Source organism: Somniosus microcephalus, chromosome 2 (genome assembly GCF_052327205.1).
Source record: "Somniosus microcephalus isolate GS21.2 chromosome 2, FLI_Smic_1.0, whole genome shotgun sequence".
Classification (NCBI taxonomy): domain Eukaryota; kingdom Metazoa; phylum Chordata; class Chondrichthyes; order Squaliformes; family Somniosidae; genus Somniosus; species Somniosus microcephalus.
The window spans coordinates 112,548,494-112,620,582 of NC_140988.1; the positions used below are offsets into that span (position 1 = coordinate 112,548,494).

The 72,089-nt window shown below is 52.3% G+C and overlaps 1 pseudogene; it reads left to right on the plus strand.

Moving 5' to 3' along the window:
* The first annotated feature begins 214 nt into the window (after positions 1-214).
* LOC147122897 (E3 ubiquitin/ISG15 ligase TRIM25-like) lies at positions 215-22,758 on the plus strand (annotated as a pseudogene).
* Positions 22,759-72,089: the final 49,331 nt, after the last annotated feature.

Below are 72,089 nucleotides of genomic sequence, written 5' to 3' on the forward strand. Positions count from 1 at the left end.
AGAAGGCAGGGACAGGGTACTGAAATTGGATGATCAGCCATGATCTCATTGAATGGCGGAGCAGGCTCGAAGGGCCGAATGGCCTACTCCTGCTCCTATCTTCTATGTTTCTATGTTTCTATGTTACTCGTGTTAATTCTAACATCGAGCCTCTTTGAGTTCCTTGTTCCACTTTCTGGATTTATCACAGATGGGTTCAAGGGTTTGTGCACAGATGACAGCTGTGAAGAGGTGTCTTATTTGTTTAGCTGCATTTTGCTCTCGTCATTTAAAATCACATTAACTGAAAGTGGCCTACAAAGATCATGCCCTAATCGCACCTGTGTTTGACATTAGAGACAGGCAGTGCTTTGACCATAAGAAGATCTCAGAGTTCTATTGTAAAGATGATGCAGCTTGTGTGTGTGTGGTTTCTGTACAATAGGGAAACATAAATCCCACATACTGCTGAGCCTGGATCGGGCACAAGCTGCAATTAAGGTGAGTGACATAATTCTTGATATTATATACAGTGCGGGAGAGTTTCCCTGTTAATGACCAACATTAATTCGAACTGATTGCAGACAGTGCTGATTTAGCCCAGTGTTTTCTTGCTGCCCCAGGTCTGGGTTTACGGCTGTTTGTTTTTTGTCAGTCAGATTTGCTCCCTCCCCTTTGTCTTACAGTTTCTCAGAGAACAGTGTGGGCACTGGGAGAGGTGTGAGAGTGGCCCAGGGTGACTGTCCTTCACCCACACTCAGCCCCTCCTGGGGTGGGCACTAGAGCCCAGTAATTCACTGTGTGTCACCTGGCACTCCATGGCATAGGGCTGTAGAGCAGAGCATTTTGTAGCCCTGTGTAACACTGGGAGATTCTGCCATCTGAGCAGCAGGGAGAGGACCATCACTGGGGCGGGGAGTGAGGGACACTGACGGGGGCAGACTCAGGGGCTGGGTGGAAAAACTGTCCCTCACAACAAGAGGGAATTGCTGTTTGAGAAATGCTGGTGTGCCCGAGTCTGTCTCCCTTTCCCCTCAGCTGATTCCTGGAAATGGAGGAGTGGAGTCCGTGTGAAAATGCAGCACATAGAGTGTCACTGTGAAAAGAAGCGGGTGTGTGTGTGGATACTCAGCTGATACAGGGCAGGGAGTGCCTCTTTACTGAGAACCACAAGGGAATATTTCTGCTCAGAGCCCAGCCACTCAGATTCTCCCAAACCATTTTCTATCCACACCCAGTGGGGTCACTCCTGGAACAGAATCATTTCTTTATTACATTCCAGTTTGAATGCCTTTTAAACACTTTCCAATTGCCTTTACAGAAAGAATTGGAGAGAGAAATCAAGATGCTTCGGAGAGCCCAGCAGAATTGTTCCAGCAAACAGCGAGACTTGGGGAGATCAGAAGCTGAAATAAAGGTAAGGAAAAGTGGAACTGGATTTAGAAAGGGTTTCTCACCCTGCTGAGCCAATGAGCATATCAGAAATACGCCTTCCAAATCAACTGGTTCTCTTGGGGCCGAGTCACTGATTACATTGATTTCCCGTGTGTTTGATGTGAGGGGGAGTTGCTTAAATCTATCTGCACCTCCCAGGGAATATTATTGCAGTACTTGGGCCCTGGATTTATTGAAACAGACACAACCAGAGGCTGGCAGTTGAAGACTTGCCCTGAAACCTGTATCATAAGAACATAGAAAGGAAGAGGAAGAATAGCCTATTAGCGAGCCTGCCCCATGCAGACAGGGTTCAATCACGCACACCACTGATCCACCCCGAATCATGTACTCACCTGGGAAAGGCAAACCGAAGAGAGAATAAACATCTGCAGCCAATTCAGGACAAACTGGGGGAAATTCCTCCCTAGCTCCCTTTTAAAGGGTGGTAGTGACTCCATACCTACCACATGTTCATGGATCTGTTCCAGAGATCGAGGACTTTGGCATCTAAACTAACTCTGTGTGTTGAATCCGTGATTCTTAAAGTATGATGTTTTCCAATAACTACACGGAGGCTGTAACTTAACAATCAACAGGTGTTTACTGGAGGAGGGTAGTCTAAAGACTGACAGTACAGAGGCATGCTCAAGGCTTATATACAGGTGTGGTCACTGCCGGTACTACAGTATACAGGAGCTGTAAAAGTAGTTCTCTCTTAAAGGTACATACACTACAATTCCTCTCCTTTTAGATTAGCAGTACCCATAATGTTCAAATAACAATTAACACTTTAACATGCACATTAAATTGAAATAGTCCATTTATAGATTCAGTCTTTGGGGCGGCTTCCTGATCCTTTCTGGATAGCGCCTTTCCTGAGGTTCTTGTTCTTGGTGCAGAGGCGATTCTGGCCCCTTTTCGTCGGTTATTTCATCAGTTTCCACTGCTACTGTTTCTGAGGTAGATGCTACCGGTATATCGGGTTCATCCCCAGGGACGCGAGACATGGGGTTGACTCGTTCCTGTGACACTAAGATCTGGTCGACGTGGCGTCTCACAGTGCTCTCCCCGACATCCACTGTGTACATTAATGGCCCCTGCCGTGTGCATATCGTTCCGGGTTGCCATTTCTCTGTTCGGTAGTCACGGGCCAAGACTGGTTGTCCTACATTGAAGCTCCTTGTCGGCTTCTCATTGATGTGCTGGAATTGTTTATCCTCAACATTTCTTCGCACATTTGGTCTGAGCAAATCCAGACGAGATCTCAACCTTCGGTTAAAGAACATCATGGCCGGGGTCTGGTTGGTAACTGCATGTGTCGCATTTCTGTAGGCTAACAGGAAATTGTCCACCTTATGCTGTAGTGGAATTTCATCATCACACATGGCCTTTATCGCCTTTTTAAAGGTTTGTACGAACCTCTCAGCCAATCCATTTGTGGCTGGATGATACGGGGCGGATGAGTAATGCCTTACCCCATTCCTTCTCATAAATTTCCGAAACTCTTGGGACACAAACTGTGGTCCATTATCAGAGCAAATCTGCTCTGGCAAGCCGTTCCTGGCAAATATGGTCCGTAGGACTGCAATCGTTTTCTCTGTAGTGGTTGAGGACATTTTTATCACCTCAGGCCATTTCGAGTGAGCATCCACTGCTATTAAGAACATTGAGTCCATGAATGGACCAGCAAAATCAATATGCACCCGTTGCCATGGAGAGGAGGGCCACTCCCATGGGTGTAGAGGGGCATGTGGTGGTGCATTTTGGACCTTCTGGCATCCTGAGCAGCTCTTGGTTAGGTCCTCGATTTGTTGATCGATCCCCGGCCACCACACATAAGCCCTAGCAAGGCTTTTCATTTTCACCCCTCCCAGATGACCTTTGTGAAGCTCATTGAGCACTCTCTCCCTTAACTTGGGTGGAATTACCACTCGGGATCCACACATCACTGTCCCCTGGCATACTGACAGCTGTTCTCTTCTGGATGAGAATGCTGGCAACAGTGAGTCGCCATGTGTTGGCCATCCCCTCACCATCAAATCATATACCCGAGACAGTGTCGGATCATTGCGGGTCTCCTTCTCTATATCCGCGTTAGTTACTGGCAATCGTTCAATTATTGACGAATAAAATATCTCGATAGGGTCCACTGCTGGTGCTTCCTCTACAGTAGGCAGTGGCAGGCGTGATAGCCCATCAGCGTTTCCATGCTGTTTCGTGCCTTTATATTCTATTTCATATTGGTTCGCCCCTAGAAAAAGGGACGATCTTTGTAACCGTTGTGCAGTCATCACCGGAACGCCCTTCTTTGGATTGAAGATGGAGACAAGTGGTTGGTGGTCAGTCAGCAAGGTGAACTTCTGCCCATGCAGATAGTCGTTGAATTTTTTTACTCCCCATACTAGGCTGAGGGCCTCCCTGTCGATCTGGACATAGTTGCGCTCGGCTGAGGTTAGTGACCGAGACGCAAAGGCTACTGGCCTCTCCAACCCGTCTGGGAATTTGTGCGACAGCACCGCTCCAATACCATAGGGTGATGCATCACATGCCAACCAAATTGGTAGTGCTGGGTTGAAATGGGCCAACACCTCTTTTGATGTGATCAATTCTTTGCACTTCTGGAAAGCTCGTTTACATTCGTCATTCCACTTCCATGGTACCCCCGTTTGCAGTAGGGTGTTCAGTGGGTGTAATACTGTAGACAAATTTGGTAAGAACTTATGGTAGTAGTTTACCAGCCCGAGGAACGACCTCAGTTGTGACACATTTTCCGGTGCTGGAGCCTTGACTACTGCCTCAATCTTTTCAGGGGACTTATGTAACCCCTCTTCATCAATAACGTGGCCACAATATGAGATCTGCTTCTGGAAAAACTCGCACTTGTGGCGATTAGCTCGTAGCCCATATTCCTTTAATCTAGTGAGCACCTTCTCCAGGTTGGCGAGGTGATCACTGTCATTTTCGCCCGTGACCAGGATGTCGTCCAAATAACACTGGGTCCCTGGAATCCCTTGCAGGACTTGATCCATTGCCCTTTGCCAAATAGCCGGAGCCGATGCTACCCCGAACACCAGCCGGTTGTATTGGTAGAGACCTTTATGAGTGTTGATCGTGAGGTATTGTTTCGAGGCTTCTTCTACCACCATTTGCAAGTACGCCTGGGCCAGATCAATTTTGGTGAAGCGTTTACCTCCAGATAGCGAGGCGAAAATATCCTCAATCCGTGGAAGCGGATATTGTACCGTGTGAAGGACTGGGTTCACTGTCACCTTAAAATCCCCACAGATGCGGACCTTCTTTGGTTCCCCAGGCGTATTACTCAACGACCTCTTCATTACAGGAACGATGGGTGTAGCCCACTCGCTCCAGTCTACTTTGGACAGTACTCCTGAACGTTCCAACCCTTCCAGCTCTGCTTCGACGGCTGGTCAGATCGCATAAGGCACTGGTCTGGCCTTAAAAAACTTTGGGCTTGCATTTTCCTCTATTTTAATCATTGTTGTTATGCCTTTTAGTGTTCCGAGTCCCTCCTGGAACACTTCTTGTGCGTCAGTTAGCATTTTTGACAGTCGTCCAGGTGTGACGTCGTCATCCTTTTTGGCCTCAACCTTCAGTGCCTGTATGGAATGCCAATCTAATTGTATCTTCCGGATCCATTCACGTCCTAGTAGTGGTGGTCCTCCATCTGGCAATACATATAGGTCCATTTTAGGTATTTCCTGGACTTTGTATGTCACTTTCACCCTTATTTTTCCTTTGGGGTAGACTTTTTGCCCCGTGTATGTCTTCAAGACAATCTCTGTAGCTTTCAAGGGTATATGTGAAAATAGTCGCTTGTAGTCCCTTTGGTTTATGACTGTTAGGGCTGATCCTGTGTCGAATTCCATTTTCACTTGGACTCCATCTATCTTGAGTGTGACCCAGATAATCTGGTGATCCTCCATTTTGGTTACCTTATGTAGTTTCAGACAACCCTGCTCCTTGCTTCCGGAGTCTGTATCACTTTTCTGTTCGTCTGAACTACTGTCCATCACCTTATGTACCTTTTTGTACTTCTCCTGTGGAGATTTCTTGCTGTTGGTTTTCTTCCCTGACCTGCAGACTCTTGCTATGTGTCCTGCTTTTCCACACCGTCTGCACACTTGGTCCTTGAACCAACAATCCTTCTGGTCGTGTGTTGTTCTGCCGCAGCGATAACACTTCCCTGCTCCATATGACATTTCATTGGTGCCATATTCTTGCGGTCTCCGTTGTATCTCTGCAGCGCCCCGTGCGGCTGCTTCGTGTGATACTGCCATGCTGAAAGCCTTGTCCAGCTTAAGATCCTTTTCTGATAGAAGCCGTTTCTGGGTTCCTTCACTTTGAAGCCCACACACAAACTTGTCCCTTAACGTATCTGCTAGTCCCACTCCAAACTGGCAGTGTTTCGATAGTTTCCGCAGTTCCGTTAAGTACTCAGCATTACTTTCGTCTTTATGCTGGTTCCTTTTGTGGAACTTAAATCTTTCTGCTATCAGCAGCGGTGTGGGGTTTAAGTGGTCCTGTAGGATTTCTACTATGCTTTCGAAATTCTTATCCACGGGCTTCTCTGGGGTTATTAGGTTTCGCAGTAAGCCATAAGTTTTTGCACCCATGGAATTTAACAAAACCAGTGCTTTCCTAGCATCTGGCACTTCATTCGCCCTGCAGTACACCTCAATGCATTCCACATATGTCGCCCAATCTTCGACTTCATTGTCGAACGCAGTGATACTGCCACTCTTCGGCATCCCTGGGTGTGATTTAACTGTCTAAAATGGCATCTCCCACGCTCTCCCTTCTTCTCCGCTGGCACAAAATGGCGTCTCCCGCGCTTTCCTTTCTTCCCGCGCTCGCCCTTCTTCTCCGCTGCGGCTTCTAAAAATGGCGTCTCCCGCGCTCTCCCTTCTTCTCTGCGGCTCAATGGCGTCTCCCGCGCTCTCCCTTCTTCTCCCCGCGGACGCTGTTCAGCCCTTGAGCCCTGGCTGTGCTCTGCGTGTTCTCCTGTGCGCCTTTCCCGTTGCCGCCGCTCGGTCCTGAACCCGGCTGCTGCTTTACCCTCTCTCTCTCTGTTTTGTTTTTCCTCGACGCCGCTCGGTTTTCAACCCCCGGCTGCGCCCTGTGCGCTTCACCCTCTCTCTTACCCCGTCGACGCTGCTCGGCTTTTTCTCTGCTGTCGGTTGGCTCCAGCTGCCGCTGTCTGGGAAGGGTCTGTGCTGTACCTGTTGCCAGTCTGTTGTTGGATCGTCGTGGCTGGGGAACCAAGCCCGGCTCTCAACGGCCTCCCCTGCGATGTTCACTCTCTGCCGGATGACTGGGCGGTTGCTCGTGGTCGACGCCCGTGCTTCTGGCCTCGACTTTCTTCCACCGCCCTCCCGGAGTGAATCCTTGAAGGGAAATGCAGAGTTGCAGGTAGATTCGAATCGACCTCGTCGCCACTATTGAATCCGTGATTCTTAAAGTATGATGTTTTCCAATAACTACACGGAGGCTGTAACTTAACAATCAACAGGTGTTTACTGGAGGAGGGTAGCCTAAAGACTGACAGTACAGAGGCATGCTCAAGGCTTATATACAGGTGTGGTCACTGCCGGTACTACAGTATACAGGAGCTGTAAAAGTAGTTCTCTCTTAAAGGTACATACGCTACACTGTGCCTATGGATTTTATACACAGGCCCTCTAGTCCTACCATCCCGATGCATCTCAAGTACCTCACCCACGAATGAGTCCCATAATCCTTCCAACATTTAAAAAATGTAATCATGTCCCTCTCAGTCTACCTGCTTTTCTCTTAATCACCCAACTTCTTTGAGCCGATCCTGTAAGGGGTTTCTCTCTCTCTCTCTCTCTCTCTCTCTCTCTCTCTCTCGAGATTTGCAGATCGCAGAGGTTACTCTCTCTCAGAGGCCTCTCTCTCTCTCTCTCTCTCTCTCTTTTGCACAGAAAAACCTTGAGTGGCTCGACCCACTAACCCCTTAGATTCTAGACACTGGACTTAGGTGCAGGAACTACAATGTAGAGAATACTCTTATAGACCAGGTTTAATGAAACGAAATGATATTTTATTGCATAAGGAAAAACAAATCAAATGCAAGCAAATAAGGGTACATGGGAGGGAAAAACAAATCATAACAATACAGTACTAACTAAAATGGATACAGGCATATTATACCTTACAAAGATCATCATAAAATGGGGAAGCACACGGAACATCGAGGGACAACAACTCATGTTAATTATACCCAAAATGACCACCCCCTTAAACCTATCTAGATCTGATTATGAAGGGCCAGAAACATGCTCACCAATCCAGTTGGAAAAGTATAGAGTTTTGAAACAGGTCTGCGTTTTGATCCCCTCAGGTGTCCTGTTTCCTCGTGGTCAGTGGAGCCACAGCGGGCTGCGCCACACCTCACTCTCTTTCTCGAGGTGAAGGTCACAGACAGGCTGGACACTGACGGGCCTGGATGTCGGCGGAGATCATCTGCTTGACCACGGTTGGAAGCCCCTAGCCGGCTTTCATGTAGGTTTCTTTGGTAGTTTTACTACCTCCCGTTTCGTCAATGGCCCGGGGTTGGTCGATGATCTCCCGATGTTTTACCCCGGGCGGGACGCCGGCTCGAACCGTCTTCTTCTCCGAACTCCAGCTGCTATCGAAGGTAACGGCTATTACCGAAGATCCCATGAAGATGATGAAGAAAGGAACCTCTCTCTTCCCAATATCCAAGACGAAGCCTCTTTTTTCGCTACCCCCGGTGTCTCCCAATTATACTTCTCAGCAGAAGCCCTTATCTCGCGCCAAATCAGGTTAGTCTTTTGTTTTAATTTTGGCGGGCTGGTTGCACAACTGGGTAGTTATTATATTTTAAACTGTTCTTGGATGGCCGGTAACGGGCCATCTCTGGTCTGGAATGACCTTCATTGTTTTTAATGTCTTCTTGATGTCTTTAACGGGTCCTTGATGCGTTCTTTATGAATATGGAACTGTTCCTCTTTGTCTGGGTAAACATTTAGATGGCCTTTATCTACAGGCCGATCTGACTGGATCTGCATCCAATCTTTATGTATGTGTGGGTGTCTGGTTTCGTTCTCTCAGAAACGGCTTCCAGAACCTACTGTGGGTTGAATCCACAAAGCTGTCTGAGGACTGCAGGAACCATTTTAAAGTGTCCCAATAAGTTGGTCACGGGTTCTGGTGGCCATTTTGAATGCCCCTTTTTCCTGGGCTTCTTTTAAAACAGTCTTTAAAATCATGGCCTCTTCTGCCATTCGACCCTTATTAATACAATATCAATTTTGCGAATCTTACAATCCTCAGAACTAAAATCCATCAGACTAGGTGTCATTCTGGCCACCGTCCTCTCCAGAGTCTCAATCTCCTTCACCAGGTGTGGGCACGAAAACTGGACCCATCACCCCAGGTGTGGATGGACCAGGTGGCAGTGCCATACACCATCTAAATACTGTGCTCTTTCTTTTAAGCTCAAGGCAACACTGGATAAACTCGATAGCAAAATACTGCGGATGCTGGAAGTCCGAAATAACAACAGAAAATGCTGGAAAAACTCAGCAGGCCAGGCAACATCCGTGGAGAGAGAAACAGAGTCAACGTTTCAGGTCGAAACCCTTCGTCAGGACTGAAAAAACACAGGGAATGAAACAGATTAAAAGGCCAGTTTGGGGGCTGGGAAATGGGGATGAGAGAACAAAAGAGAAGTGAAGAGACATTAAGAGGTATTCAAAACGAGACAAGATGGTGATAGGACTAGTAAAGAGACAAAAGACAGCTCTAGATTAGGTGTGAAATGCACTGGCAGAATGAGAGACAGTTGCCACGTGGGAGAGAAAAAAAGGGGGAAGGGCACAAAACAAAGGTGTGGATAAAAAATATATAAAAATGTAATGGGGGCCGAGGTTATGATCTGAAATTGTTGAACTCGATATTGCCCCCTTCCCACTGTCCAGGGCCCCAAACACCCCTTCCAGGTGAAACAGCGATTTACTTGTGCTTCTTGCAATCTAGTATACTGTATTCGCTGCTCACGATGTGGTCTCCTCTACATTGGGGAGACCAAACGCAGATTGGGTGACCGCTTTGCAGAACACCTCCATTCAGTCCATTGACCCCGTGCTTCCGGTCGCCTGTCATTTTAATTCACCGCCCCATTCCCACTCAGACCTCACCGTACTCGGGCTCTTGCATTGTTCCACGGAAACCCAGTGTAAGCTCGAGGAACAGCACCTCATCTTCCAATTAGGCACTTTACAGCCTCAATATCGAGTTCAACAATTTCAGATCATAACCTCGGCCCCCATTACATTTTTATATATTTTTTATCCACACCTTTGTTTTGTGCCCTTCCCCCTTTTTTTCTCTCCCACATGGCAGCTGTCTCCCATTCTGCCAGCGCATTTCACACCTAATCTAGAGCCGTCTTTTGTCTCCACTAGTCCTATCACCATCTCGTTTCATTTTGAATACCGCTTAATGTCTCTTCACTTCTCTTTTGTTCTTTCATCCCCATTTCCCAGCCCCCAAACTGGCCTTTTAATCTATTTCATTTCCTGTGTTTTTTCAGTCCTGACGAAGGGTTTCGACCTGAAACGTTAACGCTGTTTCTCTCTCCACGGATGTTGCTTGGCCTGCTGAGTTTTTCCAGCATTTTCTGTTGTTATACTGGTTAAACTCTGTTTTCTCTCCCAGTAGACACCTCTCACTTTTTAGCTATCTTTAATGGGTGATCGAGTAGTGATCTAAACAAACTGTCCTGTCCCTGGAAAGTGCCGTGTGCTCAGGGTAACGGCTGTGTGGAAAGGCCGTTTGTAATGAGAGTTGGTTTGGGTTTCAGGCACAAATCAGTGAGCTGAAAGGAAAGCTATTGAAGAGCTTCTCTGAATGGAGGAGACAGCTGGAAGAAGTTGACGAATATGCACTGAAACTAATCAATGAGGAGGGGCTCCAAGCTTTCTCTCAGATTAGAAGCTGTTCTGAAGCATTAAACCAGAGGATGGAACAGATTACATTAATATATGGAGAAACCGAGAGTCTGATGCAGAGGGACCATCTTTCCTTCATTCAAGTATATCTTCAATATAAACAGGGCCATGGCTGGGGAATGGGACATTTTTGTGAGGTTGGTGAGAGGGCTGAATTGTTTAAAGTTTGTTGGTGGGTCCATCATTGGTGCTGCCCCCTCAGCCCTGCCCTCGGAGTGTTGGTGCCCCCTCAGCCCTGCCCTCGGAGTGTTGGTGCCCCCTCAGCCCTGCCCTCGGAGTGTTGGTGCCCCCTCAGCCCTGCCCTCGGAGTGTTGGTGCTGCCCCCTCAGCCCTGCCCTCGGAGTGTTGGTGCCCCCTCAGCCCTGCCCTCGGAGTGTTGGTGCTGCCCCCTCAGCCCTGCCCTCGGAGTGTTGGTGCCCCCTCGGCCCTGCCCTTGGAGTGTTGGTGCCCCCTCAGCCCTGCCCTCGGAGTGTTGGTGCCCCCTCAGCCCTGCCCTCGGAGTGTTGGTGCTGCCCCCTCAGCCCTGCCCTCGGAGTGTTGGTGCCCCCTCAGCCCTGCCCTCGGAGTGTTGGTGCTGCCCCCTCAGCCCTGCCCTCGGAGTGTTGGTGCCCCCTCAGCCCTGCCCTCGGAGTGTTGGTGCTGCCCCCTCAGCCCTGCCCTCGGAGTGTTGGTGCCCCCTCAGCCCTGCCCTCGGAGTGTTGGTGCCCCCTCAGCCCTGCCCTCGGAGTGTTGGTGCCCCCTCAGCCCTGCCCTCGGAGTGTTGGTGCCCCCTCAGCCCTGCCCTCGGAGTGTTGGTGCTGCCCCCTCAGCCTTGCCCTCGGAGTATTGGTGCCCCCTCAGCCCTGCCCTCGGAGTGTTGGTGCCCCCTCAGCCCTGCCCTCGGAGTGTTGGTGCTGCCCCCTCAGCCCTGCCCTCGGAGTGTTGGTGCCCCCTCAGCCTTGCCCTCGGAGTATTGGTGCTGCCCCAGGATGGAATCGTGAAATGTGGATTATTCCCCATTTCTGTGATTGGCCCCACCCACTGTTACACACTGAACTCTTTACTCTCAATCCCAAATTCACTGCTTGGTTTCATTGGGTGTTGGTTTGTTCGTTGACTGATTTGATCTCCTCTCTTTATTCACAGAACTCGAAGCAGCTCCTTTCCAGTTAAGTTCCTCTGAGACATGCAGTACCTGCTGCTGATAAGGAATCTTCATCTGTATCTGGGAGAAGAGTGAAAGTAGAATCATGGCCTGGAAACCTTCCCTGATAAGATGCTTTCAAATGGTGGGAATATTGAGTGATGTTTAACTGTGGTTTTAGGGGTTATTGGCTCAGGCCTGTAGGAAATGGGAGATTCTATGGGGCAGAAATTCGGGTCTCCACGGGTGAGTACGCACGGGGTACTCACCCGTAAGCCCAATGGAAGTGCTGGTTTCCTGCATGCACTGCGCATGCGCGGGAAACCGGCACTTCCATTCCCCTGAAAGCAGGGGTTCAGAGGTCGAATGCGTGCGCGGGAGAGGCTGCGCGGGAGAGGCTGCGCGTGCGCATCGAACTTGCGTTTTTTTTTACAGGTTTTCCCGGGAAGGTAAGTCTGCAGAAGTTACACATTTAAAAAGCAGGCGTAAGGCCTGCTTTTTACAAGGTAAGTGGTGAATTAATTAAAATTAAACATTTTTTCCACAGGTTTATTATTTTTAAATACTTTAAAGAATGCTAAGTTTATTTTTAGCCCCGTTAGAAAATAAAATTATTTTTTTCAAAAATTTAAATATTGTTTAAAATAGTTATTTCATGTAATTTATAGTTTATACTAGCTGGAGTGCCCGGCGGTGCCGAGGCTTTTTTGAGGGCATGTTGTTGTTGGAAGAGAGAGAGAGAGCGACTGGGGGGAAGAGAGAGAGCGACTGGGGGGGAAGAGAGAGAGCTACTGGGGGCAAGAGAGAGAGTGACTGGGGGGAAGAGAGAGAGCGACTGGGGGGAAGAGAGAGAGCGACTGGGGGGAAGAGAGAGAGCGACTGGGGGGAAGAGAGAGAGCGAGTGGGGGGAAGAGAGAGAGCGAGTGGGGGGAAGAGAGAGAGCGAGTGGGGGGAAGAGAGAGCGAGTGGGGCAAAGAGAGAGAGCGACTGGGGGGAAGAGAGAGAGTGACGGGGGAAGAGAGAGAACGACTGGGGGGAAGAGAGAGAGTGACTAAGGGGGAAGAGAGCGAGCGACTGGGGGGAAGAGAGAGAGCGACTGGGGGGAAGGGGGTAGGGGGAGGGGGGAGAGGGGGATGGGGAGGGGAAGGGGGGGAGGGGAAGGGGGGAGGGGGAGGGGGGGAGGGGAAGGGGGGGGGGAGGGGAAGGGGGGAGGGGGAGGGGGAAGGGGGGAGGGGAAGGGGGAGAGGGGGGAGGGGAAGGGTGGGTGGAGGGGGAGGGGGTGTGTGTGGGGGGAAAGGGGGGGTTGGAAGGGTGGGGGAAGGAGGGGGGAGGGGGGAAGGGTGGGGGAAGGGAGAAAGGGAGGGGGGAGTCAGCAGACCCTCTCCCCTCTGCCGGCAATGGCTCCGTGGAGCTCCGTGCCACCCCACGCACTGACATGGCCCAGCCGAGCGCAGCGCCCCGGTCAGCCCGAGCCCCGCCCTCCCGAGCCCCGCCCCATGGCCTCCCGAGCCCCGGCTACAAGACCGCCAATTGCGGCTGGGCCTGCGCTGGAGCCAAGCCCCGGGAACGGGCGTGAGCCGGCTTGAGGCTGTGAGAGAGGGCCGAGCCCGGTTGCCAGGGTAACCCTTCCCCCCCTTCCCGCTCTCCTGAGCACCGGCCTCCCGAGCCCCGCCCTCCCGAGCACCGGCCCCCCGCCCGAGCCGCTCGGGGGAAGGAGAGAGAGAGCCGCCACTCCTCCGGTCGATGTGTTGCGGGCCGACCCCTGATGAGCGCCCGATCAGCTGAGCCCAAGCCCCATGGTGACCGCAACTCACCTCCCGCTAGGCTCCCTCCCGCCCCGCCAGCCTTTACCAAAATGGCGGAGATGGCTACGCTCGGCCCAGTCCCGCGCCGCCAGCCTTTACAAAGATGGCAGCGATCGCAGGGCGAGCCCAGCGGGAGGGGCGGTGCCTAGCTCGGGCGTGGCTGGGCAACAGAGGCCCAGGCTTCCAGGCCTGCAAAAACGGTGAAAGGTAGGAAAATTATAGAGGTTAGAGAAAAGATTTACAAATTAATTAACTTTTTAAAAAACAATTTGTGTTTTAAAAGCAACTTTTTTTTTTGCTGGAAATCTAGATTTGAAAAGAAATACGCAGAAAGTGGGAAAAAAAAATAAACTTACGAATCAAGATGGCTGACACTCACCTCAGTTCAGAATGATAAGGCCCGCCCACACACGCACCGATTGGTCAACCGTCAGGTTACTGAACTGTAGGATTGGTCAATCGTCATGTCACTCAACTTTAGGATGGCCCGCCCGCACACGCAATGAACCCGCCCCCACTCGATGCTAATGAGCGGATAATGAGCGGAATTTTGAACGTTTTTTGGATACCGTCGGCACAATTTTTGTCCAACCAAAAAGTAAATATGCCTATGAGAGTCCCCTAATGATAAGCTTTCTTTTGATATAACATATGTGTAGGTACGCCCTATAACTTTTGATTGTATAGCCGGACAGACAGACAGACAGAGAGACAGACAGACAGACAGACAGACAGAGAGACATACTATTTTTATATATAGATTTAAAAAATGTGATGTTTTTAAAAAATTTATTTGAAGATGTAGTGATGTTTTGGGGCCGTAGTATTTCTAAGTTTTGACAGCACTTCCTGTCAAGCTTATGAATGGAGCATTCCCTGCTCCGATTGGCTCCCCATGGCCCACGTGATCCCAGGGGACACATCGAACCAACTGTGCCCCTGGGATACACAAGCACTGTGCGCCGGCAGCTGGGGCAGGCCCAGGATCGGAATTCCACAGGGGCCCACAGCTCAACGGCCGGCGCGCAAGGTAAGTGCAGGTCAGGGGCTTACACCCGCGGGAAGCCTCCGACCCGAATTTCTGGGCGTATATGTACACTGACGACCCCCAAGCCTACCTCACCACCATCACTCTCCATCCCTCCACTGCCTTTGATTTGTTATGCTGTTTGTCCGTCAGCCTGTATTGGATTAGCCTGAAGTTCCCTCCAATTAAACATTGGGAATACTGAAGCCATTATCTTCAGTCCATGCCACAAAGTCCATTCACTAGCCATTGATTCTCTCGTCCTCCCTGGCCACTGACTGAGGTTGAACCAGACGGTTCGCAACCTCGGCGTCCTATTTGACCCTGAGCTGAGCATCCGACCCCAAATCCTCTGCACCAAGGCCTCTTACTTCCACCTCCGTAATATCGCCCGTCTCCGCTCCTGCCTCAGCGGGTCTTCTGCTGAAACCCTCATCCATGCCTTTGTTACCTCCAGTCTTGACTCTTCCAATTCTCTCCTGGTCAACCTCCCATCTTCCACCCTCCGTAAACTTCAGGTCATCCAAAACTCTGCTGTCCGAATCCTAACTCGCATCAAGTCCTGTTCACCCATTGCCCCTGCTTGCTGACCTACATTAACTCCTGGTCCAGCAATGCCTCAAACTTAAAATTCTTATCCTTTTATTCAAATCCCTCCATGGCCTCGCCTCTCCCTATCCCTGTAGCCTTCTCCAACCCTAAAACTCTGACAACTCTGCGTTCTTCCAATTCTGGGCTCTTTTACATCGCCGACTTCCTTCGCCCCACCATTGGTGTCCGTGCCTTCAGCTGTCTCGGCCTTAAGCTCTGGAATTCCCTCCCTAAATCTCTCCACCGCACTACCTCTTTCTCCTCCATTAAGATGCTCCTTAAAACCTACCTCTTTGACCAAGCTTTTGGTCACCTGCCCTAATATCTTCCTATGTGGCTCGGTGTCAAATTTTGTCTGATAAAGCTTTTGTGAAGCACCTTTGGACGTTTTACTACGTTAAAGGCGCTATATAAAAGCAAGTTGTTGTTGAGTGACATGGGCTGTTCCATTGGGGTGTAGAGCTTCTCAGGATCCTATGTTCCTAACCTGTGAGACAAGAAGTGAAAGAGAGAAAACGCTGCAGTGACCTGTATTTAACCAAGGCTTCCAAAAGGCTCCATGTGTGTACAGTGACAGCTTTATTCCATTGGGTCAGTAAGTGCTGTGTGATTGGCTTGTTCTATCAACCAGCCCATAGAGAAGTGAGGAGAGGGGCAGGTCGCAGTGTCAGAGTGACAGTAAAATGTGTTGTGATTGGCTTATTCTATCCACTAACAGAGAAATGAGTGGGTGCTGAGATTTCCCAGTAATGTCCGTGTCACCGGACACTCTGACCGCGACATTAACGGGGAGGTGGGAAGGGTACGGGGGAGGCCGTTAATGTGGGATGATCCCGGCAAGACCGGGGAGGTGGAGGCCCTGTGGATCTTAATGGCAGTGCCTCATTTAAATAATCTTCTTCAGACTCCCGCCCGACAGCTGGTGATTGATGGCCTGGCCGGCGGACAGGAGCAAAACAAGCGGCAGGAGGCCACAGCTGGGGATCCATGGGGGCGTTCACCATCACTCAGTAGTGAGGGAAGCAGAAGCCCCTGGTCCCCATTGGGAGTGGGGGGGGGAGGGGGGACAAAGGCTTAAAGATCGGGGTTGAGGGGTCTCCTGCTCCTCCTGGCACACAAGGAGTGCTAAAAGGAGCAGATCTTTAGCACTTACCTTGGCCAGTCGGCTCCTCCCGCCTCGGATCCACTGCTGGGCAGCCGACAGCGCAGGCCTCCCCCTGACAATTCAGTCACTGCCCCGAATATGTCATCAGGCTGCAACTTTTGAATGTTAATTAGGCCCCTGCTGCTTTTTGTTGGAGTCTCGTTGATGGCCTGATCTGTTTTAGTTAAAATTGAACAGGTGGGAATGGTGTCCGGCTGGGGTTGGGGTCGGTTTGGGGTCAGGTTGATTTTGGGTTGGGGTCGGGTTGCTCGATTCCGATGTTTTAACCCCTGACCCTCTCCTGCCTGTCGGGGGGCAGGGGGTTAAAATCGAGATGTCTGTGAGGGAATCCCACCGATCCCAGGTTCCTGGGAGGCTGTTCCTTCTCCTCTCCTCACTACACATGATTGTACTGAGTGTGTTCCTGCAGAGAAGGGGGAAGCACAGACTGGAGACACTCGGGATAATAATTATTAATAATGGAAAAATGAGGCTCCAGTACAGAGAAGCTGGACTGAACAGACATGGCTTTGAAAATCACAAACTGAGCTGAAGTGATAACAAACCAGGATCCCACTGCATGTGTGGAGATCAGTGTGACTACAGGGGGACTGCAAATCTCAGGATTCTGCCATTGGCTGGATGGGTTGCTGTGGGGTGCCAGTACGAGCATTCAAGTTGTTGGATTTTTGATCTGAAATGTTCCCCTTTGGATTTCTGATCTGAAATGACCTCACTGATAAAAACATTCTCTCTTCTTTCATTACAGAATGACTGAGACTCAGAAAGTCACAGACCCAGATGTTTCAGCACTCACCCTGAACCCGTCCAATATATCTCAATTTATCCAGAAGACACTGAATGGATTGGAAAAGTACCACTCAAACATATTTGTAAAGTCTGTGGGTTGTGCAGTTAATTACGACACAGACTTCAGGAGTAACATACAACAGGACTTTACTATTCGAAGGTCAGGGCGAATCTGCCCGATAAATCATGCCACAGCACTTATATACCGGTGTGGTCACCGTCGGTATTACCGTATACAGAAGCCAAACAAGTAGTGCCACACCTAAAATAGTTCTCTTAAAGGTGAACGGTTACATACAATAGTCTCTTAAAGGTAGACGGTTACATACACTACAATCCTCCCTTTTTAGCTTACAACATACTATTTCTCATTAACATACATATATTCAACTTCAGGTAAACAATTTACAGATATAGTCTCTGTGGGAAACAGTTCACAGGTTCAGTCTCTGTGGGAACAGTGTATAGATTCAGTCTCTAGTCTTGACTCGGTCCGAACAACATCGCTGTGGTGTAGCCGGTTCACATTGCTAGCGTGACTCCTCCACTAGTCTTCCCCTTGACGTAACAGCTTGAACTTTCGTCCTGCTGAACCAGCAATGCTGACTTTTATAAACAGCTGTATTGCCTTGGTAATTTTTCTTACGTTCCAACTGATTTATCTCCCTTTGTAGGGCCCACGTGCATGATCTGGTAGGAGTGATAATGATTTTGATGGTTATCATCTTCTGCTTCTTCTTTTTCTTTTCTGCTTCTTGGAGACTCTCGGGGCTCCCTTATCAGCTGCCAGCTGTAGCGCCACCATCTCTCTATGTTCCTTAGACTTTAAGTGCTTCATCCTGATTTCTGCACTTTGGGAGTTTTCATCACAAGCTGGGCAGACCAGATCCTCGTAATATTCAGTGTCACTCAACAGGTCATGGTAATATTCGGTGTCGTCCTGAGCTAGTCTAGCGAGAGGGCCTGCTACTTCTTCCGTACCCAACTGGACGTTAGCCGACTGTTGTTCCCTCCCTAGACATCTTTCCTGAAGAGACTTCTTCATGCGTTCATATTCATCCCGCTCTTCCTGGGTTTCCTGCAAATCCTTCACTAATGACCTCGTTTGTGATTTCAATACTTCCCCTTCCCTCGGGGATTGATTGATCAGGCTATTCAATCCTTCTACTGGAGCAGCTGTTTCAACATTCTGCTGTTCACATTGACGTGATTCAGCATACTTTTGGCATCCCTGTAAAATCTGTGTTGCAACCTCAGCTATTTCCATAACTTTTGAGAGCTCCGAACTCCTTCCCTTTGAAGATTGAAGCTCGTGTTCAGATTGTTCCCATTGTAGAGTCTTGTCCTTCAGCATATGAAGGAGTTGGCTGACCGTTAACTCTTCCACGGGAACACTGTGGGTCAGAGTCTTCTCCATTTCATCCACCCTTTCCTCCAATGCTTTCACCTTCTTTTCCTCTTGTACTTTGGCTTCCAGCGCTCGGAGAAGTTGCGCCTTGATGCTCTCTAGCTCATGTTCAGAGGCCATTCTTACAGTCTCTGTGTTTCTTACAGTTCCCTTTTCTTCCACTGAACGGATTCCCAGTTGAATCTGTTCTTCAAGTTGTTGAATCTCGGTCATTGCCGCCCCATATTTGTCTTGGGTTTCCTTTAATATTTTTATGAGTTCTTGTACATCTTGTCTTTCAGGTTCTGCCATGTCTTTCACCTCTAATTTCTCATCTATGGATGGAACTTCTACCGATGAGTCTGTCTTGGCCTTGAGCTCATCAAGAATTTCCTGCAGCCTTTGGACTTCTTGCTCATGTTCAACCTTCAGTTGCTCATATGCTTCCACTGAAACTAGCTTTTCGGAGGTTGCCGAGTTAACCCCTTCCAGAATTGTAGCCTGGGCCTGTTCATACTGTTCTTTCAACTTCTCACACTCTGCTTGTAAGGAGTCGTAGAGAAGAACTGGAATAAAATCCTGGCTTCCTGCAGATTCCTCTTCATTTGCTTCTTCCTGCAAATATTCTAACTCCTGAACAGCATAAGGGAGATGTGATCGGTAATTGGTCACGATGGCTCTATGGTCGCTCTCTGCTTGAGCTAGCTGCTTCTGTTGTCTTTCCAGATTCTCCCATTCGGTGTCATAGAACTTTTTCATTGTTTTCATCTCTTGTACGAGACGGTAACTCAATTGTTCTAATTGTTGTCGTAATTTGAAATAAGTTTGAGTCCGAGCTCGGTGTTCTTCCGTCATGGATATGTCCGTAACTTGAACAGGCTCAGAATTTTCTGTTGAACTAGGTTGTCATTGTTCGGTGGAGTTCTGTTCTGAAACTTTGTTCTTCTCTGGAGCATAAGCCTTTATGCATGCCTTCGTTTTTCCAACCTTCGTCGGCAAGTCCATTTCAGCCTTGTCTTTCATATTTGGGTTGGTCTTATCGTCATCCGTTTCAGAATCTGAGCTGATTGTCTGCACCGAGTCCTCACTCGTTATGGCTTTTAGATAGTGCCATTCCATGTCTATTTTCTTGATCCACTCCCGTCCTAGAAGTGGTGGTCCTCCCTCATGTAGTACGTATAAGTTCATTCTTGGGTGTTCTTTACCCCTATCTCTCACTTTGACTCTTATCTTTCCCATGGGGTATACTTTATGCCCCGTGTATGTCTGCAATACGAACTTGGTATCTCTTAAGGGTATATGTGAGAATAGCCGGTGGTAATCCCTTCGATTTATGACTGATAGAGCTGATCCAGTGTCCAACTCCATTTTCACTTGGATTCCAGCTATTTTTAGCATGACCCAGATAGTTTGTAGGTCAGCTTCCTTACTCACATTGTGAATTCTCAGACTACCCAGCTCCTGGCCGTTTGGGTCTGAGTCTGAATTCTGTTCGTCTGAACTCTTCTCAGCCACCTTGTGTACCTTGTTGTACTTTTCCTGTGATGGCTTCCTTTGGTTGTTGGTCCTTTGGTTGTTGGTCTTCTTCCCTGACCGGCATACCTTAGCTATGTGACCCAGTTTGCCACATTTCCTACATTCCTGGTTCTTAAACCAGCATTGGTTCTGGTCGTGTGTTGTCTTCCCACAACGATAGCATTTTGTTGTTGTCGAGGTAATTTGATCCACACTTAGTGCTGCTGTCTTTAGCTGCATTTCCGCAGTTCCCTTCGCTGCGGCTTCGTGCGATGCTGCAATAAGGACAGCCCTGTCAAGTGTAAGGTCGTTCTCTTCGAGTAGTCGCTTTTGCGTTCCTTCCTTTGCCAACCCGCACACGAACTTGTCTCGCAATGCCTCTGTCAGATTCCCTCCAAACTGGCAGTCTTTCGCTAGCCTCCGCAGTTCAACCAAGTATTCCACGTTGCTTTCGTCTTTCCGTTGCGTTCTCGCATAGAATTTGAATCGTTCAGCCAACATCAACGGTGTAGGGTTCAAGTGGTCCTTCAGGACAGCCACAATATCATCGAAAGTCTGATCCGCCGGTTTAGCTGGTGCTAGTAGATGCTTCAAGAGCCCGTATGTCTTTGCGCCCATCGAGTTCAGCAAGGTTATAGCTTTGTCATCTTCTTCTATTTTATTGGCCTCACAATAGATCTCAATGCGTTCCACGTACGTGGTCCAGTCTTCTACTTCGGAATTAAAATCATTGATGTTACCACGCTTAGGCATCTTCCTCTCTTTGGGAACAACACAAGTATTTCTTTAAATTATTATTTCTTTTTTTTTCTAAGATGGCGGTTTTCCCGCGAAAATGGCGGTTTCCCGCTCTTATCTTCTCTCCCCGCCCACTTCAATGGCGGTTTCCCGCTTCTGTCTTCTTCCCCGCCTAATGGCGGCTTCCCGCGTTTCTTCCCTGGTGGGAGGGGTACACTTTCCCCACGGGCGACGGCCGCTGGCTTTCAGGTTCACAGCCTGCGCGTCGGCTTCAAGGCTTTCCCTTTTTTTTAATTTTATGGCAGGGCGACCGGCTCTGGGTACCCCGTTGACGGCGAACAGTTTCAGCCGCTGGGCTGGCTCTCGCACAGTTCCCCTTGCTCGGCTCTGTCTCTCTCCCGCTCGCTCGGCTCTACCGGCGCTGGGTACACCCCGTTGACGGAGGACAGTTCAGCCGCTGGACTGGCTCTCGCACAGTTCCCCTTGCTCGGCTCTGCCTCTCTCCTGCTCGCTCGGCTCTACCGGCGCTGGTTACACCCCGTTGACAGAGGACAGTTCAGCCGCTGGACTGGCTCTCGCGCAGTCTCTCTTGGTCGGCTCTGCCTCTCCCGCTCGCTCGGACCCCAATCGCGCCTCCCAGCCCTCTCGCAGTCCGGTGCTTCTCTCCCCGGCTGCGGCTGAGTTTCTCTCTTCCCGCGCCTACGCTCCTGGTCGCAGCGCTTCGTGGCTTCGGTCACCGCCCGGCTTTTCCCGCCGGTCACGGTCTCTCACGACGCCGTTGGACCTGACTTTTTGTCCGGCTCCTTTTCCCCCTCGACCGTGGTCGAGTGCCCAGCCCTTATCCTCCGGCTATTCTTTTCACTTTCCCTTACTCACAGTCACCGTGGCAGAAGGGACAGTCAGTGCCTGTTGCTGATGGAAGTTTTTGTCGCTAAAGTCTTCCTCCTTTCTATTGCTGCAGCCTTGCGTTTTCTCCCAGCCGAATGACGAGGGCGGTTGCCTCTTTTCGACGCTCTTTCGTTGCTTTGAAATTATTGTTGCCGCAGGGTACGATCGGACTCATCGCCACTGTAAAGTCTGTGGGTTGTGCAGTTAATTACGACACAGACTTCAGGAGTAACATACAACAGGACTTTACTATTCGAAGGTCAGGGCGAATCTGCCCTATAAATCATGCCACAGCACTTATATACCGGTGTGGTCACCGTCGGTATTACCGTATACAGAAGCCAAACAAGTAGTGCCACACCTAAAATAGTTCTCTTAAAGGTGAACGGTTACATACAATAGTCTCTTAAAGGTAGACGGTTACATACACTACAATATTGGGAATCATCAGTAAGAACGTGCAGCTTTTCTTCAATATTAGGGACTGAGAGCAGGTCGGGTTAGTTGTGTTCAGACAGCTGGGAATATCCCCAAACTTTAATATCAGCTCCCTGTGTCTGTGGAGCAGGAGCCTGAGATTAATCCTCAGTCCCCAGTGACACCTGCTTTAAACATTCTTCACTGTAATGGGCCAGAGCTTCACCCCCAATGGGTCAGGTAAGGGGCAGGGTTATACACTGCCAATCAGTGTCTCTTAAAGGGACACCGTCACTCACACAGCTGTCAGTATCATTTAAAGAGTGAAGTAAAATAAAGAAAGACTTGCATTTATATAGTGCCTTTCACAATCTCAGGACGTCCCAAAGTGCTTTACAACCAATGAAGTACCATTTTTGGAGTGTAGTCACTGTTGTAATGTAGGAATGTATAAGTATGGAATATATAACCTCCCCGCCGCATCGAGTATTATGAAGGATGCTGGACCTTGTTGTGTCACAATTCCTAATCACCGCGTGCTTTGTTCACAGCGCCAGCTTTCACCAAATACAGGGCCCGATCGAATGTAACTCGTACTCCACACAGTTCCTGGGGCAGCTCCTGTCTCAGGGAATATCCTCCAACTGTCGACTCGGATCAAGAGGAAAGTGGGAATATCCCAAGGCATGTTCATAATCTTTAACGGCGATCACACTGTCTTTTTCTAATTTCTGTTTAACCCTTCCTTTCTACTATTTAACCCTTTCTTTTTCTATTCAACTCTTTCTTTTTAACTCTTTTTCTGTCAGGGATCAGTGCAAGTCAGTCCAAGCTTGAGTTCCTGCACCTGTTCCTTCCTTGCAGCTCTGAATTGGTCTGAGTCACAGACCCAGGGCCAGAGGGGCTGTTGGTGAATTCAGAGTGAACAGGGAGCAAAAGTTCAATCGACAGATGGAAATCAGATTCATCTCAATTAACAACTGAATCCTCTCTGCTGTGTGTAAACTGATGGATGCTTTAATCACGCTGTATTCAGGATGGAACAGTAACAGGAGGGAGAGAGCCCAGGGCACACTCTGTATTCAGGATGGAACAGTAACAGGAGAGAGAGAGCCCAGGGCACACTCTGTATTCAGGATGGACAGTAACAGGAGAGAGAGAGCCCAGGGCACACTCTGTATTCAGGATGGACAGTAACAGGAGGGAGAGAGCCCAGGGCACACTCTGTATTCAGGATGGACTGTAACAGGAGGGAGAGAGCCCAGGGCACACTCTGTATTCAGGATGGAACAGTAACAGGAGAGAGAGAGCCCAGGGCACACTCTGTATTCAGGATGGACAGTAACAGGAGGGAGAGAGCCCAGGGCACACTCTGTATTCAGGATGGAACAGTAACAGGAGGGAGAGAGCCCAGGGCACACTCTGTATTCAGGATGAACAGTAACAGGAGGGAGAGAGCCCAGGGCACACTCTGTATTCAGGATGGACAGTAACAGGAGGGAGAGAGCCCAGGGCACACTCTATTCAGGATGGAACAGTAACAGGAGAGAGAGAGCCCAGGACACACTCTGTATTCAGGATGGACAGTAACAGGAGGGAGAGAGCCCAGGGCACACTCTGTATTCAGGATGGACAGTAACAGGAGGGAGAGAGCCCAGGACACACTCTGTATTCAGGATGGACAGTAAAAGGAGGGAGAGAGCCCAGGGCACACTCTGTATTCAGGATGGACAGTAACAGGAGGGAGAGAGCCCAGGGCACACTCTGTATTCAGGATGGACAGTAACAGGAGGGAGAGAGCCCAGGGCACACTCTGTATTCAGGATGAACAGTAACAGGAGGGAGAGAGCCCAGGGCACACTCTGTATTCAGGATGGACAGTAACAGGAGGGAGAGAGCCCAGGGCACAGTCTGTATTCAGGATGGACAGTAACAGGAGGGAGAGAGCCCAGGGCACACTCTGTATTCAGGATCAACAGTAACAGGAGGGAGAGAGCCCAGGGCACACTCTGTATTCAGGATGGACAGTAACAGGAGGGAGAGAGCCCAGGGCACACTCTGTATTCAGGATCAACAGTAACAGGAGGGAGAGAGCCCAGGGCACACTCTGTATTCAGGATCAACAGTAACAGGAGGGAGAGAGCCCAGGGCACACTCTGTATTCAGGATGGACAGTAACAGGAGGGAGAGAGCCCAGGGCACACTCTGTATTCAGGATCAACAGTAACAGGAGGGAGAGAGCCCAGGGCACACTCTGTATTCAGGATGGACAGTAACAGGAGGGAGAGAGCCCAGGGCACACTCTGTATTCAGGATGGACAGTAAAAGGAGGGAGAGAGCCCAGGGCACACTCTGTATTCAGGATGGACAGTAACAGGAGGGAGAGAGCCCAGGGCACACTCTGTATTCAGGATGGACAGTAACAGGAGGGAGAGAGCCCAGGGCACACTCTGTATTCAGGATCAACAGTAACAGGAGGGAGAGAGCCCAGGGCACACTCTGTATTCAGGATGGACAGTAACAGGAGGGAGAGAGCCCAGGGCACACTCTGTATTCAGGATGGACAGTAACAGGAGGGAGAGAGCCCAGGGCACACTCTGTATTCAGGATGGACAGTAACAGGAGGGAGAGAGCCCAGGGCACACTGTGTATTCAGGATCAACAGTAACAGGAGGGAGAGAGCCCAGGGCACACTCTGTATTCAGGATGGACAGTAAAAGGAGGGAGAGAGCCCAGGGCACACTCTGTATTCAGGATGGACAGTAACATGAGGGAGAGAGCCCAGGGCACACTCTGTATTCAGGATGGACAGTAACAGGAGGGAGAGAGCCCAGGGCACACTCTGTATTCAGGATGAACAGTAACAGGAGGGAGAGAGCCCAGGGCACACTCTGTATTCAGGATGGACAGTAACAGGAGGGAGAGAGCCCAGGGCACACTCTGTATTCAGGATGGACAGTAACAGGAGGGAGAGAGCCCAGGGCACACTCTGTATTCAGGATGGACAGTAACAGGAGGGAGAGAGCCCAGGGCACACTCTGTATTCAGGATGGACAGTAACAGGAAGGAGAGAGCCCAGGGCATACTCTGTATTCAGGACGAACAGTAACAGGAGGGAGAGAGCCCAGGGCACACTCTGGATTCAGGTTGGACAGCAACGGGAGGGAGAGAGCCCAGGGCACACTCTGTATTCAGGATGGACAGTAACAGGAGGGAGAGAGCCCAGGGCACGCTCTGTATTCAGGATGGACAGTAACAGGAGGGAGAGAGCTCAGGGCACACTCTGTATTCAGGATGGACAGTAAAAGGAGGGAGAGAGCCCAGGGCACCCTCTGTATTCAGGATGGACAGTAACAGGAGGGAGAGAGCCCAGGGCACACTCTGTATTCAGGATGGACAGTAACAGGAGGGAGAGAGCCCAGGGCACGCTCTGTATTCAGGATGGACAGTAACAGGAGGGAGAGAGCCCAGGGCACACTCTGTATTCTGGATGGACAGTAAAAGGAGGGAGAGAGCCCAGGGCACACTCTGTATTCAGGATGGACAGTAAAAGGAGGGAGATAGCCCAGGGCGCACTCTGTATTCAGGATGGACAGTAACAGGAGGGAGAGAGCCCAGGGCACACTCTGTATTCAGGATGGACAGTAACAGGAGGGAGAGAGCCCAGGACACACACTGTATTCAGGATGAACAGTAACAGGAGGGAGAGAGCTCAGGGCACACTCTGTATTCAGGATGGACAGTAACAGGAGGGAGAGAGCCCAGGGCACACTCTGTATTCAGGATGGACAGTAACAGGAGGGAGAGAGCCCAGGGCACACTCTGTATTCAGGATGGACAGTAACAGGAGGGAGAGAGCCCAGGGCACACTCTGTATTCAGGATGCACAGTAACAGGAGGGAGAGAGCCCAGGGCACACTCTGTATTCAGGATGGACAGTAACAGGAGGGAGAGAGCCCAGGGCACACTCTGTATTCAGGATGCACAGTAACAGGAGGGAGAGAGCCCAGGGCACACTCTGTATTCAGGATGCACAGTAACAGGAGGGAGAGAGCCCAGGGCACACTCTGTATTCAGGATGGACAGTAACAGGAGGGAGAGAGCCCAGGGCACACTCTGTATTCAGGATGAACAGTAACAGGAGGGAGAGAGCCCAGGGCACACTCTGTATTCAGGATGCACAGTAACAGGAGGGAGAGAGCCCAGGGCACACTCTGTATTCAGGATGGACAGTAACAGGAGGGAAAGAGCCCAGGGCACACTCTGTATTCAGGATGGACAGTAACAGGAGGGAGAGAGCCCAGGGCACACTCTGTATTCAGGATGAACAGTAACAGGAGGGAGAGAGCCCAGGGCACACTCTTTATTCAGGATGGACAGTAACAGGAGGGAGAGAGCCCAGGGCACACTCTGTATTCAGGATGGACAGTAACAGGAGGGAGAGAGCCCAGGGCACACTCTGTATTCAGGATGGAACAGTAACAGGAGGGAGAGAGCTCAGGGCACACTCTGTATTCTGGATGAACAGTAAAAGGAGGGAGAGAGCCCAGGGCACACTCTGTATTCAGGATGGACAGTAAAAGGAGGGAGATAGCCCAGGGAACACTCTGTATTCAGGATGGACAGTAACAGGAGGGAGAGAGCCCAGGGCACACTCTGTATTCAGTATCAACAGTAACAGGAGGGAGAGAGCCCAGGGCACACTCTGTATTCAGAATGGACAGTATGATGTGCCTCAATAATTCGAGACTCGAAGGTAGCAGAACAAAACAAGGCTTTTATTAACTTAGAACAAAACACGTAAGCGAGAGAGATGTCGTCCTTCTGGAGATTGGGGCTAGACTGAAGCTAGCTTACAAACGGGGCCAGGTATGGGCGGAGCCCTACACACAGCATATTCCAGCACATTCCAGTGTACAATACAGCACATTCCAGTACACAATACAATGAGGTCTGGGGGAAGGGAAATGACACTGAAACCGATCTCAGTCACAGGCAGTGATGAATGGAAATATTTCATCACATTCACCCCTTCTATAGATTTAGTCTGTTCGGGGGTTTGAGAGTCCTCTGCGACCGACGTGGCTGTTGCGGTGCCGCGGGTGTCGGCTGGGTGTCCCCGGTAGCCTCCTGGGTCTCTGCCGGGGGTGCCGCCAGGGTTGTTGAAGGGGTAGTTGGTGGGGGTGTTGGTCGGTGTTCTTCCGGGGGTGATGAAAGAGTAGTGGGTGGGTAAGAGTTGCTGTGATCGTCGTTGCCGCTATTGCCGTGGTTGTTGTCGATGCCGGCTGGGGCGACGTCTTTTATGGACACGGTCTCCTCCCTTCCGTCGGCGTGCCGGACATATGCGTATTGGGGTTTGGCGTGGAGTAGGTGTACTGGCTCCACGAGAGGGTCCGTCTTGTGGCCCCTCACATGCCTTCGCACGAGTACCCGACCTGGGGTGGAGAGCCATGACGGCATGGATACGCCTGAGGTGGGTTTCCGGGGAAAGACAAACATTCGTTCATGAGGCGTGGTATTAGTGGCCGTACACAATAGCGACCGTATCGAATGGAGCACATCCGAGAGGACTTCCTGCCAGCGGGAGATAGGGAGGCCCTTGGTCCTTAGAGCTAGAGTGACTGCTTTCCATACTGTCCCGTTCTCCCGCTCCACTTGGCCGTTACCCCGGGGGTTGTAGCTGGTGGTACGGCTCGTGGCGTTCCCCCTGGACAGCATGTACTGGCGTAGCTCTTCACTCATGAAGGACGCCCCCCTATCCGTATGGATGTAGCTCGGCATACCGAACAGGCAGAACAGGCTGTTGAGGCATTTAATGACCGTGGCACTGGTCATGTCTGGGCAGGGGAAGGCGAATGGGAACCGGGAGTATTCGTCCACAATGTTCAGGAAGTAAACATTGCGGTCGACGGACGGGAGGGGGCCCTTGAAATCTAAGCTGAGCCGCTCAAAGGGCCGTGTAGCTTTGATTAAGTGGGCTCTATCTGGGCGGTAGAACCGAGGCTTGCACTCAGCGCAAGTGCGGCAGTTCCTGGTCAGGGACCGAACTTCCTCAATCGAGTAGGGTAAGTTACGGGACTTTATGAAGTGGAACAGCCGCGTGACCCCTGGGTGGCAGAGGTCGTTGTGGAGGGTCTGTAGCCGATCCCCGGTGGCGCTGGCACACATCCCTCGTGAGAGGACGTCAGGGGATTCGTTAAGGGCCCCTGGCCGGTAAATGATGTCGTACTCGAAGGTGGAGAGCTCGATCTGCCACCTAAGAATCTTATCATTTTTAATCTTCCACCTCTGTTTATTATTGAACATAAACGCTACCGACCGCTGGTCGGTAAGTAGGGTGAAGCGTTTGCCGGCTAGGTAGTGGCACCAGTGGCGCACTGCCTCCACGATGGCTTGGGCCTCCTTTTCCATGGAGGAGTGTCTGATCTCGGGCCCTTGGAGGGTCCTCGAGAAGAAAGCTACGGGCCGCCCCGCCTGGTTGAGGGTGGCCGCCAAGGCGAAGTCAGACGCATCACTTTCCACTTGAAATGGAGTGTTCTCGTCCACTGCCTGTAGCGTGGCCCGCTCAATATCCTGCTTAATGCTTTTGAAGGCGGCGTGGGCCTCAGCAGAGAGCGGGAAAGCGGATGCTTTCAAGAGGGGGCGGGCTTTGTCGGAGTAGTTGGGGACCCATTGGGAATAATAAGAAAATAACCCCAGGCATCTTTTCAGGGCTTTGGGAGTGTTGGGCAGGGGCAGCTCCCGTAGGGTGCGCAATCGGTCGGGGTCTGGTCCGATTTCCCCATTCTCCACCACGCTGCCTAGTATGCAGAGGCGCGTGGTGTTGTAAACGCACTTGTCCTCGTTGTAGGTGAGGTTGAGTTTTTGTGCGGTTTTCAGGAACCTCTCGAGGTTCGAGTCGTGATCCTGCTGGTTGTGACCGCAGATGGTGACGTTGTCGAGGTAGGGGAAGGTTGCCTGCAAGTGGTGGTCATCGACCATGCGGTCCATCTCCCTCTGGAAGACCGAGACCCCATTCGTCACCCCAAAGGGGACTCTGAGGAATTGGTAGAGGCGTCCGTTCGCCTCGAAGGCGGTGTACGGGCGGTCCTCTGGTCTGATAGGGAGCTGGTGGTACGCTGACTTGAGGTCGATGGTGGAGAACACCCGGTATTGGGTGATTTGGTTCACCATTTCTGATATGCGGGGTAGCGGGTAGGCGTCTAGTAGGGTGTACCTGTTGATCGTTTGACTATAGTCGATCACCATCCGTTTCTTCTCGCTACCCCTTACCACTACCACTTGGACGCGCCACGGGCTGTTGCTGCGTTCAATAATGCGCTCTTTCAGGAGCCTGTCTACCTCGGTCGCGATAAACCGCCTGTCCTCCCAGCTGTACCTCCTGCTTTTGGTCGCTATTGGCCGGCAGTTAGGGGTAAGGTTCGCGAATAGCGAAGGCGGCTTTACCTTCAGGGTAGCCAGACCGCACACTGTGAGGGGCGGCTGGGACCCACCGTACTTGAGCGTGATGCTTTGGTGGTTGCACTGGAAATCCAGGCCCAAGATCACGCTCGCACATAGGTTCTTCATGATTAATACTTTAAAATTATCATATACAGTTCCGTTAACGCACAATTGTACCGTGCAGTAACCCAGAATGGTCGATGTCTGGGTTTTGTCAGCCATAGAGATGGTACCCTGAGTAGGGACCACCTTTAGGGAGAGTTGTTGTGCCAGTTCTGGGTGGATAAAGCTCTCCGTGCTTCCACTGTCAATTAAGCATTTAACCCGGCACCCGTTTACCTCGATGTCCACCATTGATCTGGATAGCGGGTGCGGCCTGGTCTTGTCCACTGTGACCGATGCCACTGTAGGGCCCTGATCGATACAAGATGGCGTCCACGCTGTCTGCTCACAAGATGGCGGACCCCACGAGGTCGGGCAAGATGGCGTCCAAGATGGCCGCTCCCACGGCGCACACGCGGCGGTGGCAGGTTTTCCGGCGGTTGGTTTTCCGGCGGGGTTCCCTCTGCACACCTTCCCGAAGTGCCCCTTCTTACCGCACTTAAAGCAGGTGGTGCCTTTCGCCGGGCACAGGTTTCTGGTGTGCTTTGGCTGCCCGCAGAAGTAGCAGTTGGGTCCCTGACGCGTCGCGGCTGTCGTAGGGCTTCTGGGGGGAGAGCGGGGCCCAGCCGGTGTCGGGCTGTCGGGCGGGGAAGATGCCTTCCAAGATGGCGGCGCCCTCGGTGCACACGTGGCGGCGTGGACGGCGCGGGCTGAAGAGTAGGCGTCCGAGTTTCTCTGGGCCACATCCAGGGATCGCGCGGTGTCCGCAGCCTGTTTCAGGTCCAACCCCGTTTTTTCCAGCAGTCTTTGTCGGATGTAAGTGGAGCTGAGGCCTGTGATGAAGGCATCGCGAACAAGCTCGTCAGTGTACACCGCGGCTTTTACATCTTGGCACTTGCAGTCTTTGCCAAGCATTTTCAGGGTGCTTAGGAACTCCTCCACCGATTCCCCAGGTCGCTGTGCGCGGGTGGCGAGCAGGTGCCTAGCATACACCTCATTCGTAGGCTGCTGGTAATGCGCCTTTAAGATGTCGCAGGCAGCCAGGTACGTCTCGGCGTCTTGGATGAGGGGGTAAACCCGGTGGCTTACCCAATTCCGCAGAATTCCGAGTCTCATCCTTGCAGCGTCCGTAGCGTCTTTGACGGCTGCGGAATTGTCCAGGAAGAATTCCATACACTCAAACCAGTGTCTGAAGCATGCTGATGCGTCCGGAGCATGTTGATCCAAATCCAAACGTTCGGGTTTCAGGAGTTGATCCATAGTGTTGAAAAAATAAGTCAATAAAATTGATGTGCCTCAATAATTCCGAGACTCGAAGGTAGCAGAACAAAACAAGGCTTTTATTAACTTAGAACGAAACACGTAAGCGAGAGAGATGTCATCCTTCTGGAGATTGGGGCTAGACTGAAGCAAGCTTACAAACGGGGCCAGGTATGGGCGGAGCCCTACACACAGCACATCCCAGCACATTCCAGTATACAATACAGCACATTCCAGTACACAATACAATGAGGTCTGGGGGAAGGGAAATGACACTGAAACCGATCTCAGACACAGGCAGTGATGAATGGAAATATTTCATCACACAGTAAAAGGAGGGAGATAGCCCAGGGCACACTCTGTATTCAGGATGAACAGTAACAGAGGGGAGAGAGCCCAGGGCACACTCTGTATTCAGGATGGACAGTAACAGGAGGGTGAGAGCCCAGGGCACACTCTGTATTCAGGATGAACAGTAACAGGAGGGAGAGAGCCCAGGGCACACTCTGTATTCAGATGGACAGTAAAAGGAGTGAGATAGCCCAGGGCACACTCTGTATTCAGGATGAACAGGAACAGGAGGGAGAGAGCCGAGGGCACAGTCTGTATTCAGGATGAACAGTAACAGGAGGGAGAGAGCCCAGGGCACACTCTGTATTCAGGATGAACAGTAACAGGAGGGAGAGAGCCCAGGGCGCACTCTGTATTCAGCATGGACAGTAACAGGAGGGAGAGAGCCCAGGGCACACTCTGTATTCAGGATGAACAGTAACAGGAGGGAGAGAGCTCAGGGCACACTCTGTATTCAGGATGGACAGTAACAGGAGGGAGAGAGCCCAGGGCACACTCTGTCTTCAGGATGGACAGTAACAGGAGGGAGAGAGCCCAGGACACACACTGTATTCAGGATGAACAGTAACAGGAGGGAGAGAGCTCAGGGCACACTCTGTATTCAGGATGGACAGTAACAGGAGGGAGAGAGCCCAGGGCACACTCTGTCTTCAGGATGGACAGTAACAGGAGGGAGAGAGCCCATGGCACACTCTGTATTCAGGATGGACAGTAACAGGAGGGAGAGAGCTCAGGGCACACTCTGTATTCAGGATGAACAGTAACAGGAGGGAGAGAGCCCAGGGCACACTCTGTATTCAGGATGGAACAGTAACAGGAGGGAGAGAGCTCAGGGCACACTCTGTATTCTGGATGAAAAGTAACAGGAGGGAGAGAGCCCAGGGCACCCTCTGTATTCAGGATGGACAGTAACAGGAGGGAGAGAGCCCAGGGCACACTCTGTATTCAGGATGGACAGTAACAGGAAGGAGAGAGCCCAGGGCACACTCTGTATTCTGGATGAACAGTAAAAGGAGGGAGAGAGCCCAGGGCACACTCTGTATTCTGGATGAACAGTAAAAGGAGGGAGAGAGCCCAGGGCACACTCTGTATTCAGGATGGACAGTAACAGGAGGGAGAGAGCCCAGGACACACTCTGTATTCAGGATGGACAGTAACAGGAGGGAGAGAGCCCAGGGCACACTCTGTATTCAGATGGACAGTAAAAGGAGTGAGATAGCCCAGGGCACACTTTGTATTCAGGATGGACAGTAAAAGGAGGGAGAGAGCCCAGGGCACACTCTGTATTCAGGATGAACAGTAACAGGAGAGAGAGAGCCCAGGGCACACTCTGTATTCAGATGGACAGTAAAAGGAGTGAGATAGCCCAGGGCACACTCTGTATTCAGATGGACAGTAAAAGGAGCGAGATAGCCCAGGGCACACTCTGTATTCAGGATGGACAGTAAAAGGAGGGAGAGAGCCCAGGGCACACTCTGTATTCAGGATATGACAGTAACAGGAGGGAGAGAGCCCAGGGCACACACTGTATTCAGGATGGACAGTAACAGGAGGGAGAGAGCCCAGGGCACACTCTGTATTCAGGATGAACAGTAACAGGAGGGAGAGAGCCCAAGGCACACTCTGTATTCAGGATGGACAGTAACAGGAGGGAGAGAGCCCAGGGCACACTCTGCATTCAGGATGAACAGTAACAGGAGGGAGAGAGCCCAGGGCACACTCTGTATTCAGGATGAACAGTAACAGGAGGGAGAGAGCCCAAGGCACACTCTGTATTCAGGATGGACAGTAACAGAGGGGAGAGAGCCCAGGGCACACTCTGTATTCAGGATGGACAGTAACAGGAGGGAGAGAGCCCAGGGCACACTCTGTATTCAGGATGAACAGTAACAGAGGGGAGAGAGCCCAGGGCACACTCTGTATTCAGGATGGACAGTAACAGGAGGGAGAGAGCCCAGGGCACACTCTGTATTCAGGATGGACAGTAAAAGGGGTGAGATAGCCCAGGGCACACTCTGTATTCAGGATGAACAGTAACAGGAGGGAGAGAGCCCAGGGCACAATCTGTATTCAGGATGGACAGTAACAGGAGGGAGAGAGCCCAGGGCACACTCTGTATTCAGGATGGACAGTAACAGGAGGGAGAGAGCCCAGGGCACACTCTTTATTCAGGATGGAGAGTAACAGGAGAGAGAGAGCCCAGGGCACACTCTGTATTCAGGATGGACAGTAACAGGAGAGAGAGAGCCCAGGGCACACTCTGTATTCAGCATGAACAGTAACAGGAGGGATAGAGCCCAGGGCACACTCTGTATTCAGGATGGACAGTAACAGGAGGGAGAGAGCCCAGGGCACACTCTGTATTCAGGATGGACAGTAACAGGAGAGAGAGAGCCCAGGGCACACTCTGTATTCAGCATGAACAGTAACAGGAGGGATAGAGCCCAGGGCACACTCTGTATTCAGGATGGACAGTAACAGGAGGGAGAGAGCCCAGGGCACACTCTGTATTCAGGATGGACAGTAACAGGAAGGGGCGAGCCCAGGGCACACTCTGCATTCAGCATGAACAGTAACAGGAGGGAGAGAGCCCAGGGCACACTCTGTATTCAGGATGGACAATAACAGGAGGGAGAGAGCCCAGCGCACACTCTGTATTCAGGATGGACAGCAACAGGAGGGAGAGAGCCCTGGGCACACTGTGTATTCAGGATGGAACAGTAACAGGAGGGAGAGAGCCCAGGGCACACTCTGTATTCTGGATGAACAGTAAAAGGAGGGAGAGAGCCCAGGGCACACTCTGTGTTCAGGATGGACAGTAACAGGAGGGAGAGAGCCCAGGGCACACTCTGTATTCAGGATGGACAGTAACAGGAGGGAGAGAGCCCAGGGCACTCTCTGTATTCAGCATGGACAGTAACAGGAGGGAGAGAGCCCAGGGCACACTCTGTATTCAGGATGAACAGTAACAGGAGGGAGAGAGCCGAGGGCACACTCTGCATTCAGGATGGACAGTAACAGGAGGGAGAGAGCCCAGGGCACACTCTGTATTCAGGATGGACAGTAACAGAAGGGAGAGAGCCCTGGGCACACTGTGTATTCAGGATGGAACAGTAACAGGAGGGAGAGAGCCCAGGGCACACTCTGTATTCAGGATGAACAGTAACAGGAGGGAGAGAGCCCAGGGCACACTCGGTATTCTGGATGAACAGTAAAAGGAGGGAGAGAGCCCAGGGCACACTCTGTGTTCAGGATGGACAATAACAGGAGGGAGAGAGCCCAGGGCACACTCTGTATTCAGGATGAACAGTAACAGGAGGGAGAGAGCCCAGGGCACACTCTGTATTCAGGATGGACAGCAACAGGAGGGAGAGAGCCCAGGGCACACTGTGTATTCAGGATGGAACAGTAACAGGAGGGAGAGAGCCCAGGGCACACTCTGTATTCAGATGGACAGTAAAAGGAGTGAGATAGCCCAGGGCACACTCTGTATTCAGGATGGAACAGTAACAGGAAGGAGAGAGCCCAGGGCACACTCTGTATTCTGGATGAACAGTAAAAGGAGGGAGATAGCCCAGGGCACACTCTGTATTCAGGATGGACAGTAACAGGAGGGAGAGAGCCCAGGGCACACTCTGTATTCTGGATGAACAGTAACAGGAGGGAGAGAGCCCAGGGCACACTCTGTATTCAGGATGGACAGTAACAGGAGGGTGAGAGCCCAGGGCACACTCTGTATTCTGGATGAACAGTAACAGGAGGGAGAGAGCCCAGGGCACACTCTGTATTCAGGATGGACAGTAACAGGAGGGAGAGAGCCCAGGGCACACTCTGTATTCAGGATGAACAGTAACAGGAGGGTGAGAGCCCAGGGCACACTCTGTATTCAGGATGAACAGTAACAGGAGGGAGAGAGCCCAGGGCACACTCTGTATTCAGATGGACAGTAAAAGGAGGGAGAGAGCCCAGGGCACACTCTGTATTCAGGATGAACAGTAACAGGAAGGAGAGAGCCCAGGGCACACTCTGTATTCTGGATGAACAGTAACAGGAGGGAGAGAGCCCAGGGCACACTCTGTATTCAGGATGGACAGTAACAGGAGGGTGAGAGCCCAGGGCACACTCTGTATTCAGCATGAACAGTAACAGGAGGGAGAGAGCCCAGGGCACACTCTGTATTCAGATGGACAGTAAAAGGAGTGAGAGAGCCCAGGGCACACTCTGTATTCAGGATGAACAGTAACAGGAGGGAGAGAGCCGAGGGCACAGTCTGTATTCAGGATGAACAGTAACAGGAGGGAGAGAGCCCAGGGCACACTCTGTATTCAGGATGAACAGTAACAGGAGGGAGAGAGCCCAGGGCGCACTCTGTATTCAGGATGGACAGTAACAGGAGGGAGAGAGCCCAGGGCACACTCTGTATTCAGGATGGACAGTAACAGGAGGGAGAGAGCCCAGGGCACACTCTGTATTCAGGATGGACAGCAACAGGAGGGAGAGAGCCCAGGGCACACTCTGTCTTCAGGATGGACAGTAACAGGAGGGAGAGAGCCCAGGGCACACTCTGTATTCAGGATGAACAGTAACAGGAGGGAGAGAGCCCAAGGCACCCTCTGTATTCAGGATGGACAGTAACAGGAGGGAGAGAGCCCAGGGCACACTCTGCATTCAGGATGAACAGTAACAGGAGGGAGAGAGCCCAGGGCACACTCTGTATTCAGGATGAACAGTAACAGGAGGGAGAGAGCCCAAGGCACACTCTGTATTCAGGATGGACAGTAACAGGAGGGAGAGAGCCCAGGGCACACTCTGTATTCAGGATGAACAGTAACAGGAGGGAGAGAGCCCAGGGCACACTCTGTATTCAGGATGAACAGTAACAGGAGGGAGAGAGCCCAGGGCACACTCTGTATTCAGGATGAACAGTAACAGAGGGGAGAGAGCCCAGGGCACACTCTGTATTCAGGATGGACAGTAACAGGAGGGAGAGAGCCCAGGGCACACTCTGTATTCAGGATGGACAGTAACAGGAGGGAGAGAGCCCAGGGCACACTCTGTATTCAGATGGACAGTAAAAGGAGTGAGAGAGCCCAGGGCACACTCTGTATTCAGGGTGAACAGTAACAGGAGGGAGAGAGCCCAGGGCACACTCTGTATTCAGGATGGACAGTAACAGGAGAGAGAGAGCCCAGGGCGCAGTCTGTATTCAGGATGGACAGTAACAGGAGAGAGAGAGCCCAGGCCGCACTCTGTATTCAGGATGGACAGTAACAGGAGGGAGAGAGCCCAGGGCACACTCTGTATTCAGGATGGACAGTAACAGGAGAGAGAGAGCCCAGGGCGCACTCTGTATTCAGGATGGACAGTAACAGGAGGGAGAGAGCCCAGGGCACACGCTGTATTCAGGATGGACAGCAACAGGAGGGAGAGAGCCCAGGGCACACTCTGTATTCAGGATGGACAGTAACAGGAGGGAGAGATCCCAGGACACACTCTGTATTCAGGATGGACAGTAACAGGAGAGAGAGAGCCCAGGGCGCAGTCTATATTCAGGATGGGACAGTAACAGGAGGGAGAGAGCCCAGGGAACAATCTGTATTCAGCATGGACAGTAACAGGAGGGAGAGAGCCCAGGGCACACTCTGTATTCAGGATGGACAGTAACAGGAGAGAGAGAGCCCAGGGCGCACTCTGTATTCAGGATGGACAGTAACAGGAGGGAGAGAGCCCAGGGCACACGCTGTATTCAGGATGGACAGCAACAGGAGGGAGAGAGCCCAGGGCACACTCTGTATTCAGGATGGACAGTAACAGGAGGGAGAGATCCCAGGACACACTCTGTATTCAGGATGGACAGTAACAGGAGAGAGAGAGCCCAGGGCGCAGTCTATATTCAGGATGGGACAGTAACAGGAGGGAGAGAGCCCAGGGCGCACTCTGTATTCAGGATGAACAGGAACAGGAAGGAGAGAGCCCAGGGCACACTCTGTATTCAGGATGAACAGTAACAGGAGGGAGAGAGCCCAGGGTACACTCTGTATTCAGGATGAACAGTAACAGGAGGGAGAGAGCCCAGGGCACACTCTGTATTCAGGATGGACAGGAACAGGAGAGAGAGAGCCCAGGGCACACTCTGTATTCAGCATGAACAGTAACAGGAGGGATAGAGCCCAGGGCACACTCTGTATTCAGGATGGACAGTAACAGGAGGGAGAGAGCCCAGGGCACACTCTGTATACAGGATGAACAGTAAAAGGAGGGAGAGAGCCCAGGGCACACTCTGTATTCAGGATGGACAGCAACAGGAGGGAGAGAGCCCAGGGCACACTCTGTATTCAGGATGGACAGTAACAGGAGGGAGAGAGCCCAGGGCACACTCTGTATTCAGGATGGACAGCAACAGGAGGGAGAGAGCCCAGGGCACACTCTGTATTCAGGATGGACAGTAACAGGAGGGAGAGAGCCCAGGGCCCCCACTGTATTCAGGTTGAACAGTAACAGGAGGGAGAGAGCCCAGGGCACACTCTGTATTCAGGATGGACAGTAACAGGAGGGAGACAGCCCAGGGCCCACTCTGTATTCAGGTTGAATAGTAACAGGAGGGAGAGAGCCCAGGGCACACACTGTATTCAGGATGGACAGGAACAGGAGGGAGAGAGCCCAGGGCACACTCTGTATTCAGGATGGACAGTAACAGGAGGGAGAGAGCCCAGGGCACACTCTGTATTCAGGATGGACAGTAAAAGGAGGGCGAGAGCCCAGGGCAAACTCTGTATTCAGGATGGACAGTAAAAGGAGGGAGAGAGCCCAGGGCAAACTCTGTATTCAGGATGGACAGTAACAGGAGGGAGAGAGCTCAGGGCACACTCTGTATTCAGGATGGACAGTAACAGGAGGGAGAGAACCCAAGGCACACTCTGTATTGAGGATGAACAGTAACAGGAGGGAGAGAGCCCAGGGCACACTGTGTATTCAGGATGGACAGTAACAGGAGGGAGGGAGCCCAGGGCACACTCTGTATTCAGGATGGACAGTAACAGGAGAGAGAGAGCCCAGGGCACACTCTGTATTCAGGATGGACAGGAACAGGAGGGAGAGAGCCCAGGGCACACTCTGTATTCAGGATGGACAGTAACAGGAGGGAGAGAGCCCAGGGCACACTCTGTATTCAGGATGGACAGTAAAAGGAGGGAGAGAGCCCAGGGCACACTGTGTATTCAGGATGGACAGTAACAGGAGGGAGAGAGCTCAGGGCACACTCTGTATTCAGGATGGACAGTAACAGGAAGGAGAGAGCCCAGGGCACACGATGTATTCAGGATGGACAGCAACTGGAGGGAGAGAGCCCAGGGCACACTCTGTATTCAGGATGGACAGTAACAGGAGGGAGAGAGCTCAGGGCACACTCTGTATTCAGAATGGACAGTAACAGGAAGGAGAGAGCCCAGGGCACACGATGTATTCAGGATGGACAGCAACTGGAGGGAGAGAGCCCAGGGCACACTCTGTATTCAGGATGGACAGTAACAGGAGGGAGAGAGCCCAGGGCACACTCTGTATTCAGGATGGACAGTAACAGGAGGGACAGAGCCCAGGACACACACTGTATTCAGGATGGACAGTAACAAGAGGGAGAGAGCCCAGGGCACACACTTTATTCAGGATGAACAGTAACAGGAGGGAGAGAGCCCAGGGCACACTTTGTATTCAGGATGGACAGTAACAGGAGGGAGAGAGCCCAGGGCACACGATGTATTCAGGATGGACAGCAACAGGAGGGAGAGAGCCCAGGGCACACTCTGTATTCAAGATGGACAGTAACAGGAGGGAGAGAGCCCAGGGCACACTCTTTATTCAGGATGAACAGTGACAGGAGGGAGAGAGCCCAGGGCACACTCTGTATTCAGGATGGACAGACACAGGAGGGAGAGAGCCCAGGGCACACTCTTTATTCAGGATGGAGAGTAACAGGAGAGAGAGAGCCCAGGGCACACTCTGTATTCAGGATGGACAGTAACAGGAGAGAGAGAGCCCAGGGCACACTCTGTATTCAGCATGAACAGTAACAGGAGGGATAGAGCCCAGGGCACACTCTGTATTCAGGATGGACAGTAACAGGAGGGAGAGAGCCCAGGGCACTCTCTGTATTCAGGATGGACAGTAACAGGAGAGAGAGAGCCCAGGGCACACTCTGTATTCAGCATGAACAGTAACAGGAGGGATAGAGCCCAGGGCACACTCTGTATTCAGGATGGACAGTAACAGGAGGGAGAGAGCCCAGGGCACACTCTGTATTCAGGATGGACAGTAACAGGAAGGAGCGAGCCCAGGGCACACTCTGCATTCAGGATGAACAGTAACAGGAGGGAGAGAGCCCAGGGCACACTCTGTATTCAGGATGGACAATAACAGGAGGGAGAGAGCCCAGCGCACACTCTGTATTCAGGATGGACAGCAACAGGAGGGAGAGAGCCCTGGGCACACTGTGTATTCAGGATGGACAATAACAGGAGGGAGAGAGCCCAGATCACACTCTGTGTTCAGGATGGACAGTAACAGGAGGGAGAGAGCCCAGGGCACACTCTGTATTCAGGATGGACAGTAACAGGAGGGAGAGAGCCCAGGGCACTCTCTGTATTCAGCATGGACAGTAACAGGAGGGAGAGAGCCCAGGGCACACTCTGTATTCAGGATGAACAGTAACAGGCGGGAGAGAGCCCAGGGCACACTCTGCATTCAGGATGGACAGTAACAGGAGGGAGAGAGCCCAGTGCACACTCTGTATTCAGGATGGACAGTAACAGAAGGGAGAGAGCCCTGGGCACACTTTGTATTCAGGATGGAACAGTAACAGGAGGGAGAGAGCCCAGGGCACACTCTGTATTCTGGATGAACAGTAAAAGGAGGGAGAGAGCCCAGGGCACACTCTGTATTCAGGATGGACACTAACAGGAGGGACAGAGCCCAGGGCACACTCTGTATTCAGGATGGACAGTAACAGGAGGGAGAGAGCCCAGGGCACACCCTGTATTCAGGATGGACAGTAACAGGAGGGAGAGAGCCCAGGGCACACCCTGTATTCAGGATGGACAGTAACAGGAGGGAGAGAGCCCAGGGCACACTCTGTATTCAGGATGGACAGTAACAGGAGAGAGAGAGCCCAGGGCACACTGTATTCAGCATGAACAGTAACAGGAGGGATAGAGCCCAGGGCACACTCTGTATTCAGGATGGACAGTAACAGGAGGGAGAGAGCCCAGGGCACACTCTGTATTCAGGATGGACAGTAACAGGAAGGAGCGAGCCCAGGGCACACTCTGCATTCAGGATGAACAGTAACAGGAGGGAGAGAGCCCAGGGCACACTCTGTATTCAGGATGGACAATAACAGGAGGGAGAGAGCCCAGCGCACACTCTGTATTCAGGATGGACAGCAACAGGAGGGAGAGAGCCCTGGGCACACTGTGTATTCAGGATGGACAATAACAGGAGGGAGAGAGCCCAGCGCACACTCTGTGTTCAGGATGGACAGTAACAGGAGGGAGAGAGCCCAGGGCACACTCTGTATTCAGGATGGACAGTAACAGGAGGGAGAGAGCCCAGGGCACACTCTGTGTTCAGGATGGGCAGTAACAGGAGGGAGTGAGCCCAGGGCACACTCTGTATTCAGGATGGGCAGTAACAGGAGGGAGAGAGCCCAGGGCACACTCTGTATTCAGGATGGACAGTAACAGGAGGGAGAGAGCCCAGGGCACACTTTGTATTCAGGATGGACAGTAACAGGAGGGAGAGAGCCCAGGGCACACTCTGTATTCAGGATGAACAGTAACAGGAGGGAGAGAGCCCAGGGGACACTCTGTATTCAGGATGAACAGTAACAGGAGGGAGAGAGCCCAGGGCACACTTTGTATTCAGGATGGACAGTAACAGGAGGGAGAGAGCCCAGGTCACACTCTGTATTCAGGATGGACAGTAACAGGAGGGAGAGAGCCCAGGGCACACTCTGTATTCAGGATGAACAGTAACAGGAGGGAGAGAGCCCAGGGCACACTCTGTATTCAGGATGAACATTAACAGGAGGGAGAGAGCCCAGGGCACACTCTGTCTTCAGGATGGACAGTAACAGGAGGGAGAGAACCCAGGGCACACTCTGTATTCAGGATGGATTCAGGATTCTGTAAAAGTATCCTCCGGACTCAAAGGAAAACAGTAAACAATGCATGCAGGGCGTAACTAGGCCAATATCCATTAATAATCACTATCCAAAAAAGAGCCACCAAATTTTGGAATCACCAACAAATGAGCAACCCCCAATGCTATCACTACAACTCCCTGAAATGCCAAGAGGTGACCATAAAGAAGAATACCCTCAGTCAACTAGTCCTGGGACTCAGTGAAGGAACTACAAACAATACTAACAATAACCAGCCCCAGGACAGTGACAGGGTAACACAAAGAATTCGACCCAACACAATCGTCGCTAAGCAAAAGGAAAAATATCTGACATATTGGGCAGAAACAACAAAAACCCAAAGCAAACTCAATTGCTACTTGGCCCTAAACAGACAATACAACATAGCTGATTACCTGACCATGGTAAAGGATAACAAACTGAGAAGAACCTTGACAAGGTACAGACTTAGCGAACATAGCCTAGCGATCGAAAAAGGCAGACACAGGCAGACCAGGCTGCCAAGAGAAGACAGGATATGCGCTCACTGCAGTCAGGGAGTAGTGGAGACAGAGATGCACTTCCTCACAGCCTGTGGAAAATATCAGGGCATCAGGGAGAATTTCTACCGAAAATTCTCACAAATATGCCCTGAATTCAGAAATCTGAATGACAACCAAAAACTCCCATTCCTACTGGGGGAGGAGAGAAGCTGTGTAACACTGGCGGCACACTATGTTACAGCTTGCCATGAACAGAGGGACAACCAGTAAACTAAGAAAAGAGTATATATAAACAAGGCGATAGTATATTTATACACTCAGGGATATACCTTTTTATACACTGTATGAATAGAACTGCGTTTATGTGTTCAACCATAAATGTATTTTGATGCTTTGGCAACATAAGATGTACCTTATCATGCCATATAGCGATTTGAATTTGAATTTGAATTTGACAGTAACAGGAGGGAGAGAGCCCAGGGCACACTCTGTATTCAGGATGGACAGTAACAGGAGGGACAGAGCCCAGGGCACACTCTGTATTCAGGATGGACAGTAACAGGAGGGAGAGAGCCCAGGGCACACCCTGTATTCAGGATGGACAGTAACAGGAGGGAGAGAGCCCAGGGCACACCCTGTATTCAGGATGGACAGTAACAGGAGGGAGAGAGCCCAGGGCACACTCTGTATTCAGGATGGACAGTAACAGGAGGGAGAGCCCAGGGCACAATCTGTATTCAAGATGGACAGTAACAGGAGGGAGAGAGCCCAGGGCACACTCTATATTCAGGATGAACAGTAACAGGAGGGAGAGAGCCCAGGGCACACTCTGTATTCAGGATGAACAGTAACAGGAGGGAGAGAGCCCAGGGCACACTCTGTATTCAGGATGAACAGTAACAGGAGGGAGAGCCCAGGGCACACCCTGTATTCAGAATGGACAGTAACAGGAGGGAGAGAGCCCAGGGCACACTCTGTATTCAGGATGGACAGTAACCGGAGGGAGAGCCCAGGGCACACTCTGTATTCAGGATGAACAGTAACAGGAGGGAGAGAGCCCAGGGCACACTTTGTATTCAGGATGGACAGTAACAGGAGGGAGAGAGGCCAGGTCACACTCTGTATTCAGGATGGACAGTAACAGGAGGGAGAGAGCCCAGGGCACACTCTGTATTCAGGATGAACAGTAACAGGAGGGAGAGAGCCCAGGGCACACTCTGTATTCAGGATGGACAGTAACAGGAGGGAGAGAGCCCAGGGCACACTCTGTATTCAGGATGAACAGTAACAGGAGGGAGAGAGCCCAGGGCACACTCTGTCTTCAGGATGAACAGTAACAGGAGGGAGAGAGCCCAGGGCACACCCTGTATTCAGGATGGACAGTAACAGGAGGGACAGAGCCCAGGGCACACTCTGTATTCAGGATGAACAGTAACAGGAGGGAGAGAGCCCAGGGCACACCCTGTATTCAGGATGGACAGTAACAGGAGGGAGAGAGCCCAGGGCACACTCTGTATTCAGGATGGACAGTAACAGGAGGGAGAGCCCAGGGCACAATCTGTATTCAAGATGGACAGTAACAGGAGGGAGAGAGCCCAGGGCACACTCTGTATTCAGGATGAACAGTAACAGGAGGGAGAGAGCCCAGGGCACACTCTGTATTCAGGATGAACAGTAACAGGAGGGAGAGCCCAGGGCACACCCTGTATTCAGGATGGACAGTAACAGGAGGGAGAGAGCCCAGGGCACACTCTGTATTCAGGATGGACAGTAACCGGAGGGAGAGCCCAGGGCACACTCTGTATTCAGGATGGACAGTAACAGGAGGGAGAGAGCCCAGGGCACACTCTGTATTCAGGATGAACAGTAACAGGAGGGAGAGAGCCCAGGGCACACTTTGTATTCAGGATGGACAGTAACAGGAGGGAGAGAGCCCAGGGCACACTCTGTATTCAGGATGAACAGTAACAGGAGGGAGAGAGCCCAGGGCACACTCTGTATTCAGGATGAACAGTAACAGGAGGGAGAGAGCCCAGGGCACACTTTGTATTCAGGATGGACAGTAACAGGAGGGAGAGAGCCCAGGGCACACTCTGTATTCAGGATGGACAGTAACAGGAGGGAGAGAGCCCAGGGCACACTCTGTATTCAGGATGAACAGTAACAGGAGGGAGAGAGCCCAGGGCACACTCTGTATTCAGGATGAACAGTAACAGGAGGGAGAGAGCCCAGGGCACACTCTGTCTTCAGGATGGACAGTAACAGGAGGGAGAGAGCCCAGGGCACACTCTGTATTCTGGATGGAACAGTAACAGGAGAGAGAGAGCCCAGGGCACACTCTGTATTCAGGATGGACAGTAACAGGAGGGAGAGAGCCCAGGGCACACTCTGTATTCAGGATGAACAGTAACAGGAGGGAGAGAGCCCAGGGCACACTCTGTATTCAGGATGGACAGTAACAGGAGAGAGAGAGCCCAGGGCACACTCTGTATTAAGGATGAACAGTAACAGGAGGGAGAGAGCCCAGGGCACACTCTGTATTCAGGATGAACAGTAACAGGAGGGAGAGAGCCCAGGGCACACTCTGTATTCAGGATGGACAGTAACAGGAGGGAGAGAGCCCAGGGCACACTCTGTATTCAGGATGGACAGTCACAGGAGGGAGAGAGCCCAGGGCACACTCTGTATTCAGGATGAACAGTAACAGGAAGGAGAGAGCCCAGGGCACACTCTGTATTCAGGATGAACAGTAACAGGAGGGAGAGAGCCCAGGGCACACTCTGTATTCAGAATGGACAGTAACAGGAGGGAGAGAGCCCAGGGCACACTCTGTATTCAGGATGAACAGTAACAGGAGGGAGAGAGCCCAGGGCACACTCTGTATTCAGGATGGACAGTAACAGGAGGGAGAGAGCCCAGGGCACACTCTGTGATGTGCCTCAATAATTCCGAGACTCGATGTTAGAGAAACAAAACAAGGCTTTTATTGACTTAGAAGGTAACACACAGGAGAGAGATATCTTCCATCCAGAGCTCTGCTGTACTGGATGTGCTGCAGGCTGGGCCAGCTTACATAGGGGCCAGGTATGGGCGGAGCCCTACACATAGTACAATACAATGGGCCAGGTATGGGCGGAGCACTACACATAGTACAATACAATGGTGAGGAAACCGAACAGAGGTAAGGGAAATGAAACTGAAACCAACCACAGTCACAGGCAGTGATGAATGGAATATTTCATCACATTCACCCCTTCTATAGATTTGGTCTGTTCGGGGGTTTAATAGTCCTCTGCGACCGACGTGGCTGTTGTGGTGCCGCGGCTGGGTGTCCCCGGTGGCCTCCTGGGTCTCTGCCGGGGGTGCCGCCAGGGTTGTTGAAGGGGCAGTTGGTGGGGGTGCCATTGGTCGATGTTCTTCCGGGGGTGATGAAAGAGTAGTGGGTGGGTAAGTGTTGCTGTGATCGTTGTTGCTGCTATTGTCGTGGTTGTTGTCGTTACCGGCTGGGGCGACGTCTTTTATGGACATGGTGTCCTCCCTTCCGTCGGCGTGCCAGACATACGCATATTGGGGGTTGGCGTGGAGTAAGTGCACTGGCTCCACGAGAGGGTCCGTCTTGTGGCCCCTCACATGCCTTCGCACGAATACCGGACCTGGGGTGGAGAGCCATGACGGCATGGATGCGCCTGAGGTGGATTTCCGGGGAAAGACAAACATTCGTTCATGAGGCGTGGCATTAGTGGCAGTACACAATAGTGACCGTATCGAATGGAGCACATCTGGGAGGACTTTCTGCCAGCGGGAGATAGGGAGGCCCTTGGTCCTTAGAGCTAGAGTGACTGCTTTCCATACTGTCCCGTTCTCTCGCTCCACTTGACCGTTACCCCGGTGGTTGTAGCTGGGGGTACGGCTCGTGGCGATCCCCCTGGACAGCATGTACTGGCGTAGCTCTTCACTCATGAAGGACGCCCCCCTATCCGTATGGATGTAGCTCGGCATACCGAACAGGCAGAACAGGCTGTTGAGGCATTTAATGACCGTGGCACTGGTCATGTCTGGGCAGGGGAAGGCGAATGGGAACCGGGAGTATTCGTCCACAATGTTCAGGAAGTAAACATTGCGGTCGACGGACGGGAGGGGGCCCTTGAAATCTAAGCTGAGCCGCTCAAAGGGCCGTGTAGCTTTGATTAAGTGGGCTCTATCTGGGCGGTAGAACCGAGGCTTGCACTCAGCGCAAGTGCAGCAGTTCCTGGTCAGAGACCGAACTTCCTCAATCGAGTAGGGTAAGTTGCGGGACTTTATGAAGTGGAACAGCCGCGTGACCCCTGGGTGGCAGAGGTCGTTGTGGAGGGTCTGTAGCCGATCCCCGGTGGCGCTGGCACACATCCCTCGTGAGAGGGCGTCAGGGGATTCGTTAAGGGCCCCTGGCCGGTAAATGATGTCATACTCGAAGGTGGAGAGCTCGATCCGCCACCTAAGAATCTTATCATTTTTGATCTTCCCCCTCTGTTTATTATTGAACATAAACGCTACCGACCGCTGGTCGGTAATTGGGTGAAGCGTTTGCCGGCTAGGTAGTGGCGTCAGTGGCGCACTGCCTCCACGATGGCTTGGGCCTCCTTTTCCACGGAGGAGTGTCTGATCTCGGGCCCTTGGAGGGTCCTCGAGAAGAAAGCTACGGGCCGCCCCGCCTGGTTGAGGGTGGCCGCCAAGGCAAAGTCAGACGCATCACTTTCCACTTGAAATGGAGTGTTCTCGTCCACTGCCTGAAGCGTGGCCCGCTCAATATCCTGCTTAATGCTTTTGAAGGCGGCGTGGGCCTCAGCAGAGAGCGGAAAAGAGGATGCTTTCAAGAGGGGGCGGGCTTTGTCGGAGTAGTTGGGGACCCATTGGGAATAATAAGAAAATAACCCCAGGCACCTTTTCAGGGCTTTGGGAGTGTTGGGCAGGGGCAGCTCCCGTAGGGGGCGCAATCGGTCGGGGTCTGGTCCGATTTCCCCATTCTCCACCACGCTGCCTAGTATGCAGAGGCGCGTGGTGTTGAAAACGCACTTGTCCTCGTTGTAGGTGAGGTTGAGTTTTTGTGTGGTTTTCAGAAACCACTCGAGGTTCGAGTCGTGATCCTGCTGGTTGTGACCGCAGATGGTGACGTTGTCGAGGTAGGGGAAGGTTGCCTGCAAGTGGTGGTCATCGACCATGCGGTCCATCTCCCTCTGGAAGACCGAGACCCCATTCGTCACCCCAAAGGGGACTCTGAGGAATTGGTAGAGGCGTCCGTTCGCCTCGAAGGCGGTGTACGGGCGGTCCTCTGGTCTGATAGGGAGCTGGTGGTACGCTGACTTGAGGTCGATGGTGGAGAACACCCGGTATTGGGCGATTTGGTTCACCATTTCTGATATGCGGGGTAGCGGGTAGGCGTCTAGTAGGGTGTACCTGTTGATCGTTTGACTATAGTCGATCACAATCCGTTTCTTCTCGCTACCCCTTACCACTACCACTTGGGCGCGCCACGGGCTGTTGCTGCGTTCAATAATGCGCTCTTTCAGGAGCCTGTCTACCTCGGTCGCGATAAACCGCCTGTCCTCCCAGCTGTACCTCCTGCTTTTGGTCGCTATTGGCCGGCAGTTAGGGGTAAGGTTCGCGAATAGCGAAGGCGGCTTTACCTTCAGGGTAGCCAGACCGCACACTGTGAGGGGCGGCTGGGACCCACCGTACTTGAGCGTGATGCTTTGGTGGTTGCACTGGAAATCCAGGCCCAAGATCACGCTCGCACATAGGTTCTTCATGATTAATACTTTAAAATTATCGTATACAGTTCTGTTAACGGACAATTGTACCATGCAGTAACCCATGATGGTCGATGTCTGGGTTTTATCAGCCATAGAGATGGTACCCCGAGTAGGGACCACCTTTAGGGAGAGTTGTTGTGCCAGTTCAGGGTGGATAAAACTCTCTGTGCTTCCACTGTCAATTAAACATTTAACCCCGCACCCGTTTACCTCGATGTCCACCATTGATTTGGATAGCGGGTGCGGCCTGGTCTGGTCCACTGTGACCGATGCCACTGTAGGGCCCTGATCGAGACAAGATGGCGTCCACGCTGTCTGCTCATAAGGTGGCGGACCCCACGAGGTCGGGCAAGATGGTGTCCAAGATGGCCGCTCCCACGGCGCACACGTGGCGGTGGCGGGTTTTCCGGCGGGGTTCCCTCTGCACACCTTCCCGAAGTGCCCCTTCTTACCGCACTTAAAGCAGGTGGTGCCTTTCGCCGGGCACAGGTTTCTGGTGTGCTTCGGCTGCCCGCAGAAGTAGCAGTTGGGTCCCCGACGCGTCGCGGCTGTCGTAGGGCTTCTGGGGGGAGAGCGGGGCCCCGACGGTGTCGGGCTGCCGGGCGGGGAAGATGCCTTCCAAGATGGTGGCGCCCTTGGTGCGCACGTGGCGGCGTGGACGGCGCGGGCTGAAGAGTAGGCATCCGAGTTTCTCTGGGCCACATCCAGGGATCGCGCTGTGTCCGCAGCCTGTTTCAGGTCCAATCCCGTTTTTTCCAGCAGTCTCTGCCGGATGTAAGTGGAGCTGAGGCCTGTGATAAAGGCATCGCGAACAAGCTCGTCAGTGTACACTGCGGCTTTTACATCTTGGCACTTGCAGTCTTTGCCAAGCGTTTTCAGGGTGCCTAGGAACTCCTCCACCGATTCCCCAGGTCGCAGTGCGCGAGTAGCGAGCAGATGCCTAGCATACACCTCATTCGTAGGCTGCTGGTAATGCGCCTTTAAGATGTCGCAGGCGGCCGGGTACGTGTCGGCGTCTTGGATGAGGGGGTAAACCCGGTGGCTTACCCAATTCCGCAGAATTCCGAGTTTCATACTCGCAGCGTCCGTAGCGCCTTTGACGGCTGCGGAATTGTCCAGGAAGAATTCCATACACATAAACCAGTGTCCGAAGCGTGCCGATGCGTCCGAAGCATGCTGGTCCAAATCCAAACGTTCGGGTTTCAAGAGTTGATCCATTGTGTTGAAAATTAAGTCAATAAAATTGATGTGCCTCAATAAATCCGAGACTCGATGTTAGAGAAACAAAACAAGGCTTTTATTGACTTAGAAGGTAACACACAGGAGAGAGGTATCTTCCATCCAGAGCTCTGCCGTACTGGATGTGCTGCAGGCTGGGCCAGCTTACATAGGGGCCAGGTATGGGCGGAGCCCTACACATAGTGCAATACAATGGGCCAGGTATGGGCGGAGCCCTACACATAGTACAATACAATGGTGAGGAAACGGAACAGAGGTAAGGGAAATGAAACTGAAACCAACCACAGTCACAGGCAGTGATGAATAGAATATTTCATCACACTCTGTATTCAGGATGAACAGTAACAGGAGGGAGAGAGCCCAGGGCACACTCTGTATTCAGGATGAACAGTAACAGGAGGGAGAGGGCCCAGGGCACACTTTGTATTCAGGATGGACAGTAACAGGAGGGAGAGAGTCCAGGGCACACTCTGTATTCAGGATGGACAGTAACAGGAGGGAGAGAGCCCAGGGCACACTCTGTATTCAGGATGAACAGTAACAGTAAGGAGAGAGCCCAGGGCAATCCTGTATTCAGGATGAACAGTAACAGGAGGGAGAGAGCCCAGGGCACACTCTGAATTCAGGATGGATAGTAACAGGAGGGAGAGAGCCCAGGACACACTCTGTATTCAGGATGAACAGTAACAGGAGGGAGAGAGCCCAGGGCACACCCTGTATTCAGGATGGACAGTAACAGGAGGGAGAGAGCCCAGGACACACTCTGTATTCAGGATGGACAGTAACAGGAGGGAGAAAGCCCAGGACACACTCTGTATTCAGGATGGACAGTAACAGGAGGGAGAGAGCCCAGGGCACACCCTGTATTAAGGATGAACAGTAACAGGAGGGAGAGAGCCCAGGGCACACTCTGTATTCAGGATGGACAGTAACAGGAGGGAGAGAGCCCAGGACACACTCTGTATTCAGGATGGACAGTAACAGGAGGGAGAGAGCCCAGGGCACACTCTGTATTCAGGATGGACAGTAACAGGAGGGAGAGAGCCCAGGGCACACTCTGTATTCAGGATGGACAGTAACAGGAGGGAGAGAGCCCAGGGCACACTCTGTATTCAGGATGAACAGTAACAGGAGGGAGAGAGCCCAGGGCACACTCTGTATTCAGGATGGACAGTAACAGGAGGGAGAGAGCCCAGGGCACACTCTGTATTCAGGATGGACAGTAACAGGAGGGAGAGAGCCCAGGGCACACTCTGTATTCAGGATGAACAGTAACAGGAGGGAGAGAACCCAAGGCACACTCTGTATTCAGGATGAACAGTAACAGGAAGGAGACAGCCCAGGGCACACTCTGTATTCAGGATGAACAGTAACAGGAGGGAGAGAGCCCAGGGCACACTCTGTATTCAGGATGGACAGTAACAGGAGGGAGAGAGCCCAGGGCACACTCTGTATTCAGGATGGACAGTAACAGGAGGGAGAGAGCCCAGGGCACACTCTGTATTCAGGATGGACAGTAACAGGAGGGAGAGAGCCCAGGGCACACTCTGTATTCAGGATGGACAGTAACAGGTGGGAGAGAGCCCAGGGCACACTCTGCATTCAGGATGGACAGTAACAGGTGGGAGAGAGCCCAGGGCACACTCTGTATTCAGGGTGGACAGTAACAGGAGGGAGAGAGCCCAGGGCACACTCTGTATTCAGGATGGACAGTAACAGGAGGGAGAGAGCCCAGGGCACACTCTGTATTCAGGATGGACAGTAACAGGAGGGAGAGAGCCCAGGGCACACTCTGTATTCAGGATGGACAGTAACAGGAGGGAGAGAGCCCAGGGCACACTCTGTATTCAGGATGAACAGTAACAGGAGGGAGAGAGCCCAGGGCACACTCTGTATTCAGGATGGACAGTAACAGGTGGGAGAGAGCCCAGGGCACACTCTGTATTCAGGATGAACAGTAACAGGAGGGAGAGAGCCCAGGGCACACTCTGTATTCAGAATGGACAGTAACAGGAGGGAGAGAGCCCAGGGCACACTTTGTATTCAGGATGGACAGTAACAGGAGGGAGAGAGCCCAGGGCACACTCTGTATTCAGGATGGACAGTAACAGGAGGGAGAGAGCCCAGGGCACACTCTTTATTCAGGATGGAGAGTAACAGGAGAGAGAGAGCCCAGGGCACACTCTGTATTCAGGATGGACAGTAACAGGAGAGAGAGAGCCCAGGGCACACTCTGTATTCAGCATGAACAGTAACAGGAGGGAGAGAGCCCAGGGCACACTTTGTATTCAGGATGGACAGTAACAGGAAGGAGAGAGCCCAGGTCACACTCTGTATTCAGGATGGACAGTAACAGGAGGGAGAGAGCCCAGGGCACACTCTGTATTCAGGATGGACAGTAACAGGAGGGAGAGAGCCCAGGGCACACTCTGTATTCAGGATCAACAGTAACAGGAGGGAGAGAGCCCAGGGCACACTCTGTATTCAGGATCAACAGTAACAGGAGGGAGAGAGCCCAGGGCACACTCTGTATTCTGGATGAACAGTAAAAGGAGGGAGAGAGCCCAGGGCACACTCTGTATTCAGGATGGACAGTAACAGGAGGGAGAGAGCCCAGGGCACACTCTGTATTCCGGATCAACAGTAACAGGAGGGAGAGAGCCCAGGGCACACTCTGTATTCAGGATGGACAGTAAAAGGAGGGAGAGAGCCCAGGGCACACTCTCTATTCAGGATGGACAGTAACAGGAGGGAGAGAGCCCAGGGCACACTCTGTATTCAGGATGGACAGTAACAGGAGGGAGAGAGCCCAGGGCACACTCTGTATTCAGGATGAACAGTAAAAGGAGAGAGAGAGCCCAGGGCACACTCTGTATTCAGGATGGACAGTAACAGGAGGGAGAGAGCCCAGGGCACACTCTGTATTCAGGATGGACAGTAACAGGAGGGAGAGAACCCAGGGCACACTCTGTATTCAGGATGAACAGTAATAGGAGGGAGAGAACCCAGGGCACACTCTGTATTCAGGATGGATTCAGGATTCTGTAAAAGTATCCTCCGGACTCAAAGGAAAACAGTAAACAATGCATGCAGGGCGGAACTAGGCCAATATCCATTAATAATCACTATCCAAAAAAGAGCCACCAAATTTTGGAATCACCTACAAATGAGCAACCCCCAATGCTATCACTACAACGCCCTGAAATGCCAAGAGCTGACCATAAAGAAGAATACCCTCAGTCAACTAGTCCTGGGACTCAGTGAAGGAACTACAAACAATACTAACAATAACCAGCCCCAGGACAGTGACAGGGTAACACAAAGAATTCGACCCAACACAATCGTCGCTGAGCAAAAGGAAAAATATCTGACATATTGGGCAGAAACAACAAAAACCCAAAGCAAACTCAATTGCTACTTGGCCCTAAACAGACAATACAACATAGCTGATTACCTGACCATGGTAAAGGATAACAAACTGAGAAGAACCTTGACAAGGTACAGACTTAGCGAACATAGCCTAGCGATCGAAAAAGGCAGACACAGGCAGACCAGGCTGCCAAGAGAAGACAGGATATGCGCTCACTGCAGTCAGGGAGTAGTGGAGACAGAGATGCACTTCCTCACAGCCTGTGGAAAATATCAGGGCATCAGGGAGAATTTCTACCAAAAATTCTCACAAATATGCCCTGAATTCAGAAATCTAAATGACAACCAAAAACTCCCATTCCTACTGGGGGAGGAGAGAAGCTGTGTAACACTGGCGGCACACTATGTTACAGCTTGCCATGAACAGAGGGACAACCAGTAAACTAAGAAAAGAGTATATATAAACAAGGCGATAGTATATTTATACACTCAGGGATATACCTTTTTATACACTGTATGAATAGAACTGCGTTTATGTGTTCAACCATAAATGTATTTTGATGCTTTGGCAACATAAGATGTACCTTATCATGCCATATAGCGATTTGAATTTGAATTTGAATTTGACAGTAACAGGAGGGAGAGAGCCCAGGGCACACTCTGTATTCAGGATGGACAGTAACAGGAGGGACAGAGCCCAGGCCACACTCTGTATTCAGGATGGACAGTAACAGGAGGGAGAGAGCCCAGGGCACACCCTGTATTCAGGATGGACAGTAACAGGAGGGAGAGAGCCCAGGGCACACTCTGTATTCAGGATGGACAGTAACAGGAGGGAGAGCCCAGGGCACAATCTGTATTCAGGATGGACAGTAACAGGAGGGAGAGAGCCCAGGTCACACTCTGTATTCAGGATGGACAGTAACAGGAGGGAGAGAGCCCAGGGCACACTCTGTATTCAGGATGAACAGTAACAGGAGGGAGAGAGCCCAGGGCACACTCTGTATTCAGGATGAACAGTAACAGGAGGGAGAGAGCCCAGGGCACACTCTGTATTCAGGATGGACAGTAACAGGAGGGAGAGAGCCCAGGGCACACTCTGTATTCAGGATGGACAGTAACAGGAGGGAGAGAGCCCAGGGCACACTCTGTATTCAGGATGAACAGTAACAGGAGGGAGAGAGCCCAGGGCACACTCTGTCTTCAGGATGGACAGTAACAGGAGGGAGAGAGCCCAGGGCACACTCTGTATTAAGGATGAACAGTAACAGGAGGGAGAGAGCCCAGGGCACACTCTGTATTCAGGATGAACAGTAACAGGAGGGAGAGAGCCCAGGGCACACTCTGTATTCAGGATGGACAGTAACAGGAGGGAGAGAGCCCAGGGCACACTTTGTATTCAGGATGGACAGTAACAGGAGGGAGAGAGCCCAGGGCACACTCTGTATTCAGGATGAACAGTAACAGGAGGGAGAGAGCCCAGGGGACACTCTGTATTCAGGATGAACAGTAACAGGAGGGAGAGAGCCCAGGGCACACTTTGTATTCAGGATGGACAGTAACAGGAGGGAGAGAGCCCAGGTCACACTCTGTATTCAGGATGGACAGTAACAGGAGGGAGAGAGCCCAGGGCACACTCTGTATTCAGGATGAACAGTAACAGGAGGGAGAGAGCCCAGGGCACACTCTGTATTCAGGATGAACAGTAACAGGAGGGAGAGAGCCCAGGGCACACTCTGTCTTCAGGATGGACAGTAACAGGAGGGAGAGAACCCAGGGCACACTCTGTATTCAGGATGGATTCAGGATTCTGTAAAAGTATCCTCCGGACTCAAAGGAAAACAGTAAACAATGCATGCAGGGCGGAACTAGGCCAATATCCATTAATAATCACTATCCAAAAAAGAGCCACCAAATTTTGGAATCACCAACAAATGAGCAACCCCCAATGCTATCACTACAACGCCCTGAAATGCCAAGAGCTGACCATAAAGAAGAATACCCTCAGTCAACTAGTCCTGGGACTCAGTGAAGGAACTACAAACAATACTAACAATAACCAGCCCCAGGACAGTGACAGGGTAACACAAAGAATTCGACCCAACACAATCGTCGCTAAGCAAAAGGAAAAATATCTGACATATTGGGCAGAAACAACAAAAATCCAAAGCAAACTCAATTGCTACTTGGCCCTAAACAGACAATACAACATAGCTGATTACCTGACCATGGTAAAGGATAACAAACTGAGAAGAACCTTGACAAGGTACAGACTTAGCGAACATAGCCTAGCGATCGAAAAAGGCAGACACAGGCAGACCAGGCTGCCAAGAGAAGACAGGATATGCGCTCACTGCAGTCAGGGAGTAGTGGAGACAGAGATGCACTTCCTCACAGCCTGTGGAAAATATCAGGGCATCAGGGAGAATTTCTACCGAAAATTCTCACAAATATGCCCTGAATTCAGAAATCTGAATGACAACCAAAATCTCCCATTCCTACTGGGGGAGGAGAGAAGCTGTGTAACACTGGCGGCACACTATGTTACAGCTTGCCATGAACAGAGGGACAACCAGTAAACTAAGAAAAGAGTATATACAAACAAGGCGATAGTATATTTATACACTCAGGGAAATACCTTTTTATACACTGTATGAATAGAACTGCGTTTATGTGTTCAACCATAAATGTATTTTGATGCTTTGGCAACATAAGATGTACCTTATCATGCCATATAGCGATTTGAATTTGAATTTGAATTTGACAGTAACAGGAGGGAGAGAGCCCAGGGCACACTCTGTATTCAGGATGGACAGTAACAGGAGGGACAGAGCCCAGGGCACACTCTGTATTCAGGATGGACAGTAACAGGAGGGAGAGAGCCCAGGGCACACCCTGTATTCAGGATGGACAGTAACAGGAGGGAGAGAGCCCAGGGCACACTCTGTATTCAGGATGGACAGTAACAGGAGGGAGAGCCCAGGGCACAATCTGTATTCAAGATGGACAGTAACAGGAGGGAGAGAGCCCAGGGCACACTCTGTATTCAGGATGGACAGTAACAGGAGGGAGAGAGCCCAGGGCACACTCTGTATTCAGGATGAACAGTAACAGGAGGGAGAGCCCAGGGCACACCCTGTATTCAGGATGGACAGTAACAGGAGGGAGAGAGCCCAGGGCACACTCTGTATTCAGGATGGACAGTAACCGGAGGGAGAGCCCAGGGCACACTCTGTATTCAGGATGGACAGTAACAGGAGGGAGAGAGCCCAGGGCACACTCTGTATTCAGGATGAACAGTAACAGGAGGGAGAGAGCCCAGGGCACACTTTGTATTCAGGATGGACAGTAACAGGAGGGAGAGAGCCCAGGGCACACTCTGTATTCAGGATGAACAGTAACAGGAGGGAGAGAGCCCAGGGCACACTCTGTATTCAGGATGGACAGTAACAGGAGGGAGAGAGCCCAGGGCACACTCTGTATTCAGGATGGACAGTAACAGGAGGGAGAGAGCCCAGGGCACACTCTGTATTCAGGATGAACAGTAACAGGAGGGAGAGAGCCCAGGGCACACTTTGTATTCAGGATGGACAGTAACAGGAGGGAGAGAGCCCAGGGCACACTCTGTATTCAGGATGAACAGTAACAGGAGGGAGAGAGCCCAGGGCACACTCTGTATTCAGGATGGACAGTAACAGGAGGGAGAGAGCCCAGGGCACACTCTGTATTCAGGATGAACAGTAACAGGAGGGAGAGAGCCCAGGGCACACTCTGTATTCAGGATGAACAGTAACAGGAGGGAGAGAGCCCAGGGCACACTTTGTATTCAGGATGGACAGTAACAGGAGGGAGAGAGGCCAGGTCACACTCTGTATTCAGGATGGACAGTAACAGGAGGGAGAGAGCCCAGGGCACACTCTGTATTCAGGATGAACAGTAACAGGAGGGAGAGAGCCCAGGGCACACTCTGTATTCAGGATGAACAGTAACAGGAGGGAGAGAGCCCAGGGCACACTCTGTCTTCAGGATGGACAGTAACAGGAGGGAGAGAGCCCAGGGCACACTCTGTATTCTGGATGGAACAGTAACAGGAGAGAGAGAGCCCAGGGCACACTCTGTATTCAGGATGGACAGTAACAGGAGGGAGAGAGCCCAGGGCACACTCTGTATTCAGGATGAACAGTAACAGGAGGGAGAGAGCCCAGGGCACACTCTGTATTCAGGATGGACAGTAACAGGAGAGACAGAGCCCAGGGCACACTCTGTATTCAGGATGGACAGTAACAGGAGGGAGAGAGCCCAGGGCACACTCTGTATTCAGGATGGACAGTAACAGGAGGGAGAGAGCCCAGGGCACACTCTGTATTCTGGATGGACAGTAACAGGAAGGAGAGAGCCCAGGGCACACTCTGTATTCTGGATGGACAGTAACAGGAAGGAGAGAGCCCAGGGCACACTCTGTATTCAGAATGGACAGTAACAGGTGGGAGAGAGCCCAGGGCACACTTTGTATTAAGGATGAACAGTAACAGGAGGGAGAGAGCCCAGGACACACCCTGTATTCAGGATGGACAGTAACAGGAGGGAGAGAGCCCAGGGCACACTCTGTATTCAGGATGGACAGTAACAGGAGGGAGAGAGCCCAGGGCACACTCTGTATTCAGGATGGACAGTAACAGGAGGGAGAGAGCCCAGGGCACACTCTGTGATGTGCCTCAATAATTCCGAGACTCGATGTTAGAGAAACAAAACAAGGCTTTTATTGACTTAGAAGGTAACACACAGGAGAGAGATATCTTCCATCCAGAGCTCTGCTGTACTGGATGTGCTGCAGGCTGGGCCAGCTTACATAGGGGCCAGGTATGGGCGGAGCCCTACACATAGTGCAATACAATGGGCCAGGTATGGGCGGAGCACTACACATAGTACAATACAATGGTGAGGAAACCGAACAGAGGTAAGGGAAATGAAACTGAAACCAACCACAGACACAGGCAGTGATGAATGGAATATTTCATCACATTCACCCCTTCTATAGATTTGGTTTGTTCGGGGGTTTAATAGTCCTCTGCGACCGACGTGGCTGTTGTGGTGCCGCGGCTGGGTGTCCCCGGTGGCCTCCTGGGTCTCTGCCGGGGGTGCCGCCAGGGTTGTTGAAGGGGTAGTTGGTGGGGGTGCCGTTGGTCGATGTTCTTCCGGGGGTGACGAAAGAGTTGTGGGTGGGTAAGTGTTGCTGTGATCGTTGTTGCTGCTATTGTCGTGGTTGTTGTTGTTACCGGCTGGGGCGACGTCTTTTATGGACATGGTGTCCTCCCTTCCGTCGGCGTGCCGGACATACGCGTATTGGGGGTTGGCGTGGAGTAGGTGCACTGGCTCCACGAGAGGGTCCGTCTTGTGGCCCCTCACATGCCTTCGCACGAATACCGGACCTGGGGTGGAGAGCCATGACGGCATGGATACGCCTGAGGTGGATTTCCGGGGAAAGACAAACATTCGTTCATGAGGCGTGGCATTAGTGGCAGTACACAATAGCGACCGTATCGAATGGAGCACATCTGGGAGGACTTCCTGCCAGCGGGAGATAGGGAGGCCCTTGGTCCTTAGAGCTAGAGTGACTGCTTTCCATACTGTCCCGTTCTCTCGCTCCACTTGACCGTTACCCCGGGCGTTGTAGCTGGTGGGACGGCTCGTGGCGATCCCCCTGGACAGCATGTACTGGCGTAGCTCTTCACTCATGAAGGACGCCCCCCTATCCGTATGGATGTAGCTCGGCATACCGAACAGGCAGAACAGGCTGTTGAGGCATTTAATGACCGTGGCGCTGGTCATGTCTGGGCAGGGGAAGGCGAATGGGAACCGGGAGTATTCGTCCACAATGTTCAGGAAGTAAACATTGCGGTTGACGGACGGGAGGGGGCCCTTGAAATCTAAGCTGAGCCGCTCAAAGGGCCGTGTAGCTTTGATTAAGTGGGCTCTATCTGGGCGGTAGAACCGAGGCTTGCACTCAGCGCAAGTGCGGCAGTTTCTGGTCAGAGACCGAACTTCCTCAATCGAGTAGGGTAAGTTGCGGGACTTTATGAAGTGGAACAGCCGCGTGACCCCTGGGTGGCAGAGGTCGTTGTGGAGGGTCTGTAGCCGATCCCCGGTGGCGCTGGCACACATCCCTCGTGAGAGGGCGTCAGGGGATTCGTTAAGGGCCCCTGGCCGGTAAATGATGTCATACTCGAAGGTGGAGAGCTCGATCCGCCACCTAAGAATCTTATCATTTTTGATCTTCCCCCTCTGTTTATTACTGAACATAAACGCTACCGACTGCTGGTCGGTAAGTAGGGTGAAGCGTTTGCCGGCTAGGTAGTGGCGCCAGTGGCGCACTGCCTCCACGATGGCTTGGGCCTCCTTTTCCACGGAGGAGTGTCTGATCTCGGGCCCTTGGAGGGTCCTCGAGAAGAAAGATACGGGCCGCCCCGCCTGGTTGAGGGTGGCCGCCAAGGCAAAGTCAGACGCATCACTTTCCACTTGAAATGGAGTGTTCTCGTCCACTGCCTGAAGCGTGGCCCGCTCAATATCCTGCTTAATTCTTTTGAAGGCGGCGTGGGCCTCAGCAGAGAGCGGAAAAGAGGATGCTTTCAAGAGGGGGCGGGCTTTGTCGGAGTAGTTGGGGACCCATTGGGAATAATAAGAAAATAACCCCAGGCACCTTTTCAGGGCTTTGGGAGTGTTGGGCAGGGGCAGCTCCCGTAGGGGGCGCAATCGGTCGGGGTCTGGTCCGATTTCCCCATTCTCCACCACGCTGCCTAGTATGCAGAGGCGCGTGGTGTTGAAAACGCACTTGTCCTCGTTGTAGGTGAGGTTGAGTTTTTGTGTGGTTTTCAGGAACCTCTCGAGGTTCGAGTCGTGATCCTGCTGGTTGTGACCGCAGATGGTGACGTTGTCGAGGTAGGGGAAGGTTGCCTGCAAGTGGTGGTCATCGACCATGCGGTCCATCTCCCTCTGGAAGACCGAGACCCCATTCGTCACCCCAAAGGGGACTCTGAGGAATTGGTAGAGGCGTCCGTTCGCCTCGAAGGCGGTGTACGGGCGGTCCTCTGGTCTGATAGGGAGCTGGTGGTACGCTGACTTGAGGTCGATGGTGGAGAACACCCGGTATTGGGCGATTTGGTTCACCATTTCTGATATGCGGGGTAGCGGGTAGGCGTCTAGTTGGGTGTACCTGTTGATCGTTTGGCTATAGTCGATCACCATCCGTTTCTTCTCGCTACCCCTTACCACTACCACTTGGGCGCGCCACGGGCTGTTGCTGCGTTCAATAATGTGCTCTTTCAGGAGCCTGTCTACCTCGGTCGCGATAAACCGCCTGTCCTCCCAGCTGTACCTCCTGCTTTTGGTCGCTATTGGCCGGCAGTTAGGGGTAAGGTTCGCGAATAGCGAAGGCGGCTTTACCTTCAGGGTAGCCAGACCGCACACTGTGAGGGGCGGCTGGGACCCACCGTACTTGAGCGTGATGCTTTGGTGGTTGCACTGGAAATCTAGGCCCAAGATCACGCTCGCACATAGATTCTTCATGATTACTACTTTAAAATTATCGTATACAGTTCTGTTAACGGACAATTGTACCGTGCAGTAACCCATGATGGTCGATGTCTGGGTTTTATCAGCCATAGAGATGGTACCCCGAGTAGGGACCACCTTTAGGGAGAGTTGTTGTGCCAGTTCAGGGTGGATAAAACTCTCTGTGCTTCCACTGTCAATTAAACATTTAACCCCGCACCCGTTTACCTCGATGTCCACCATTGATTTGGATAGCGGGTGCGGCCTGGTCTGGTCCACTGTGACCGATGCCACTGTAGGGCCCTGATCGAGACAAGATGGCGTCCACGCTGTCTGCTCATAAGGTGGCGGACCCCACGAGGTCGGGCAAGATGGTGTCCAAGATGGCCGCTCCCACGGCGCACACGCGGCGGTGGCGGGTTTTCCGGCGGGGTTCCCTCTGCACACCTTCCCGAAGTGCCCCTTCTTACCGCACTTAAAGCAGGTGGTGCCTTTCGCCGGGCACAGGTTTCTGGTGTGCTTCGGCTGCCCGCAGAAGTAGCAGTTGGGTCCCCGACGCGTCGCGGCTGTCGTAGGGCTTCTGGGGGGAGAGCGGGGCCCCGACGGTGTCGGGCTGCCGGGCGGGGAAGATGCCTTCCAAGATGGTGGCGCCCTTGGTGCGCACGTGGCGGCGTGGACGGCGCGGGCTGAAGAGTAGGCGTCCGAGTTTCTCTGGGCCACATCCAGGGATCGCGCTGTGTCCGCAGCCTGTTTCAGGTCCAATCCCGTTTTTTCCAGCAGTCTCTGCCGGATGTAAGTGGAGCTGAGGCCTGTGATAAAGGCATCGCGAACAAGCTCGTCAGTGTACACTGCAGCTTTTACATCTTGGCACTTGCAGTCTTTGCCAAGCGTTTTCAGGGTGCCTAGGAACTCCTCCACCGATTTCCCAGGTCGCTGTGCGCGAGTAGCGAGCAGATGCCTAGCATACACCTCATTCGTAGGCTGCTGGTAATGCGCCTTTAAGATGTCGCAGGCAGCCGGGTACGTGTCGGCGTCTTGGATGAAGGGGTAAACCCGGTGGCTTACCCAATTCCGCAGAATTCCGAGTTTCATACTCGCAGCGTCCGTAGCGCCTTTGACGGCTGCGGAATTGTCCAGGAAGAATTCCATACACATAAATCAGTGTCCGAAGCATGCCGATGCGTCCGAAGCATGCTGGTCCAAATCCAAACGTTCGGGTTTCAAGAGTTGATCCATTGTGTTGAAAATTAAGTCAATAAAATTGATGTGCCTCAATAAATCTGAGACTCGATGTTAGAGAAACAAAACAAGGCTTTTATTGATTTAGAAGGTAACACACAGGAGAGAGGTATCTTCCATCCAGAGCTCTGCCGTACTGGATGTGCTGCAGGCTGGGCCAGCTTACATAGGGGCCAGGTATGGGCGGAGCCCTACACATAGTACAATACAATGGGCCAGGTATGGGCGGAGCCCTACACATAGTACAATACAATGGTGAGGAAACGGAACAGAGGTAAGGGAAATGAAACTGAAACCAACCACAGTCACAGGCAGTGATGAATGGAATATTTCATCACACTCTGTATTCAGGATGAACAGTAACAGGAGGGAGAGAGCCCAGGGCACACTCTGTATTCAGGATGGACAGTAACAGGAGGGAGAGAGCCCAGGGCACACTCTGTATTCAGGATGAACAGTAACAGGAGGGAGAGAGCCCAGGGCACACCCTGTATTCAGGATGGACAGTAACAGGAGGGAGAGAGCCCAGGGCACACCCTGTATTCAGGATGGACAGTAACAGGAGGGAGAGAGCCCAGGGCACAGTCTGTATTCAGGATGGACAGCAACAGGAGGGAGAGCCCAGGGCACAATCTGTATTCAGGATGGACAGTAACAGGAGGGAGAGAGCCCAGGGCATACCCTGTATTCAGGATGAACAGTAACAGGAGGGAGAGGGCCCAGGGCACACTTTGTATTCAGGATGGGCAGTAACAGGAGGGAGAGAGCCCAGGGCACACTCTGTATTAAGGATGAACAGTAACAGGAGGGAGAGGGCCCAGGGCACACTTTGTATTCAGGATGGGCAGTAACAGGAGGGAGAGAGCCCAGGGCACACTCTGTATTAAGGATGAACAGTAACAGGAGGGAGAGGGCCCAGGGCACACTTTGTATTCAGGATGGACAGTAACAGGAAGGAGAGAGCCCAGGTCACACTCTGTATTCAGGATGGACAGTAACAGGAGGGAGAGAGCCCAGGGCACACTCTGTATTCAGGATGGACAGTAACAGGAGGGAGAGAGCCCAGGGCACACTCTGTATTCAGGATCAACAGTAACAGGAGGGAGAGAGCCCAGGGCACACTCTGTATTCAGGATCAACAGTAACAGGAGGGAGAGAGCCCAGGGCACACTCTGTATTCAGGATGGACAGTAACAGGAGGGAGAGAGCCCAGGGCACACTCTGTATTCAGGATGGACAGTAACAGGAGGGAGAGAGCCCAGGGCACACTCTGTATTCAGGATGAACAGTAACAGGAGGGAGAGAGCCCAGGGCACACTTTGTATTCAGGATGGACAGTAACAGGAGGGAGAGAGCCCAGGGCACACTCTGTATTCAGGATGAACAGTAACAGGAGGGAGAGAGCCCAGGGCACACTCTGTATTCAGGATGGACAGTAACAGGAGGGAGAGAGCCCAGGGCACACTCTGTATTCAGGATGAACAGTAACAGGAGGGAGAGAGCCCAGGGCACACTCTGTATTCAGGATGAACAGTAACAGGAGGGAGAGAGCCCAGGGCACACTTTGTATTCAGGATGGACAGTAACAGGAGGGAGAGAGGCCAGGTCACACTCTGTATTCAGGATGGACAGTAACAGGAGGGAGAGAGCCCAGGGCACACTCTGTATTCAGGATGAACAGTAACAGGAGGGAGAGAGCCCAGGGCACACTCTGTATTCAGGATGAACAGTAACAGGAGGGAGAGAGCCCAGGGCACACTCTGTCTTCAGGATGGACAGTAACAGGAGGGAGAGAGCCCAGGGCACACTCTGTATTCTGGATGGAACAGTAACAGGAGAGAGAGAGCCCAGGGCACACTCTGTATTCAGGATGGACAGTAACAGGAGGGAGAGAGCCCAGGGCACACTCTGTATTCAGGATGAACAGTAACAGGAGGGAGAGAGCCCAGGGCACACTCTGTATTCAGGATGGACAGTAACAGGAGAGACAGAGCCCAGGGCACACTCTGTATTCAGGATGGACAGTAACAGGAGGGAGAGAGCCCAGGGCACACTCTGTATTCAGGATGGACAGTAACAGGAGGGAGAGAGCCCAGGGCACACTCTGTATTCTGGATGGACAGTAACAGGAAGGAGAGAGCCCAGGGCACACTCTGTATTCTGGATGGACAGTAACAGGAAGGAGAGAGCCCAGGGCACACTCTGTATTCAGAATGGACAGTAACAGGTGGGAGAGAGCCCAGGGCACACTTTGTATTAAGGATGAACAGTAACAGGAGGGAGAGAGCCCAGGACACACCCTGTATTCAGGATGGACAGTAACAGGAGGGAGAGAGCCCAGGGCACACTCTGTATTCAGGATGGACAGTAACAGGAGGGAGAGAGCCCAGGGCACACTCTGTATTCAGGATGGACAGTAACAGGAGGGAGAGAGCCCAGGGCACACTCTGTGATGTGCCTCAATAATTCCGAGACTCGATGTTAGAGAAACAAAACAAGGCTTTTATTGACTTAGAAGGTAACACACAGGAGAGAGATATCTTCCATCCAGAGCTCTGCTGTACTGGATGTGCTGCAGGCTGGGCCAGCTTACATAGGGGCCAGGTATGGGCGGAGCCCTACACATAGTGCAATACAATGGGCCAGGTATGGGCGGAGCACTACACATAGTACAATACAATGGTGAGGAAACCGAACAGAGGTAAGGGAAATGAAACTGAAACCAACCACAGACACAGGCAGTGATGAATGGAATATTTCATCACATTCACCCCTTCTATAGATTTGGTTTGTTCGGGGGTTTAATAGTCCTCTGCGACCGACGTGGCTGTTGTGGTGCCGCGGCTGGGTGTCCCCGGTGGCCTCCTGGGTCTCTGCCGGGGGTGCCGCCAGGGTTGTTGAAGGGGTAGTTGGTGGGGGTGCCGTTGGTCGATGTTCTTCCGGGGGTGACGAAAGAGTTGTGGGTGGGTAAGTGTTGCTGTGATCGTTGTTGCTGCTATTGTCGTGGTTGTTGTTGTTACCGGCTGGGGCGACGTCTTTTATGGACATGGTGTCCTCCCTTCCGTCGGCGTGCCGGACATACGCGTATTGGGGGTTGGCGTGGAGTAGGTGCACTGGCTCCACGAGAGGGTCCGTCTTGTGGCCCCTCACATGCCTTCGCACGAATACCGGACCTGGGGTGGAGAGCCATGACGGCATGGATACGCCTGAGGTGGATTTCCGGGGAAAGACAAACATTCGTTCATGAGGCGTGGCATTAGTGGCAGTACACAATAGCGACCGTATCGAATGGAGCACATCTGGGAGGACTTCCTGCCAGCGGGAGATAGGGAGGCCCTTGGTCCTTAGAGCTAGAGTGACTGCTTTCCATACTGTCCCGTTCTCTCGCTCCACTTGACCGTTACCCCGGGCGTTGTAGCTGGTGGGACGGCTCGTGGCGATCCCCCTGGACAGCATGTACTGGCGTAGCTCTTCACTCATGAAGGACGCCCCCCTATCCGTATGGATGTAGCTCGGCATACCGAACAGGCAGAACAGGCTGTTGAGGCATTTAATGACCGTGGCGCTGGTCATGTCTGGGCAGGGGAAGGCGAATGGGAACCGGGAGTATTCGTCCACAATGTTCAGGAAGTAAACATTGCGGTTGACGGACGGGAGGGGGCCCTTGAAATCTAAGCTGAGCCGCTCAAAGGGCCGTGTAGCTTTGATTAAGTGGGCTCTATCTGGGCGGTAGAACCGAGGCTTGCACTCAGCGCAAGTGCGGCAGTTTCTGGTCAGAGACCGAACTTCCTCAATCGAGTAGGGTAAGTTGCGGGACTTTATGAAGTGGAACAGCCGCGTGACCCCTGGGTGGCAGAGGTCGTTGTGGAGGGTCTGTAGCCGATCCCCGGTGGCGCTGGCACACATCCCTCGTGAGAGGGCGTCAGGGGATTCGTTAAGGGCCCCTGGCCGGTAAATGATGTCATACTCGAAGGTGGAGAGCTCGATCCGCCACCTAAGAATCTTATCATTTTTGATCTTCCCCCTCTGTTTATTACTGAACATAAACGCTACCGACTGCTGGTCGGTAAGTAGGGTGAAGCGTTTGCCGGCTAGGTAGTGGCGCCAGTGGCGCACTGCCTCCACGATGGCTTGGGCCTCCTTTTCCACGGAGGAGTGTCTGATCTCGGGCCCTTGGAGGGTCCTCGAGAAGAAAGATACGGGCCGCCCCGCCTGGTTGAGGGTGGCCGCCAAGGCAAAGTCAGACGCATCACTTTCCACTTGAAATGGAGTGTTCTCGTCCACTGCCTGAAGCGTGGCCCGCTCAATATCCTGCTTAATTCTTTTGAAGGCGGCGTGGGCCTCAGCAGAGAGCGGAAAAGAGGATGCTTTCAAGAGGGGGCGGGCTTTGTCGGAGTAGTTGGGGACCCATTGGGAATAATAAGAAAATAACCCCAGGCACCTTTTCAGGGCTTTGGGAGTGTTGGGCAGGGGCAGCTCCCGTAGGGGGCGCAATCGGTCGGGGTCTGGTCCGATTTCCCCATTCTCCACCACGCTGCCTAGTATGCAGAGGCGCGTGGTGTTGAAAACGCACTTGTCCTCGTTGTAGGTGAGGTTGAGTTTTTGTGTGGTTTTCAGGAACCTCTCGAGGTTCGAGTCGTGATCCTGCTGGTTGTGACCGCAGATGGTGACGTTGTCGAGGTAGGGGAAGGTTGCCTGCAAGTGGTGGTCATCGACCATGCGGTCCATCTCCCTCTGGAAGACCGAGACCCCATTCGTCACCCCAAAGGGGACTCTGAGGAATTGGTAGAGGCGTCCGTTCGCCTCGAAGGCGGTGTACGGGCGGTCCTCTGGTCTGATAGGGAGCTGGTGGTACGCTGACTTGAGGTCGATGGTGGAGAACACCCGGTATTGGGCGATTTGGTTCACCATTTCTGATATGCGGGGTAACGGGTAGGCGTCTAGTTGGGTGTACCTGTTGATCGTTTGGCTATAGTCGATCACCATCCGTTTCTTCTCGCTACCCCTTACCACTACCACTTGGGCGCGCCACGGGCTGTTGCTGCGTTCAATAATGTGCTCTTTCAGGAGCCTGTCTACCTCGGTCGCGATAAACCGCCTGTCCTCCCAGCTGTACCTCCTGCTTTTGGTCGCTATTGGCCGGCAGTTAGGGGTAAGGTTCGCGAATAGCGAAGGCGGCTTTACCTTCAGGGTAGCCAGACCGCACACTGTGAGGGGCGGCTGGGACCCACCGTACTTGAGCGTGATGCTTTGGTGGTTGCACTGGAAATCTAGGCCCAAGATCACGCTCGCACATAGATTCTTCATGATTACTACTTTAAAATTATCGTATACAGTTCTGTTAACGGACAATTGTACCGTGCAGTAACCCATGATGGTCGATGTCTGGGTTTTATCAGCCATAGAGATGGTACCCCGAGTAGGGACCACCTTTAGGGAGAGTTGTTGTGCCAGTTCAGGGTGGATAAAACTCTCTGTGCTTCCACTGTCAATTAAACATTTAACCCCGCACCCGTTTACCTCGATGTCCACCATTGATTTGGATAGCGGGTGCGGCCTGGTCTGGTCCACTGTGACCGATGCCACTGTAGGGCCCTGATCGAGACAAGATGGCGTCCACGCTGTCTGCTCATAAGGTGGCGGACCCCACGAGGTCGGGCAAGATGGTGTCCAAGATGGCCGCTCCCACGGCGCACACGCGGCGGTGGCGGGTTTTCCGGCGGGGTTCCCTCTGCACACCTTCCCGAAGTGCCCCTTCTTACCGCACTTAAAGCAGGTGGTGCCTTTCGCCGGGCACAGGTTTCTGGTGTGCTTCGGCTGCCCGCAGAAGTAGCAGTTGGGTCCCCGACGCGTCGCGGCTGTCGTAGGGCTTCTGGGGGGAGAGCGGGGCCCCGACGGTGTCGGGCTGCCGGGCGGGGAAGATGCCTTCCAAGATGGTGGCGCCCTTGGTGCGCACGTGGCGGCGTGGACGGCGCGGGCTGAAGAGTAGGCGTCCGAGTTTCTCTGGGCCACATCCAGGGATCGCGCTGTGTCCGCAGCCTGTTTCAGGTCCAATCCCGTTTTTTCCAGCAGTCTCTGCCGGATGTAAGTGGAGCTGAGGCCTGTGATAAAGGCATCGCGAACAAGCTCGTCAGTGTACACTGCAGCTTTTACATCTTGGCACTTGCAGTCTTTGCCAAGCGTTTTCAGGGTGCCTAGGAACTCCTCCACCGATTTCCCAGGTCGCTGTGCGCGAGTAGCGAGCAGATGCCTAGCATACACCTCATTCGTAGGCTGCTGGTAATGCGCCTTTAAGATGTCGCAGGCAGCCGGGTACGTGTCGGCGTCTTGGATGAAGGGGTAAACCCGGTGGCTTACCCAATTCCGCAGAATTCCGAGTTTCATACTCGCAGCGTCCGTAGCGCCTTTGACGGCTGCGGAATTGTCCAGGAAGAATTCCATACACATAAATCAGTGTCCGAAGCATGCCGATGCGTCCGAAGCATGCTGGTCCAAATCCAAACGTTCGGGTTTCAAGAGTTGATCCATTGTGTTGAAAATTAAGTCAATAAAATTGATGTGCCTCAATAAATCTGAGACTCGATGTTAGAGAAACAAAACAAGGCTTTTATTGATTTAGAAGGTAACACACAGGAGAGAGGTATCTTCCATCCAGAGCTCTGCCGTACTGGATGTGCTGCAGGCTGGGCCAGCTTACATAGGGGCCAGGTATGGGCGGAGCCCTACACATAGTACAATACAATGGGCCAGGTATGGGCGGAGCCCTACACATAGTACAATACAATGGTGAGGAAACGGAACAGAGGTAAGGGAAATGAAACTGAAACCAACCACAGTCACAGGCAGTGATGAATGGAATATTTCATCACACTCTGTATTCAGGATGAACAGTAACAGGAGGGAGAGAGCCCAGGGCACACTCTGTATTCAGGATGGACAGTAACAGGAGGGAGAGAGCCCAGGGCACACTCTGTATTCAGGATGAACAGTAACAGGAGGGAGAGAGCCCAGGGCACACCCTGTATTCAGGATGGACAGTAACAGGAGGGAGAGAGCCCAGGGCACACCCTGTATTCAGGATGGACAGTAACAGGAGGGAGAGAGCCCAGGGCACAGTCTGTATTCAGGATGGACAGCAACAGGAGGGAGAGCCCAGGGCACAATCTGTATTCAGGATGGACAGTAACAGGAGGGAGAGAGCCCAGGGCATACCCTGTATTCAGGATGAACAGTAACAGGAGGGAGAGGGCCCAGGGCACACTTTGTATTCAGGATGGGCAGTAACAGGAGGGAGAGAGCCCAGGGCACACTCTGTATTAAGGATGAACAGTAACAGGAGGGAGAGGGCCCAGGGCACACTTTGTATTCAGGATGGGCAGTAACAGGAGGGAGAGAGCCCAGGGCACACCCTGTATTCAGGATGGACAGTAACAGGAGGGAGAGAGCCCAGGGCACAGTCTGTATTCAGGATGAACAGTAACAGGAGGGAGAGAGCCCAGGGCACACTCTGTATTCAGGATGAACAGTAACAGGAGGGAGAGAGCCCAGGGCACACCCTGTATTCAGGATGGACAGTAACAGGAGGGAGAGAGCCCAGGGCGCAGTCTGTATTCAGGATGGACAGTAACAGGAGGGAGAGCCCAGGGCACAATCTGTATTCAGGATGGACAGTAACAGGAGGGAGAGCCCAGGGCACACACTGTATTCAGGATGGACAGTAACAGGAAGGAGAGAGCCCAGGGCACACTCTGTATTCAGGATGCACAGTAACAGGAGGGAGAGAGCCCAGGGCACACTCTGTATTCAGGATGAACAGTAACAGGAAGGAGAGAGCCCAGGGCACACTCTGTATTCAGGATGAACAGTAACAGGAAGGAGAGAGCCCAGGGCACACTCTGTATTCAGGATGAACAGTAACAGGAAGGAGAGAGCCCAGGGCACACTCTGTATTCAGGATGCACAGTAACAGGAGGGAGAGAGCCCAGGGCACACTCTGTATTCAGGATGGACAGTAACAGGAGTGAGAGAGCCCAGGGCACACTCTGTATTCAGGATGGACAGTAACAGGAGGTAGAGAGCCCAGGGCACACTCTGTATTCAGGATGGACAGTAACTGGAGAGAGAGAGCCCAGGGCACACTCTGTATTCAGGATGGACAGTAACAGGAGGGAGAGAGCCCAGGACACACTCTGTATTCAGGATGGACAGTAACAGGAGTGAGAGAGCCCAGGGCACACTCTGTATTCAGGATGGACAGTAACAGGAGGTAGAGAGCCCAGGGCACACTCTGTATTCAGGATGGACAGTAACTGGAGAGAGAGAGCCCAGGGCACACTCTGTATTCAGGATGGACAGTAACAGGAGGGAGAGAGCCCAGGGCACACTCTTTATTCAGGACGGACAGTAACAGGAGGGAGAGAGCCCAGGGCACACTCTGTATTCAGGGTGAACAGTAACAGGAGGGAGAGAGCCCAGGGCACACTCTGTATTCAGGATGAACGGTAACAGGAGGGAGAGAGCCCAGGGTACAGTCTCTATTCAGGATGGACAGTAACAGGAGAGAGAGAGCCCAGGGCACACTCTGTATTCCGGATGGACAGTAACAGGAGGGAGAGAGCCCAGGGCACACTCTGTATTCAGGATGGACAGTAACAGGAGGGAGAGAGCCCAGGTCACACTCTGTATTCAGGATGAACAGTAACAGGAGGGAGAGAGCCCAGGGCACACTCTGTATTCAGAATGAACAGTAACAGGAGGGAGAGAGCCCAGGGCACACTCTGTATTCCGGATGGACAGTAACAGGAGGGAGAGAGCCCAGGGCACACTCTGTATTCAGGATGGACAGTAACAGGAGGGAGAGAGCCCAGGTCACACTCTGTATTCAGGATGGACAGTAACAGGAGGGAGAGAGCCCAGGTCACACTCTGTATTCAGGATGGACAGTAACAGGAGGGAGAGAGCCCAGGGCACACTCTGTATTCAGGATGGACAGTAACAGGAGGGAGAGAGCCCAGGGCACACTCTGTATTCAGGATGAACAGTAACAGGAGGGAGAGAACCCAGGGCACACTCTGTATTCAGGATGAACAGTAACAGGAGGGAGAGAGCCCAGGGCACACCCTGTATTCAGGATGGACAGTAACAGGAGGGAGAGAGCCCTGGGCACAATGTGTATTCAGGATGGAACAGTAACAGGAGGGAGAGAGCCCAGGGCACACTCTGTATTCAGGATGGACAGTAACAGGAGGGAGAGAGCCCAGGGCACACTCTGTATTCAGGATGGACAGTAACAGGAGGGAGAGAGCCCAGGGCACACTCTGTATTCAGGATGAACAGTAACAGGAGGGAGAGAGCCCAGGGCACACTCTGTATTCAGGATGGACAGTAACAGGAGGGAGAGAGCCCAGGGCACACTCTGTATTCAGGATGAACAGTAACAGGAGGGAGAGAGCCCAGGGCACACTCTGTATTCAGGATGGACAGTAACAGGAGGGAGAGAGCCCAGGGCACACTCTGTATTCAGGATGAACAGTAACAGGAGGGAGAGAACCCAGGGCACACTCTGTATTCAGGATGGACAGTAACAGGAGGGAGAGAGCCCAGGGCACACTCTGTATTCAGGATGGACAGTAACAGGAGGGAGAGAGCCCATGGCACACTCTGTATTCAGGATGAACAGTAACAGGAGGGAGAGAGCCCAGGGCACACTCTGTATTCAGGATGAACAGTAACAGGAGGGAGAGAACCCAGGGCACACTCTGTATTCAGGATGAACAGTAACAGCAGGGAGAGAGCCCAGGGCACACTCTGTATTCAGGATGGACAGCAACAGGAGGGAGAGAGCCCAGGGCACACTCTGTATTCAGGATGGACAGTAACAGGAGGGAGAGAGCCCAGGGCACACTCTGTATTCAGGATGGACAGTAACAGGAGGCAGAGAGCTCAGGGCACACTCTGTATTCAGGATGAACAGTAACAGGAGGGAGAGAGCCCAGGGCACACTCTGTCTTCAGGATGGACAGTAACAAGAGGGAGAGAGCCCAGGGCACACTCTGTATTCAGGATGAACTGTAACAGGAGGGAGAGAGCCCAGGGCACAGTCTGTATTCAGGATGAACTGTAACAGGAGGGAGAGAGCCCAGGGCACACTCTGTATTCACGATGGACATTAACAGGAGAGGGAGAGCCTAGGGCACACACTGTATTCAGGATGAACGGTAACAGGAGGGAGAGAGCCCAGGGCACACTCTGTATTCCGGATGGACAGTAACAGGAGGGAGAGCCCAGGGCACACTCTGTATTCAGGATGGACAGTAACAGGAGGGAGAGAGCCCAGGGCACACTCTGTATTCCGGATGGACAGCAACAGGAGGGAGAGAGCCCAGGGCACACTCTGTATTCAGGATGAACAGTAACAGGAGGGAGAGAGCCCAGTGCGCACTCTGTATTCAGGATGAACAGTAACAGGAGGGAGAGAGCCCAGGGCACACTCTGTATTCAGGATGGACAGTAACAGGAGGGAGAGAGCCCAGGGCACACTCTGTATTCAGGATGGACAGTAACAGGAGGGAGAGAGCCCAGGACACACTCTGTATTCAGGATCAACAGTAACAGGAGGGAGAGAGCCCAGGGCACACTCTGTATTCAGGATGGACAGTAACAGGAGGGAGAGAGCCCAGGGCACACTCTGTATTCAGGATGGACAGTAACAGGAGGGAGAGAGCCCAGGACACACTCTGTATTCAGGATGGACAGTAACAGGAGGGAGAGAGCCCAGGACACACTCTGTATTCAGGATGGACAGTAACAGGAGGGAGAGAGCCCAGGACACACTCTGTATTCAGGATGGACAGTAACAGGAGAGAGAGAGCCCAGGGCACACTCTGTATTCAGGATGGACAGTAACAGTCGGGAGGGAGCCCAGGGCACACTCTGTATTCAGGATGAGCAGTAACAGGAGGGAGAGAGCCCAGGACACACTCTGTATTCAGGATGGACAGTAACAGGAGGGAGAGAGCCCAGGGCACACTCTGTATTCAGGATGGACAGTAACAGGAGGGAGAGAGCCCAGGGCACACTCTGTATTCAGGATGGACAGTAACAGGAGGGAGAGAGCCCAGGGCACACTCTGTATTCAGGATGGACAGTAACAGGAGGGAGAGAGCCCAGGGCACACTCTGTATTCAGGATGGTCAGT